The sequence below is a fragment of the Cariama cristata genome, unplaced genomic scaffold (assembly GCF_000690535.1).
Source record: "Cariama cristata isolate BGI_N322 unplaced genomic scaffold, ASM69053v1 scaffold134, whole genome shotgun sequence".
Taxonomy (NCBI): domain Eukaryota; kingdom Metazoa; phylum Chordata; class Aves; order Cariamiformes; family Cariamidae; genus Cariama; species Cariama cristata.
Window position 1 is genome coordinate 8561 of NW_009610984.1, and position 66287 is coordinate 74847.

The following is a 66287-nucleotide window of genomic DNA, read 5'->3' on the forward strand; positions in this document are numbered from 1 at the left end:
GGGGGGGGGGAATATATATATTACTTATTAAACTTTGTCATACATATGGCTACTTGATTAAAATCATTATACAGAAGTATATATTTTCATTTATGGCGTGAACACATAAATGAAAACTGTGAGCAGATCGGAGACCGTTAATAGTATAAAATATAAATAATCCTCCTTTGTTGGGGAAGGAAAATGGTCATTTTCATTGAACTGGCTAAAAGAATGGATTGTTTCTTTTGTGTTTGTATCATAGACAAATGGAAAAAATTACCTTCCTTAACTTTCCCAAATACCTGAGAGTTTAAAAAAAAAATAATCTCATATAAACTGGTAAATTGTGGTACAAGTCCAAGAGACACTTCAGGTGTTGTTTTACAAAATGACTACAAAGCTCTCATAACATTTGGAGAGGCGAAGGGCTTTTAGGAGGTGGCATATGACAACAAGGTAGCTTGGCTATTAAATTGTTGTTTGAAGTAGAAAGGATGTGTGTCTGGAAAGAGAGGACTACTTTCAAGAAGCAGCTTTCAAAGCTTACCATTTTGATGCAGTGTCTACCAAATCCAAAAAAGATGGGGGAAGATTTCCCGATGAAATCGTCTGTAAACAGAGAGATTTAATCTGTGTTACGACAGCATAGTAATGATCAACTTGTTACTTTCAGATTTTCTCTTCTTTCCACGGTGAACACAAAGGCAGCTGCTGAAAGACCAGCCATTTGAGTAGTATAAATGCTTCTAGTTTCCGTGGCACAGTGAAATCTGTTCGGTTTGTTGCAATCAACTGATAATATAATGTCAACAGGGCAAGTGGACCAGAGGAGTAGAACTGCTGTAAGCAAACACAGACTGACTAGACCTCCCTGGACCCAACTTCTGGTAGTTTTTCCATGGTAAAATACTGAGAGGTGAACAGGTTATCCTTCCAATGTAAGCCTCTTATTGCTTAGGATTTCTAACCCTTGTTCACTTGTCATGCTTCATAACACAACAAACCTCTTGGATAAACAGCTGCGTTTGAAAGCAAAAGGGAGAATCCTTTCTTGGCTATCCTGAAATATCTGATTCTACTTTGTGTATTCCTTAAGCAACTCTCCCTGCTTCTGAGGGTGGAACTACAATAATGAGAGGTTTTGCTGTATTTGAGCTGATAGTTTTTGTAAAAATAAAGTGCTCCTGTACAGTGAGGGACAGTCTAGAGCTGGGCAACTTTGGAGAAAACTTGATCAAGATCTACTGGAGTAACTGCATTCAATACCTTGCTTAATTAATAGCTCCCACCTAAAACCAGTGGCAACTCTTAATGGCATAAGGGGCTAATTACCATCAACAGGTGGAATGTGGTTTTTCTGCCCTACTTCACAGAGAGGTCGTCACATATTGCTGGAGATTTGTTTGCTGGTTAAAGAGCAATGTCGGACCCGAAGAGGGCCAATTCCTCTTCAGGGGCAGGGACCGCCGGATGGGGGTTCGGTGGGGCTGGTGTGCAGGAAAGGAAGGGTGGGGAAGGTGGAAGGAGGGGATGGATGACGCTGGAGGGATTTAGAAACACTGAGCGCATAGGTATGGGATTAAGAAAGGCAAATCTCAGGCAGAATGGAGGCCGGGGAGGTTATAGAGGCCGGTGGAAAGGGCTTGTAAAAGTACGGTGACAGCATTGGGGAGCGTGGTGATGCAAGGTATGGCTCGGAAATGTTTATGTACCAATTCAGACCCGATAAACTCAAGACATGCAAACTGATTTTGTTTCCTACCTAATAATTCTATGCTAAAATGTATTCATTTGAGCAATATGAAATGTGAAGTATAGTCCTCTGTGTAGGCATGGGGGGTTCAAGCCTGTTCTAGCAGTACTACGCTGAGCAGAAGGCTCATTTGCACTGGGCTGTTTGTCTGCTTTTACAGTGTGGCTGAAATAACCGGGAGGTGCAAACTCCAGCTTGTCACTGCACGGGAGATAAATGTTAACGTAGCATTCTTCTGGCTCACTTGGCTCTTTTGTTACAGAAAAGAGCATGCAGGAACATTTATCTTGCAAAAAAATGCATAATTTCAGCTAGGATTAGTTGCTTTTTCAAAAGGCCGACCAGCTGCTTCAAATAGAGTACCATAAAAATGTTTTGGAAAAAAAAATAATATATATTCCAGGAAGATTTGAGGCATGAAAAATTTAAAGAGTAAGGAAAAAGAAATAGCAAATGGAGTTTGTCAGTTTACTCTGTGCATGCAGCGGACGTGTATTTGTGTATACTACAGCGACAGCTAAAACTAGCACCTTTTCTTTTCTGCAGCAGGCAAGGGACTGTTTGAAGTCAGGATATTGAAGGAATTACATTGGTTCCAACAGAATTTCAAGGGGGTGAGGGCATTTCAGGAGGAGGAGGACACGGTACCGGTCCCAAATCAAGCTTAGTGAAAGTCCTCCAGATCCTGGCAACAAGAGTTTGCAGAGAGTACCCAGGAAAGATGTGTGACTGATGTCGTGTTCATCCACAAGGTTGGACAAGCACCTGAACATTTACAAAATAGTGGAAGTGATCGAAAATAAACCGAAAAGCACTTTCTCAGCACGTAGTGGAATGTCAGATGCTACCTCAGATTTTTAAAATCAAATTCAGATAGGAGAGCTGTGTGTGGTTACGCTCTTTTCCAAATAGCATTGACAGGGTCGTTTTAATTTTAGACCTTGCACTGTTTTGGCAGGGAATACATTAACACTTGATCATAATGGAAAGCAAAGCATGCTCAGATAAAAAGTCACGCCTGTCAACCTCGATAGGTTTTCATCAAAAAATGCAGCAACCTCTTCATTTGCAACTCTCTGTTCTCCCATTGCCCAATTTTTGGCAGCAAAGTATTTGACAGATTAAAGGAACATTTCTTCATGCTGATCTCACAAGAGTAATCTTACCAAGTCACTCCCTTGTTTCAGAGTCATTTGCTGGCTTTGCTCCTTCTGTATCGTGTCCAAACTCCTCACCTTCAAAGCACAGTAAGAGTTTGCTCTTGGCAATTTCATTTCTCATTTATTTCTTTCAATTTTTTTCAATCTGTCTTCTCACTTGGAATTCCCTCTCTCTTTCTTGGTGCAACAAGTAAACATATTCATTTTCACATCACAGCGAAGGAAGCTTGTTTACGTTCGCTTTCAAAGCGTAAAAACCTTTAGAACAATACAGAGCATTACTCTTAAATTTTTACATTGTTGATAAACCCTCTGGAGCTTTTGATACTTGTGTTACAATACCAGCTCCCTGAAGTGGGGACAGTGCCACCTGTGTTCTAGTGCTTTGTTGATAAACCAAATGTTCCAGTCTTCTGTACTAAGTAGATTAACTTTTTTTTTTTTAAAAGTGAGCGAACAGAATGTGTTTTGTGAAGTGGTTTGTGAAGTAGTGTTACAAAGTGCTGATTTGCAAGAGAATTTTAAGTGTCGTCAGTAAAATGGATCTACTTTTCCGATATTGATAGCTTATGTTTAATGCAAAAATGAAAGAGAAGATACGTATTCTGATTAGCCATGTTAAAACGGGTAGACAACATAGATACTTCAGTTTGTTTCTTACCACTGCTCCAGCATAGCAAATATTGATAGCTTAGGTTTAATGCAAAAATGAAAGAACCATGTTAAAACAGGTAGACAACATAGATACTTCAATTTTGTTTCTTACCACTGCTCCAGCATAGCATAACCTAGTGGTACCATGTTGATAATGGAATCTTTTCTAGGTGTTAGCAATATCCCGTGGGCTTACGTAGACTCCCTTTCATTTCTTTCTAATGCTGTGAGGTTTTGTGTTAATGTATTACAAAAAAAAAGAGAAACTATATTAAGCAAAAGGGAGATGTTTCTTAGCATTGCAGGATGGTTCCTTTCTCAGAGAGTGCTGTTGATTCTGTGTTGACTGTGTCCCTGTATCTTTAACTACTACATACGGTACAGAAATTCTCACCAGCTGCCACGTACAGTATGTCTGCCATACAGACTGTATAGATTACAGCATGATGTTGTTTTATGAAGATTTAGTTGAATTAATTTTTTGTTTCTGGTGACTGATAAAAGTTGTTATAAGGTTAGATGGAAGGGTATGCGAAGATCTGTGGCATCTCTAGCTGCCTCCCATTAAGCCACTGGAAAAGAAGAGTATTCTGAGTTTATGTGAAAATTTCTGTTTAATCTGGACTTGGAGAGCAGAATGGCACACGTCTTGCTTGGGAATTAATTATTTGGCTGTTTAAGCAATTGCATATATGGTTTTCAACAGGGAGAGTAAATTCTAGATAACAGTATTAGAAGGATGAGTATGAATTTAGGCAGCAGCAAAAGGATGCCAAAGACATGTAATTTCCAGTTTATGTGGAGACTAAAATGAAGAGTGAGGGGGGAAGGCTACATAGTAGCCAGGTAAGAATGAATTTAAGAATTTAACACTCAGGTGTGATCTGTATTTTGGTAGTTTTCAGGGTGAGGTTTTTTGCCTCTTCTGTAGTTACTGTCTTGTGATTTTATCTTCATATAACGAACAAGCAAAAAAAAAAAAGCAAGTGCTATTTAAGAAGCTGTACTGGCACAGGAAAGTTGTCACACTGCCCGTTACAGATTTTGGATGGGGAGCGAATAGTTATGAAAGGCGTTTACTGGGTGACTAGGCAAAATGAGGCTTCTTGCTAAACACAGAAGGGACTATCCAGCAATAAAGTATTTTGAACAGTCAAATAGTTCTGCGTTCTGAGCTTCAGTGATACGTATCTTAGAAAACTACTTGAGACATTTTATTTCTAAAGTCTTTTCCCAGGTCTTTGACAGGCTCTTGACCTTCTTATGCTTTATCCTATGTGATTTTCTTAAGCTGGCTAGAAAAATAAAAGTGCAGCTGTGGATCAGTAATGTACTGCATCTATTTTCCATTTTCCAAAGCGTTCTTTAAAACAATGAAGTTAATACCCCTGCGGTAAGTTTCTTGCACTTCATAGGGGTTTTAATGTTAACGAGTTGGATGTGATTGGGGAACGCTAGATGCATTTTAACATCCCACCCCATACTGAGACGACTTCAGGGGTATACAGTAGTTAGTGGCAGTTTGGTGTAGGACTAGTAAGTCCCACTACCCAGTCTTGCAATGGTTCTGCTCCTCTCGATGTATGCTTGCCAAGAAGGGTGGATGTCTTTCTTTTTCCTCCTTCTTGGAGTCTGCAGTATTCTGATCTTAGAAGCTATAGATGATATTACCTGAAAACAGGAGCGCATTGGAAAATACACTGGTAGAAGAGTTTTAAGTGGAATGGAATGAACTTATGCTGCCTATCAACTTAACGTGCTTGAAGAGATTACGAGATCCATGCTGCTGTACAATGGCACTGGGACAAGAAAAATTAACAGTTTGGTGGAGACATCAAAGGCCAGTGAGTCGTAGCATACCAAGAGAAAACCAGTGGGGATAGTACCAGTTTCAGACTGACCAGGGAGGTTGGTATAACAGCTTGTAAGAGCAAATCTTTAAAGCGAATCATTGCTTTTGGAAAGAACTATTTCGTATAAACACCTTAGCTCTGCATAGCGCACGCTTTAAAGTTTTGTTTAGATTCTTATAAGGATCTGTTTTTTGTCAAAGCAAGATGGTTTTGTAGTAAACAATTATTCAAAAGGTTTTTAAAGACTCGGAATGAGGTTGTTTGGTATGCATTGGCTTTCCTTTTCCAAATTAGTGAGAACACAGACCCAAATTCTCTTTTGAAAGTTACCTTCTCAGTTTTTCCTGTGCAGAAGAGTTTCCTCACACTTCCCCACCCCGCCCCGTGAAAAGAAGCAATCTTTAACCTGTCATGTGCATACAGTTAAAATATGGGGGGACATGCAGTGTGCAGGATATAATTATTTTCTCCTCTCCACTTTTTCCTATTTTTTACTTAACTTGTTTGGTTATTTTGAGAGGTTAGCTTAGTGGAAAGCGTTCAAAATTTTCTTTACTTAAACCTGAGAAAAGTAAGTAGCTGAGAACGTTGCGTTTTGGATAGGCAAAGGAAAGAAGGCAATATTCTGAAGACGCTCATTTTTTCATTTGACAAAAAATTTTCAAAAACACAGGTATTGCGCAGAAGGGGACTGGGCTAAGTGCCTTTGGAAAGCTTTGTAAGTGTCCCTTGCTAACCTTCCATATTATTAGTCTGATTGCTTAGGCCTTAAGGCAACATTTTTAAATTCCTTTCATTCTCCTCTATCCCAGCTTTTAATTTCAAAACAACTTTGTGGGAGAGAGTTGCTCATACTTACATTAAACAACCTTGTATATATTTCTTGACATCAGACAAGAAAAAATGCCAAAATGTTTTCTTCTAAAAGCTGTTAAGACAGAGGAAGCAGAAAGGACTTTCATAAACTGGCTACTTTAAGTAGGTCATTGATGGTTTACCTCAAAAGAATACATAAAAATTGTTTATATGAGGAGAAGAGCTACGCTTCTATTATAAAATACAAGGTTTCTCTGAGCCTGTGCCGCGAAGTTCTTCTGCAGGTTACCAAGAGCAAAGTTAACTGATAAAGTCCTCAAGAGTCGCGCGAAGGGCTCTAGGACTGCTTGGCATTTCAGCCTGCATTAGATGGCCGAATCCTGGAAATTAATAAAGAGTATTCTGATGTGTCACAAGCTATTACATCTAGGGCTGGTGCTGGTGTTAGTTATCATCCATAAGCATTAGAGAAAATTTACCATATTCTGTAATAGTTAGCTAGTAGCAGAGAAGCTTTGCAGGTCTACTAAATAAATTTTAATTTGCTGGTCAAATTAAATAATTGTAAAAATATCACCCTATTTCTTCATTTATCAAGAACCTAAAATTTTTGTTGATTGCAGTTGTACAGCTTTTCCAAAAGTATAACAAATATGTTGGCTTGACTGTAATTTTTATCCTGCATCCTATTTTTTCTTGAAGTAATCTTTCTTCAAAATGGTTATTGTTATGTAGGTCATGGTTAAGTTACACACAGTTGAGTTTCAAACCTGGTCTTTTTTAGCAGGGTAACCTGGCCAGCTAGTTTCCTCTCGATGCACAACTTCTGCTACATTTATTAAAATCAAAAACTGTACGAAGCTGCAACTAACCATATTTGAATAGGGCATTTCAAAACAACTACTATTTTCTTAGTCTTTAAAGTCAAATATTTGGGTTTTTGCTTTATGTGTGCTGAGAAAAACGAGATTTAGTACAACTGTATCGTTAGAAAATAGTAGAAATTAATATACCTACCAACATTAACGTTGCTCACTTCCTTAATCTAGTGAGCTGTCATATAAAAAATACTGTTTCACTATATTCAGTAGAGCAATAGTAATTCATATCAGATGATACCAAAGGTTTGGTTTTATGGTTATTACAGCATACTGGTAACTCGATGCAGCTTCCTGACATAAAAATATCTTACATTTTTATCATGCAGATAGCAGGACCCTCAGAGGTGCTTCAACTAGAAATAATTTCATTTGCACTGATGACCTCTGCAGTCTTCCAAGATAGTTCTGATGGCAGAAGTACGTAAAATTGATTCCACTAACATTTAGTGTCAGATACAGATTAATAACGCTTGAGTTAGCCTTTCTTTGAGCAAATCTGACCTCGTTTGTCTTGTTCCTTAGATGAGAAAAATAAATGCGGGGAGCCAGCTTTTAACATTCTTCTTGGATTACAGAGATACTTTGTGTTCTGGAACTCAAAAAGAAATCGGGAGACTTAGTTTCAAATGTTATCACCTCTAGGTTGGTGTGTTCTGCAAAACTGAGTAATTTTCTAGTATACCTGTAGCTTAACATGGGGAGCATGTTTCCTTCCTTTAGAAAGAAATCCTACTGAAGGAAACACATCTTTTAATATAATCACTTTAAGAAGGTCTTCAGTGAAATATTCTTACAAACTCTGTGTCTCACAATATGTGAGTATTTAGATGCAGGTATAGAAAGAACAAAAGAGGCTGAAACAAAGAAAATGGAACTAGAGAGATCGTATGGCTTTAAATTAAGACTTGAAAACAGGTACTGGAGCCAGCAAGGTAAGAGATGTGAAAGAGCTATAGGTGCAAAATGGGATGTTCTTGCACGTAGGGCTGGACAGCTTGGTAAAGAAAGCAAAAATACACATTAAAAAAAGTAATGAAATGGATACATTGGAAAGATTTTAGTCAAGAAGGCAACAGTATGAAAGAGCACGGACTAGATTAAAAGAAGCGATATAGTCATTCACAAGGTTGGAATGACTAGGAGTCTGGAGAGGAAATCTTGGTTATACCTGTACCTACTGGAGAACATACCTGTAAAGAACTCCCTCGACCCAAATCTGCCTTGCAAACAAATTGGCTGCAGCATTTTAAGAAGCTCCTTTCCTTATAGAAAGGCAACTTCTATTGGCAACCAAGTATGTCTTACAATACTGGTTCTTTGGGGGGAAAAAAGACTGATAAAAGCGCCTGTGTAGCACTAGACTTACTGTACTTAGGATTGCTGTGTATTTGGAGATTTTTCATAATAGTTTCTCATCTTGTCCTGGTTATTAATGTAATTGTTGTTTGATTTAGGAGCTGCATGGAAAGAAAATAAAAAGATAGATGAGGAAAAAACATTTTTCTGTCTTTACTTGTATGAAAATTGCAGATAACTGATATTTATTGAAGATCCTCTTATAACATCGATCAAAATGATAGTAACTTCCAGTTTATAGATTTTCTGTAAAGAAAGGCAGAAGTTATTTAGGAACACTAGGCATAAAAACTGCTGCTGAGGTGTCCGAGCAGACCAGTTTCTTTGGAGATTGATAGCACCTTGGTTGTGCACGTAGACAGTTTCAGAAATCTTTTTTGTCTGCCCTACTACTAACATCAACAGCAGTCCTGTAAAAAAGCCAAGACTTCCTGACCTCCGAAAGACACTCGGTATCCGAGAACCTCAAACAGGTGAAGCCGGCAGAGATGTTCTGGATAAATTCAGGTGGTTCACAGGGAAGCCCAGACCACCTCCCAGTCTCACAGCCAGAGAACGGGGAATGGGAGAAGTGACAACCAGCGGCACCGCAGCCAGGGAGGCCTGGAAGGACACAGAGATGCAGATGACCTGGTATCTGTGCCATTCATTTCCTTGGGAGGGGATTTACTATTTTTGCTACTTTAGCTTATGGTGTTTCTCCAAGTGCAGTAAGTTATACAACGAATGCTGTTGTATGCCAGTGTAAGCGTATTTCCATTTGGGCTTCTGTCACACAAACTCCTTCTTTTAAAAGGAAATCGGATCTCGTGTTTCTGTGCAGGCATAAGTTTATTTTGGCTTAAGCTTATGAAAAATACATACAGTTGCATATTGTCTATTAAAAAAATAAGAGTAAAGTTCGAAATAAGGTGACTGAAGACAAAGTGGAAATCCAAAGAGGAAAATTATAAGCGAATTCTGAAGGTTTCTAAGACAAAATATCTGGGCTAGAAGAAATCTGGGGGACCCGAAGCTCATATATATGAATGCATATTCATTTTTTTCATATTCTTGTTAAGCCGTTTGGTTTGATGTCATCATATATTACTAATTTTATTTTCTGTAAAGGAATCTGGCATGTGAAATGTATGTATATCCATGCCTTAACTAAAAATGAATTTAAACAGTTTATCAGAAGTGCCATTAGAAGTTAAGTATTTTTGCATAAGGATTTTGCATAAGGACTGAGGAAATAATTCTAAGAAACCTATTTTGTATGGAGTCTTTCTGGGTTTAATATTTTAATTTCCTAAAATGGTTTTTGTCTGGGTTTTTTTGTTGTTGTTGGGTGGGTTTTTTTTTTTTTTGTTTGGTTTGGTTGCTTTCTCAAAGAGCTGGCAGGGTAAACAGCAGCTGTAAACCTAAGGGTAGGCTGCAAAGTTTTTCTTCCAAAGCCTTCCTTTCATGTTTAGCCAAGTGAGAGACAGGGAGTGAAATGTAAACTCCAGCTCGGTGTATCCTCACGGCCTTCTCTCCTGGGGAACAGCCGGAGGGGCAGAAGGGGGGCCGAAGCTGCCGAAGGCTGGTAACCACACCGGCCCTGCTCCCAGGTTGCTCCAAGGAGGAGCAAAGTGAAGATGATGCTCGAGGGCCCTTGATACCCTACCGTTGAGAACCGCGCTCCCCGTTGCACCCGCTCCTTCGCACTTTGGCCTCCCCCTGGGACAGGAGGCAAAGGCATTTGCTTTACTTCTCCTCCCAGCCGTTTAACTGTTTCCCTTTAATTCTCTGACTGAGAATGAAGTGTGTGTTTTGTTGAACTTTGTTCTGTTTGAAATGACGGGCTGGAACCGTTTTTACTTAATGTGGGAAACGAACTTTGCAGAAACTCAACCTATGCACTGGGAAAGGAACTTCCTACAAAATACAAACAGATGTTTGTACGCTTGAGTGAAGGTTTGTTCGTGGGAGGCTTTGTGGTAAACTGCATAAACGCAATATCGAGTTCTAACAATTAAATGATGACTAATTGATGAGTTTGATCACTTTGACATGATCTGCTCCGCTTGCATTCCTGGTTTGTTTTGGTTAGTTTTAAGAAATATTATTTTTTTTTTCCCCAACTGTTTTTTACACACAGAACTAATCTCGAAGTTCTTAGTATGGAGACACAGAAAGCTTTCTCCTGGGACAACAGGGTGATTCCTGGGAGAACTCCAGCTATTCCCAACAGAGAGATGTACGTCTTGTAGTAGCCAAAACTGCTTAGGGCCCTTTTTCTACCAAGTAATTCTTTGGCTCGTAATCACTGAAGGGCTGTAATTTTTTGGTTGGTTTGTTACTGGGATGGAAACGGATAAGCAAGCTGTGTTGCCTGTCTTGTGTAGAGGTGTGTTTCTTTTTGCGTCCAACCTGCCCTTTCTCCCCAGTTCTCTCTCTCTGCACTTGTCCTTACTGCCTCTACACCGACTACTTCCTTCATTCCATCTGTTCACTCTGCAGAGGGCACATAGGACCAAAAAATACATACATACAATATTTTTTAATTTTTCTGCTGTGGCCATGCATTTCCCCCACCCGCAAATTCCCTAGATGTTGTCTTGGTCTTTTTCCCTGTCCAGGTTTACACAGAGTGTACCAGTGGTGTTTACATTCTGCACTGATGTGGTTAACTGTGATCATGAAGAAAAATACTGCTTGCTTCAGTCTGAAGATCACCAGTTTTTGTGAACAATTGCATGGATCCTGCTACTAGAATAGTTTTAGTACTCATCCCAGATGCAGTAGAATGAACTGTGATTTTCCTGTGTTCCCACGTAAATCATACTCATCTGTACCTATGTATATACGTATGGTTTTCCTTTGACTGGTATAGAAAGAAAATTATGAAATAAGCTAATTTTTAAGATATTATTGATCCATTCATGAAATTATTAATGTTTCTAAAATCATACACAGAAATTAAAGATGTCCAAACAAATTGGATTGTATTGAAAGGCAAAATTTGAAGTGTTAAATGTGAAATAAATTATCGAGTGCTATGTCTTCTGACCAATGAGAGAGCCTCGACGTGGTAATTCCTTCTGAGAATTTCCTTGCATTGTGCGTGTACCTCTTGAGATATTGCAAGTGCAACTCTAGTTTACAATCTGAGCTGGTACAAGATTTGAGAGGAGAGCTGTACCATGTTGTAGAGGTGGCCAATAATATCACCAATGTTGAATTTCATTGAAATGTACTTTTTCCATACAGGATAGCATTCAAGATGTGAACTGCTGTGCTCTAGTTGACTATAAATGCTGTCTTTGGTGTGGAAAGACTGTCTCAGTAATGCAGGTTACTGCTCTTTGCATCCGTAAGGGGGTGGGCTCCCCTCTAGGTGTTTAAATTTGGATAGAAAAGAGTTTTGAAGGCAGTAGCCCTAATACTCGGAGTTGTAGAGTTTTATGGCTCACTCGTGCAAAACGTGGAGGCAGAGACTGAGTAATTAAAAAAAGAATACCTGCAGTGTATATAAGGCAGGATGACGCGGTATTATATTGTAATCCTTCTGACGTGCATTCCAGAGCAACAGCAGTGACCTGTAGTTTTCAGATATTATAGAGGAATCAAGTTAAGAAAACCCAAAGATACACACCTTCAACAGATTTATTTTTTTTTTTCCACTAATTCTTCTTAGCGATGTTTTTAAACAAATAATTAAATTAAAAGGATTGTTCTAGGAGGAAATATTTGACCTTTAATAAAGTGAGATTTGGTTTTCAAGCTGGAAAACACCTCCCTTATGTCCTCATCCTTAGCATTCTGTGCCTGTGAATAAATAAGATGAGGAAAATAATGAGAAAGTCAGGCGGGAAAAGTGCCTTAAAGGTCTTTATAGCAAATTTGTTATTCTAGTCCTGTATTTTCTTGCAGCATTTTTCTGTCGGATCTCTCAAGTGCTCAGGATACTTTCCGGTTGGTTTGTTTGTTTTTTTGTTCTTTTCGTGTTTAAGCTTAGTGAATTAGTACATGAGAGTTAAAGTATTACTGGGTTTTGCCTCTCTTGTGTCTAGCAACGTTTGTAGCATTACTGAAAATCATCATGAAATTTAGGGGGATGTTAAGGCTGTATAGAACTGAAGCTCTTCCTACACACTTGGGTAAAATCAGTAGAATCATTGCAATAAAATACTTTTACTATGTATAATTTTACTTTGCAATTTTATACGGTTTCATTCATAGTCTCCCAAAGAATGTAATATAAATTCTATTTCGTAATACTCATCTAATTCTAGTAATTATTTTTTTCTTCTTCTTCTTTAGGGTGTACCTCAGTTACCATGTGCCAAAGCATTGTATAACTACGAGGGAAAAGAACCTGGAGATCTTAAATTCAGTAAAGGAGACATCATCATTTTGCGTCGACAGGTGGATGAAAATTGGTATCACGGAGAAGTCAATGGCATCCATGGCTTTTTTCCTACCAATTTTGTTCAGATTATTAAACCTTTACCTCAACCTCCGCCTCAGTGCAAAGCACTTTATGACTTTGAAGTAAAAGACAAGGAAGCAGATAAAGACTGTTTACCATTTGCAAAGGTAAAAACATAATAAAATTATTATTTTCCTGTAATAGTTTTATTCACTTGGACAATAAGACTGTTCTGTAGTCTGGTCTGCATTTTTTTCAGTGGAGCTGCACAAATATGAAAAGGGCAGGCAATTCTGCAGGTATTTCTCCTATGTTGATTAGTTTTGCCTTCATTCTCTTCCTAAATTACATATAATTCCTCTGAGGTTTTATTATTGGCAAAGCTGTTTTTCATAATTGCAGTAGTAATATTCTTAATTTATGAGAAATAACCTATGTTATGAATTAAGTGTTCCATCTTTTAAAGAAACACTCATTTTAAATTGAAGTTGATACTGTTTTCAGCTTTGCATTCAGTACGTGACTTTTTTAGGTTCTAGATACAGACACAAAGTACTACTAAGCTTTGTCATTCTATAATATTACTAATTGCCTTTTAGAGAATATGATGTTTCTTCTTAGATCGTTTCTATTACAATTGATTTTCTGTCTTGCAAGGCACATAACGATACAGAGTTTTTAGCAGGAATCAGAGCTGTTCCTTTTTTTAGTTTCTGATTCTTTAGTTTATTAAATTGCACAAAAATGTTGCAAGATCAAATGTGAGCTAATCGCTTTTCTACCCTTGCCTATTAAAAATGAAAAGGATGGCTAAAATTGTGAAAAGGAAAGATAACCATTATCTGTCCACATGTTGATATTACAACACAGAACAGCAATACTGTTGATGATTGGCGTTAGCTTGCATATTTTGATTAACTTGTTGGCAAACTGGTTTTTGTTTGGGTTTTTTGGGTGTTGTTTTTTTTTTTAAAAATCTACAGTCTCACTTGAGTAAGCATATATGTTTCTAAATACTTTAACTTCCATATGAAGCAAGTAGGTATCTCAGTGTAAGTGAGAGCAATGTTTAATGTCCACATAAATCCGACTGGTTTTTGTTTGGGTTTTTTGGGTGGTTTGTTTTTTTTTTAAATCTGCATTCTCACTTGAGTAAGCATATATGTTTCCAAATATTTTAACTTCCATGTGAAGCAAGTAGGTATCTCAGTGTAAGCGAGAGCAATGTTTAATGTCCACATAAATCCTTTTTCTATGTAACATTCTCAAAACTGTATCTAATCCAAATGCTTCATGTAGATGTGAAAGAAATCATATCACTTACCAGTGTTCTTAAGTATGTAAGTAGAAAAGCAGCATCTAGGGAAGATTAGGTAGTGAGTTGTCAGTTGAGAAGGAAAAAGATTACAGTTCTGTTGATTAATGCCAAGGATTTAAAGGAGGACTGATGAGTACCGTGGACTGAACATGGCAGGAAGTTTGGCACTAAGGATAAAGTCGCTGATGAATACCATGGACTGAACACGGCAGGAAGTTTGGCACTAAGGATAAAGTCGGATGGCTGAGATTAGCTGTGGACAGTTAGCTGAACTCTGACAAAATAGGAGAAAGAACGGCTGAGACTGACTTCAACCCCAAAAGCAGCATGTTACTGTTACGGGGTGCCCTCTCTGTGGTTCTTGTCCGTGTACTGCCTTCTCTGATTACCTGTGCGTTATGGAGGGATGTTAAATTGGAAGCTTAATTACAGCTGGGAGACATAATGGTTGCATGTTCACACAGGATGATGTTCTGACTGTAATTCGCCGCGTGGATGAAAACTGGGCAGAAGGAATGCTGGCTGACAAGATAGGAATATTTCCAATATCATATGTTGAGGTGAGTAGAGTTGGGCCCTCAGTAAGGTTGTGCACACCGTGTATTTCACTTTCTAAAAGGAAAAACAGTTAGTACTGGCGATGATTCTAGAATAGTCTGAGATATACATAGTCTTAGACCTAAAATAATCTAGAAGCTATGTGCTTAGTTTGGGAAAGTTAATGACCTGAGCAGTTCAACCAGTGATTTTTACTTAGCTATTTGATACCTATTTTTATTGAATGGAATTGGAATGAGAGTACTTGGAGGCAGTCACTGTGTTTTCTTGTTAATACTGCAGTCATGCGGTCGAGCACAAACCACACTTAATCGCAAAATGGAAGCAATCGGCAGGTCAGAGAAACAGTAAGCTTTGCACTAATACCTGCCTCTCAAAACCAAATTAGCACAACTAGAAAGTCAAAGAATATAGGCGGCTGTTAAGCAGGTAAAGCATTGACTTTTACATCCCACAGACCCTTATATAAAACCTTCTGTATCTTCCTGCATTTCTCCTATGGGATACGAGAATTTACAGTGAGAGGTAGCAGTTGAGAAAGTTTCCCCAGCCTTTTAAGGTTTAAGAGTTGGAAGCTGTATCTTCTGTTTAGAAAGATTAAGAACAGTGTGTACAGCTGCAGCGATTATTAAAATTTGTGTTACAGAAAAATACAGAGGCTTGGAATAGTGTTTGTCTTTGTCTGATAGGTATGCTATGGATACTTGGTAAGATACACTTCTTGCACTGACAAGATTTTATTTAAATAAATGAGGCAGAATGATGAAAGAAATAAGTATTTTCACATTACCTGTGGGATGAGAAATATGTACCTCAAATCACAGAAGAAATGTGTAACTGTACTAAGAATCAAGTTAGGTTTTATTCATCCGATTTCTGAATGCCCTGATGAGATGGGAACTTTTGAAAAATGACTGTGTTCAACCAACACAGAATTTATTCTTTTTAAAAGGGAAAATATGTGTATTCATTTTTATAGGTTGATGTAAGGATCTGTATATCTAGGGACAGAAGTTTCACATGACTGAAAAAACAACAACAAAACCCAAAGGGTTTCAACCCGCTTAGTGCAATTCTGACTTCAGTTTAAGAAGTTTTTAAAAGCCAATTAAAAAAGTTCTTGCCTCTGGCTATTCATTCCTAGTTCCTTGCAATTAACTGCCCCTTCAGTCCAGCCAGTAAAGCTTTTTGTGGCGCTTTTTAAAACTAAATCACTTAGCCAAGTTAGAAAAAGCCCTTTCCTAGGGCAGCCGCTTGGACTAACTGTTCAGCTAACAACTCCATTTCCATCTCGGCAAAAGTTTGCCAAATGGAGGTATACTCTTGAAAAAAATTAATGTAAAAACGGTACTCTGTCACACAAATGTATTTCACTATTGATGTTTTCAGACAAATTCCATCAACTAAGAAAATGTATCTTCAATTAACCCTTTTTGAACAGCACAAGCACTTATGTACACACTTGCAAATCCCCACTAAAATGATATGGGAAATCTAGAATGATAAGTGATACCCAAAGAGATACTTCAGATCGGATAGGAGGGTTTTTTCAGTGTATACTAAACTGAAACGCATACTGAGGTGAAGGGCAGTGAGGTGTGCAGAAAACTATCAATTTGAATTTTGAAATACCTGTTTTCTGAGTTTACGTAACTATTATTCTGGGAAATATACAGGCAGTTGATACAAACAGGTAGATCAAACCATTCTTACCTATGTTGTTATTAAAGACATCGAAGATGAGAAATAAGTCATATTTTTGAGGTATTTTAAATATGGTATTTTTAGTTATATTTCCCAGTCCCATGATCATTGCCTGTTTTTATCATAATGACAGACATGTCTTTGTCTTGTGTATGTTAGTCCACATGTCCACGTCCTTTTGTTACGATTCAATGTTTGCTAGTCTGCTCTATTCTTTTATATTACTTTCACTTATTAAATTTGTAGTAATAATAAAAGCTAAGATTGAAAACATTTTGTGAGAAATTTTAATCATGAATCTGTTCAAAATATAGTTTAACTGACTCACAAAGCATTACAGCTTTATCCGTAGACACATAGCGCTGTGAAATAATTACTTCTCTCTGCAAATGAAAAATAGATAATGCAAACATTGCAAAAAATGAAATTCTGTTTTCTAAGAAGTGCTAAAACCAAACAAGCCCTCTAGTTTTGCTAGAGTAAGACTTGATTAACGTATCTAAATTACTAGATTTTTGACTGATGGAATTTCAACATGCTTGCATTAAAAGCAGGTCAGCCAGATTCTTGCACTGTGACACAATAAAGTGCAGTGAGTCTAGAAACTGTGTGATTAAGTTTGTAACACTTATGTTTATCGCTGTTCCAAAAAGAACGATTAATCAGAACTAACCAGATATTGTTAGAGTTTTTCTACGTAGAGTACAGTTCTGGGTACAATATGCATTTCTTAGACCTCAAATATGACATTTTGATGTGGTTTAACACATAGTGAACACACTCCAAATCTAATAAGAATTTAAATTTTTACAAGTTATTCAGGACTCATACAGAACAACTAGAAAAATACAAATACCCAGAACAGGAAAAGAAAAATCAGGGAAAAGGAATCACTTTTCAGTCAAAATGTTAGTAGAAAATAATGACAGCTTTTGTTTTCCCAAGTTAAGATGAACAACTGGGAAACACTTTTGTATTAATCCAGCTCCTCTAACTTTATAAATAAACAATCATAGAAAAGTAGGGGAAAAAAAAACCCCAAGTGATCTAAAACGTTCATTGTAGTAGAATTTTAAGTTCATTGTCATTTTATACAATTGCATCCATCAGTTAACATGGCATTTTAATCAATGAGAACATAAAATTTTATGTACCTAGTGTGTCAGGTTGTTGGGTTTTTTATTAGCATCTCCTCCTGTACCAAACAGGAGTGTTTTGAATCATATTTATTTTTTATTGTGTATTTACATTTTAAATTGGATTTTAGGCTGGATTTCTAGCACGGTCTTTTTAACATTGTACTTACTAGGCGAAACTTTGTCTATCACTGTTAGATGCTGTGATCTGGTTTAATGCGCTTAGACTTTTGTAACAATGCTAACTCAGAAGAAAGGTAAAACCTCTCATGGAAACATTCCTCTGCTTTTTGACTGGTTTACCTGCCTGGAATTTGTAACAGAAAATTTATGCAAAAAACGAATGTTGTATATTATGCCACATTGAGCAGTATTGTTAGAATACTGTTAGCAGTTACTAACAGTTACTAACAGCAATTACTATTAGCAGCAGTATTTTGAGTAGAAATTTACAGTCTAATCCCTACTATATTTGCCTGTGATAATCTCAGTGTTATCATTCCAGTGACAACTTATGAGCATCATAGTTTTGATTAATTTCCCCAATGAAAACTGCAGTACAGAACTCTTTTATTTGTTTCAAAAATTAATATAAATGCAACTTTGCTTATGGCTGTGATCTGTTCAAGATTTGCAAGACGATTCTTCTGCTGGTTTGGATAAAATATATCTGTTCCAAAGCTTGAATTGCAAAGCTGAATTTCTAAGCTATTCCTTATCCTCCAGGATGATGCCTAGCAAAAATAATAGCGTTAGATAAGGACAACGTTTGCCTTAGTTCCACTTACACTTCACTCCTTTGTTTCCAAATATATGTGAAAACGGAATGTCTAGAAAATGGAATTTGACTAATAATAGTGTTGGTAAGGTGGAAAAATAACTCCTTGACCTATGGTGATGTAGAAAAATTGCATAAATACAAACTTTGGATGAACACGAATAGAAAGATCATTTGAGGGAGAAGATGGTGTTTTCACTTAACTTCAGAAAGTGATGATATTTGAATTCTCACTATCTACGTGTGAGCGAAGAACACCTGAATTCGTTTGCAAACGAAGTACAGTAAAGCACAACTGTAAGAGACGTTGAAACAGGTTTTGCGTGGTAGTCTAGTTGATAATTTCTCCGGATGGCTGCAGGCGGGCGGAGGCCTATCTGTTAGCCTCAACCCTGCCGCAGCACTGAGCCGCGGCTCAGCCGGCCGCCTCTGCCGTACCCCCCTTTGGAAAGTTGTTCTGGTTCCTGGGTCTGGGCGGGAAGGGGAACTGGATTTCAGGCTGCTTGTTCCAGCAAAGGTTTTGTTGAATGGAAAAAACCAAATAAACGTGAATGTAAAAGTTAAAGAAACTTTGCTTCAAATATGTCTGTTCAGGAAAACAACTGATGTAGAAGATGTGGGAATAGATACAGGGGTGTTTGTTGCAGAAAGGAATACTGGATTGAAACACTTCATAGCATGAGTGGGATGCATTCCCATGGAGACCTTGAATGGTTGCTAGCCATTTTGTTGGAGAATGTGTGCGAGTTCTTCATTTTTCAAGGAAGAAATAAACTGCAAAATATTCTGCAACTATTGCTGTCCTCAGGTTACTTCTAAGAAAAGGCCAGTAATCAGTTCACTTCCATGTTTAGGTTTATGCTACTGTCCTGTGCTTGCTTCCCTACGTAAGAAAGCTCAGTATGTCGCTTTACTTGAATCAGCCTTGAATCAATGTGATTTCATCTGACTTCTAGAGGTAGCAGGCAGCGGATATTGCAGAGTTAAGGACTAGAGCATAATGTCCTTTCTTGATTGCAATTTTGCCTCTGAGTAGTCCACGCTAGCCCAACAGTAAGTGTGTCGAGTTTATAGTAAAAGACTTGTCCCTCTGTAATGACTAATTTGTGGAGTAGGTCACTATGTCACAGTTTTAAGTTGCATGGTTTAAATTCTGTTACAGTATGAATAAAAGGAAAATAGATATTTTTCTTAGTTATATTCAGGTGATTTTTATAAATAAAAAATACTAATGTATGACTTGTCTTTTGTAGTTTAACACAGCAGCCAAACAGCTGATAGAATTGGATAAGCCTTCAGGTTCTGCTGTTGACTCTGGAGAAGGTACCTCTGGGGCAGCGCACAACAATTCAACCCAAAAGCACACCGATACTAAGAAAAACACCAAAAAACGGCACTCTTTTACCTCCCTCACTATGTCCAACAAGTCTTCACAGTCTTCTCAGAATCGCCACTCAATGGAGATTAGTCCTCCTGTCCTCATCAGCTCCAGCAACCCAACCGCAGCAGCCCGCATAAGCGAGCTGACTGGACTTTCCTGTAGTGCCCCTTCTCAGGTAATTTACGTGAAATCAAATACAGATCTTGCATGTATCTTTTTTTTTAATTACTGTAAAGGCTTCTGATCTTGTCAGATTACTTCAAATTATTAATTACATGTAATGAGTATTAATGTACACTTTCACGAAGTTTATCTTCCAACATGAGAGCCTTTAAGGAAAACGTTTTGTCACGCTGCTTAGACAATGATAGCAAATGGTTTTGGTCTCGTACACTAATTTTTTTCACAGTTGTTAATTTCTTAAGTGCCACAAAGATTTTCATTAAACTGTGGAAACTAGAAACTGGAGAGATTTAATTTCTTGGTTTTCTTTCCTAAATTGAATATAATGCTGGATATTAATAAAGTGCATGCAAGTAAAAGGTAAATTCAACTTGAAAATTACATGAATTCCAGAAATATACCATATTAATCTGACTGTGATAAGTAGAAATATTTATCTGGCTTTATTTATTTGTTAATCTCCTGTTTCTTGAAAGCTTTTAGGTACAAGCTACAGTAATTTGTGAACAATTGTCTGTTTCACATAAAGATTACATTTTAGGAGAAGAGATGGTAATAGAGACTAAGAAGTTTTGGTGGCATTTTACAGGAGCTAGTAAATATGTTTTATTTGCATGTCTTTGGGAACTGACAGCCTTTTATGGGAAAAAAGAAAACTGTCATTGGTAAAAGTGGCACTGTGATCCAATACTGTTTGAGTATCTAACAAAAAATTAGTTCTAGTCTAAAGTTACGGATAGTGGAGTACTGGTGATTTTGACCATGAAGCTTACAGATGTGTCAAAACCGGCTCTTATTAAACTACTCAGAACTGACCGTGCTGGGTTTTGGTTTTTTGTGTTTTTTTCCCTTTGCCAGGTTCATATCGGTACTACAGGGCTAATTGTGACTCCACCCCCTAGCAGCCCAGTCACAACAGGGCCTTCATTTACCTTCCCATCAGAAGTTACCTACCAAGCTGCTCTTGGTGTAAGTATGGTTTAAGAAAACTCAGCCTTCCCATTTGTCTTTGGTTGGTACAGTCTGGTTTTGTTTCTTTTTTTTTCTCAAGTTCAGATACACTGATTTGAAATGATGATTTTATGATGATTGTCTATGTGACAGACAGGGGTATAAATTGAACTATAGCAAAAGCATTATTGATAGAATAATGTTTGTGTCTTGTCATGCATGTCCATTTCTCCAGCTTTCTTCTGTCATTTCTCTATACTAAACACAAGAAACACAGTTCCTTCAGAACAGTGTTGCTTTTCAGCATGAGTAGGAAGCAGATTATGCTGGGGGGAAGGTTAAGGGCAACAAGCAGGATCTTACAAAAACAAGTCAACTTGAGACCACAGCTGCCAGATATTTCTGTCTTACTTAACTCAATATTATCAAGATTCTCTGAAATAAGATTCAAAACTCTGCTTTCTCCTAATTAAATAAGATTATTTTAGTTGTGGCTATGCCTGTGGCAGATGAAGAACTAATCTAGCATGTCTGAGTTAGGTTCTTGGAGATCAGTATGAAAGACTTGCAAATGGCCATCTTTTAAATGAAGGAATACATTGCAATGCTGTTTCCTTTGGACAAAGAAAATCACATTGTCTTCAAAAAGTGCAGGATTTCTTTCCAAAACCAGCTGAAATTCTTTATTTTGCTATATTTGTGCTAGAGAAGCTCTGGAATGTCCTATATCATACCACACTTATCAGAGCCTGACCTTAACTGCAATAAAGATAGCGCATACCGGTTTTCGGAGATCTTCAAGGGAGCTTAATGAGCCTTTATTTTGATCATAGGAATTCTTGAAATTGAATTCTTGTTTTGAGTCCAAAAATTGCACCCCTAACCTTAGGGGGGGAGGGGGGCACAGTTGAATAATAAATCTCCACTTAGTTTTTAAAAAAAAAAAAAAAACAAAAAACAAAACTAAACCAAACAAAAAAAACCAACAACCTGAACAAAAAACCCCAAGGCTTGATCTTGTTTAGGTGTCTAATTATCCTTGCAGTCTTTAAAGCAAGTAAAACATGATGAACAACCTTGCTGCTAAATGTGTCTGGTTTTGTTTTCAACTTTTGGCACTTGGGTCATTTTACACATTTGTCTGCAAAATTGAAGGCAGACTTGTCTGTCTTCTGTTACCAACTTTTTGTTGTTTAAGCAAATGCTTAGGTGTGGCTTGGTTACAGCTGAGAGGTTGCATTTTGACAGCTTGCTTTGAGACTCTAAGTTTTGGTTTTCAGTTCTTAAAATTATGATGCTGTTGTTTTATGAATTATCTCCAGTACTTCCTTCTAGCATGGTGAGCACATGGTGAGCGCATTCCAGAACTGGGTACAGCACTGCATAGTCTCTTTCAGTGATGGAAATATCGATAGTAGGACTCTTTTACTTTTATCCTGGTAGTCTGATGTTTATATCTTGAGAATTTGCATCCGTTCATTTGGCTTGAGTGTAGCACAAAGTTTATGTTCAGCTAAATATCCACCGTGATCCCACAAATTGTCATCATCCTTAGTGATGTAGTAATTGCTCTCATCCAATTAAGTGTATTTTACGTTCTTTGTTCTTCAGACAGGTGACCTTATTATTGACAATTATACAGACAGTGTACTTTTGCCCTGCCTTACTGAGTAATGAAAGTTGTGCTGCGTAGCAATGCTGTGTCCTTTCATTGTGAACGACTCCTTCAATCAGTGGATCGTCTGTGCAATCCTACTGTTAAATGTATGCTAATCTGGAACCAATTAATAATATTTTTAGATTTAGGTTCGTATTTTAATGTCACAGAGCGGGTGAGGTTGGAAGGGACCTCTGGAGGCCATCTAGTCTAACCTCCCTGCTCAAGTAGGGGCCACCTAGAGCCGGTTGCCCAGGAGAGCGTCCAGATAGCTTTTGAGATCCCCTGAGCTTTCTCCAGACTGAGCAGTCCCAGCTCTCTCAACCTTTCCTCATAGGAGAGATGCTCCAGCCCTTTAATTATCTTGGTGGCCCTTCGCTGGGCTCTCCAGTATGTCCGTGTCTCTCTTGTACTGGGGAGCTCAGAACTGGTCACAGTACTCCAGGTTTAGCCTCATCGGTGCTGAGGAGAGGGGAAGAAGGATCACCTCCCTTGACCTGCTGGCAAGATTCCTCCTGATGAAGCCCAGGATACCATTAGCCTTCTTTGCCACAAGGACACATGGGTGGCTCATGTTCAGCTTGGTGTCTACCAGGAAGGATCCCCAGATCCTTTTTTTGCATGTGAGGCATACATCTAATGCTAGAAACAATTAGCTGCTTATATACTAATCCATGTAATCTTTTATACTTCTTTCATCCTGTCCTTCAGAAAATAACTGCGAGAACTGAGCAAATGAAATCAGTTTTGGTGTCATTTGTGCTGTTAGGCAGAATACAAGTCTAGCTACCATATATGCCGCAGACACTGAAGGATTGATTTGATTTGTGGCTGAGATACGTTTTGGAGAGGATGGGGTAGGCAGGATTCAAAGCATTATTTCAAAAGTTCTGTCAGAATTTGCCTCCCCCCCCCGCCCCCATCTCAGTAACAAACACTTTTGTTTGTTATTAAGAATCAGTAGTTCGTTCTTTGCCAACATGGAAGAATATTTTGGTGCTCAGGCAAAGTCATTAAACCACCTTGGGTGCTTTAGTTGCATAAGCTTGTTCAAAAGCCGTCTCACCATTGGTACCCACAGGAGTTAAATTACAGTGCTGAATGCCGCATGGAGTGAAACTCCTGCCATGTGATCTTCCTGTATCCTGGCATGCTACTTTGATAACCATGTTCCTAGTTATGTTTCCAATTAGGCATATAATTCCCATTGAGAATGAATTATTCTCTGCCATCCTCTTTAAAAGTCAATAACCTTCTGTACATAATGTTCTGTTTCTTCTTGACTTGTTTTCAGCATGACTAAAATACAAGCTGGCAGCTCAGGCTGGAGTCAGGTCGTTTCTGTGTTCTTTTACTATAGATGATATTAGATGATGATGCAGTTTATAGTCACAGACTGTGAAGTGTGTCTTTTACATCCACTTTTCCTCTTGCTTCATAAACTCTTGTTTTAATTTTAGAAATGTGCAAAACAGTTCTGACAGGTCAAGAGGGAAAGCGATGTTCTAGTCTCTCTAGATGTTTCCCTTCTGGAAATACTCTCCCTGACATTCTGAGCATTAATTTTAAGCTACAGAACAATTGTGATCGTATGACTTATTACATCAGAAGTGGTTGGCTTGAGTCCTTTTGCTTTTGTGTTTTTTTTGCCTTTGTAAGTATAATCTCCTGCATTTCTCTAAGCTTCTCCCCTTAGCTTTTTCTTCATTTCTGAATACTAAGCAAATTGACAAGGAAGTTGGATTGGAAGAGGGAGAGTTTCTCTTTAGCATGAAGACGGTTTAATTGGATCTTCTTCCTGTCGATCATTTTGGTGTTTATAACACTATTTAAAGTAATTGGTTGGTCTTTGAGAGCAAGCCGTTTATACAACTTCTTTTACTTCTTGCCAAACTCAGATGAAGGGAGAAAGAAGAAATCGGAAAGGATGAGCATGATTCCCCATCAGTGAAGAAGAGATGATATATTCCTTTACAGTAATCTTGAATTTATGCGTCGTTGCCACATTTATTTGTCCTGAATCTAGAAGCAAAGAAAAGCCAGTGTCTTCTCTTATCTTCTGTAAGAAAGATGGCTTTTTTATTGTTAAGAGGAGATAGTTTGAGCTGTCTTGTTGGGTAGCAAGTTTCTCTAAGACAGTTGGGATTAATTCCTAGCCCAAAGGAGCCTGTGAGTCTTTTACCTGTCTGCTCATAGAGGATCACATTTTAGTTTGTTATGTTGTTATTTTGGGAAATATTATAGTGGTTCAAAAAACGCCAATTGTATTAATTTTATTTTGTCCATAATAATCTTTTGTAGATGCTCTTTGGTACCAAACGTTGTATGAAGTAAGTAATTTACAAATTTGCAGCCAAAATTGACACAAATACGACTTAGGAATGAGAGTGCTTTTGTCGAGTGATCATATATGCTATCTGCTGCTTGTATCACTTAAGCAAATTTTAATTTGCATTCAGAAAACCTGTGGTAATTGTTTTAAAGCTTTATTTTACAGCAGCAGTTCTTTAGCCTAGTTCTTTAGACGGCAGTGTTACTTCTTGTTTTGTGTTTTGAGGTTTGATTCTTTGAAATTGAAGAAGCTATGAACTGAGACAAACTTCTCACAGCTGAGGCTTTTGACTGTGATATCACTTGCACTGTTCTCTGGGGCTTCAAACCACAACTTTGCCCTTAATGGGGGCATTAATTGGTCTGCTCTTCTTGGCCCGTGGCATTTTTGAACCTTGTAGGTGCTTAGTGTATTTGAAGTTCTTTATAAAATATAAATAGCAGATGTCAAGTTCAATAGTTGTTCGGTGAAAATATGCACGTACAATTATGTAAGGCTCATTTACTTGGGAGGAAATTCTTGGAGGTAATTTATAAGGTAGTTATCTAATCTAGTTGCCATAGATTTTGCTGAAAAAACTCTTAAAGGAAGTATGTGATTTGAACCATGATAAGGGAGAAACAGAGACAAAATATACCACAGCAAAGTTAGAGTTACATTCAAAAGCAGCAGAAGAAAAACAGAATGTGGCAACAACAGGTAACGTACCTTCCTTTCATTCTGCCTTTACAGTCTCTGGAGAAGTTAAAAGTATTTTGGACTGCAATCGACCTAGATATCCATATTGTTACTTCTGCAGATTGAATATGTTGACTTTGAAATGGTGTCTTGGTACTGCACCTAACTAGCAGAAATAGATGGTCTATATTTGGATGGTTTACATTCACTTACGTGCTGAAGGTTTCAAAAATTTTAAAAAATCCCCATTTTTTTTCTGGTCCTGTTCTCTTGCCCACACACACAAAAAAATTGCCCCTCTATGTTAAAAGTATATAAGGTAGTCTGAATTACTATTAATGAGGCACAAGCTGTGAGGGTTATGGTATACTGATGACATTTAGCTCTCTTTCATGTAGTTCCAGCTGATTCAATAGTGTAAGTCAGTCAGGAGGAGGTTTAAATGAGAACTGTCTGAGTTTTAACCAACAAAAATTCAAATCAACTTTTATTGGGAAGAGGAAGCAGCTGAAAGAAAGTAGGAGGTTTTGTATGAGAGGCCTGTTCTTGATAACATATATTCATAATTTAGGAATTTTGTTAAACATGAGCCTTAATTTGTTAGCCCTCAGGGGATTTTGCAAGTCATTTTTTTTCCTAGACCTTGTGGGAGCAAAGGCAGTTAATGAATGTGTTTTGTTTTGTTTTTTTCCACTGCTGTGCCTTTTGTTATTCTTTGGGTGAGCTGATTATTGATCTTCGGTTGACTGATACGGGAATGCAGCCTAATTATATTTAAATTTAGTAATATGTATGTGTTTCTGGAGCATGAGTATAGGTACTATTTGAAGTTTTTACATAAATTAAATATCAAAATATGCAATGTTTCATCTTCCAAGAAAAAAAAAAAAATTTATTTGCTGGCTTATATGTTTGAAAGTACCCTTGGTGCCTAAAAACTAGTTGCAGAAACTTTCAGTTTTTCCCCCTCAACTACCGAAAATAAAAATACTGTTAGTTATTTTGATAAGCATATTTTATTAAATCACGTGGGGTTTGCATATATTCTTTCACAGAATGTTGAATATGGGGACCATCAAAACTAGCTTGTGTTCTAGAGGTAGGTGTGTTTCTCAGTAGCTAGAAAAATGGTTGCATGCTAGAAAACTTGCTGAAATCTTGGCTAGAGCATTTGGATCTATTTTATCAAGTTGTAGCAGTGCAAGTTGAGGAACCTTAGTTCTCCAAAGCCTATCAGGTAGTTTATTTCGATTTCTTAAGTACTCACCAAGTCTTTGGGAGTTTAATTGGGCTGTGGCTCACTGCAGGTTTCATTACCATAGTAATACACACGGGGAGGGGAGCAGAACCTGAATAAAGCAGAATAAAACAGAGCTGGGAAGGTGCCTTTATTGCAGCTGCAAATTCAATTTATACTGTGTGTTCAAATGAATAAAATACAACGCCCAGCGTTTATAACTTTGGAGATGCAGGAAGTGTGGAATCGTGACAACCTTGATATTGTGCATGAAGAGGTTTAATTTTAAAGATTTCCAGCTAATCATCTCTTAATGTAGATTTACAGGTTCTACCGTGTATAAAGGAATCTAGATGACAAAAAAAAAGATTTGAATTTATAGTCCATAGACAGGTTGCCTAAAAGATGCTCACATTAGCTTGGATTCAGCTAAGACATCCGTTGAAGCTGACTGGGAGGGGGCAATAACTTCTGCTGTAAAGCAACTGCAAGAGAAATGTTGGTATGTCAGTAAGAATTGTCAAGATATTTTTAAACGATTGTTGGATGGATGGGGATCTAGAATGTGTAATAAATGCAACTGCCGTTCTTGTAAGTAACGCAACTATTAGTATCAAAGCTCACAGTGATGTTTCTCCAGGGGTTCACGTCTGCGTTGTGTTGGATACAGGAAACCTATTCGGTCTTAAGAAATTGTTAGTGTACGGTCAGGAAAAAAGCTTTAAGTAAAATAGGACTATTTCACAATATACTATGCAATTTATATCATAACTAAGTATAAGAATTTTGACTGAAAAACTGTAAGAGTTAATCAGTTTTGTCTAGATTTGAAAGTTTTTAATCATGCAGTTCTTTACTGTGTCTTGACAGCGCAGGACTAGTTCACAGAGCTGTCTTTTTATTAATAATTTCACCAAATGCAGTAAGGTAATAATCACACAGTGTAGAGCTAAAACTTATTTTCCTTATAGGGTTTTTGTTTAGAAAAGCAAAAAAAAACCCTGTCAAAGTAAGCTATTTGAGGGGAATTAAATGACTTCCAATTATTTATTTTCCAAACTAATAATGTAATGCTGTGCATTTATATTCTGATGGACTGGAAGAGCCAGGCAGTACTTCAGGACATTTTCAGGGTTTTATTACCCTTTTTATGTGCGTTATAACACAAATAATTCATTTGGAAGGGGGGGGGGGGGGGGGTCTCCTTTTGTAAGAGACTTTTCCCAGGAGTGTCAGTACACAAGGTCCTAAAGAATTGTCCGAGGCTTTACAGAGCAGAAGGTAACAATTGCTCCATTGATTCTCAAAAAGGCATAGAAGCCTGTAGGCAGGACCCCCATTACGATCTGCCTGTGAAGGAACTGTGCCTCTTTACTGGGGTGTTTGTTAAAGATTACCAATCTTGATAATACTGAATTTCAAAAGCTAACTCTTTAAACTAGAAGAATAGGAGAAAGTGGTAACAATAGCTCAGTGACTGTGGTCTCATATTGTGCTCGCTTTTGTAACCCATACATCAAAAGAAAATTTCCCCCAGAAGGGGTGGGTTTGGGTGCAGTGTTGCTGAATTGTATGTTATGTTTCAGCTTCAGGTTACAAAAACAATCAGGTTTTGAAGTACAGGCAGCAGTAGGGTGCAAAATCTACCTCCTGGAAGGCTTCTGAATTTTGTTGAGTCCTATCCTAAAGATGTTATAATTAGAAATAATGCTTTCCGTTTTTCCTGTGCTGAGAAATTGCTTGTCATTTGGTTAATTAGCTGCCAAGACTTCAAGGTTTTAAACTGGAAAAAGAGAAATACAGACAAACGTAACTCTCCAGTTATATTGTACCAGTAGATAAAGGAATACTGAACTCTGCTGTTTTTTTGGTCCCCATTTCCTTAGAATATCATACTTTTTTTTTTTTGCAGCTGATTCAACTCGTCAAACAGTATTGACCATTTGTTGCCTTTTTTTTTGTTCTCATAAAATCAGAATATGAATCCCCCGCTTCCGCCACCACCTCTCTTGTCTCCTGCAATCATTGCATCGGCCTCTTCTGGACCTCAGTCTGCAGGTGTAATACAAAGGCCTACGTCAGGATCAACCGACCAAGTGGCCCATTTACGACCACAAACTCGTCCAAGTGTGTAAGTAAAATTGAAACTTTTCGCCAGTCAGAAAAATGGAACAAGATCAATAACTTCACCTGTACTTATATCACACCAGCTAGCTATGTTCTGCTAGAATTCCCAGAAAGCCAAGCATACAACTCGGAACAAAAGCAGCAAAACATACCTAAAGGTGATACCCCCAAACAGCCTTCGTACTGACGGTTATTTATGTCTTAGGTAAATATAATAAGCTGTTGCTGCCTATAGAAAGAACTCGCTTCAAAAATATGAAGTATTTATCATGCAGAAGATGAATGAATTCTTGAGTTAGCAATGAAGACTGTGTAACTTGCAAGTGGCAAATACTGGAGTGAATTTATTCAACATTTTCTGTTATGTATGGTATGAAAAGGCTATTCTCGTATGGAGTAACTTATGCCAAAACACAGAAAGCGCTGTATTTAATTTAGACTGTTACATTAGCATGTCATTGTCAGGCAGCTTGTGTAAGCTGCAGTTGAAATTTGACTGAAGATTCTACAGTTCACTTAATTAGTGGGTGGCAATTGGAATGAAGGCAGAAAGCTACTAGTTAGCATGATGTCTTCACACTTGTATTACAAGCAAATCTGCGTCATCCTTCTGGGTGAAAATATTTTGTATATTAACATGTGTTGCTTTCAGCATCTTTCTTCTTGGAAACTTCTTTGTGTGCAGCTTGGAGAATAAGAACGATAAAAGAAAAAATAAAATTCAGGAGCCATCTAATAGGACACGTTTGAATAATGCAAGGACCGCTTTTGTTCTGTGTCCTTGTTTTTATCTTCCCACCAGGTTTCCTCCCACTCCAAAAGAGCACCCTTCTTGTATAGCAGGTGCATCTGGATTTGGGCTGTTTCTTTGGTGTCGAGAATTTTAACGCTGCTTGTTATGGATTATTGTGCTTAGTGGATTTAATCAAGTTCCCATCTCATTTATTCCTATCCTCTATCTTCAAAGGGTTGCTATGTATGAAGATGCTAATGAAACTTGGACTGGTTTAACTAAAAGGGAAGTTAATGAACACCAATTAAAGCACATCAGTTGCTTTCCCATAGAGCTTCAGTATGTGGCTTTGTAGATCACCCCTAAATCATGTACCAGTGAAGTTTTTTGTTGCCGGTGTATCATACGTTGCCTATAAAGCGTATTTTGGACTTGCTTTACCAGGTACCTATATTGCCTTTAAAGCATTTTTGCAGATAATGCAACGTTTCCTGGGTGGACAGCAAGGAACAAAAATACAGCGCAAAAAGGAGAAGCGTACAGTTAATGCTATCGTTACTGTGCCCAAGAGACAATTTTGACAAAAGAATGTTTCATAAAGCCACTTTGTAACCCCAAGGGTAAAAAGGGGAGTGGGAAAGACTAACATTGCAAGTAACTGTGGATTCTTTTTCAAAAAAGGGGATAGTCTACCCGCCTACCCTAATTGGCTGCCTCTTGTGAAAAGTGTATTCTTTTTTTGAGAAAATGTGATTTATTGGAATGCTATTTCCCATATTATCCATGATTATATAAACATTTTTATATAAACGGTTTAAGTAGTTTTCTTATATTCAAACTGTGGCAGAAAATACAACACTGTGGTGGTTAAAACAGTATCGCTTTTCAATGTGATAATAGGAAACTGTGCAATCTTATTTGAAAGCTTCCTTAGGAATATTCCAGAATGCAACTACAGGACCTTCAGTTTTAATTTTACTTTTTTTTTTTCCTGCTAAGAATGTCTTTTTAAAAATAAAAAATACAAAATGTTTTTGAACTCTCAGTGTGATTTCAGATGCACTGTGTCATACATTAATGTTGCTTAGAAGGAAGAAAAGGAGATAAACTTCAGAAGTGAATAACTGCTAGCTACCTTACCTATAGACTTCAAGTTCTAGTAACATATCTTTTTTCTGGCACTGCAGTTGTACAGAGAGATTCCAATTTTGCAATATGAAAAGTTGCTCTGATACTGATCTTTCGCTCCCAGCTGACAGAACTTCTCTGTGCTCCCCACCCCTCCGCCCAAAAAAAAAGTTGGCATGCCACAAAGTGTAGGAGATACTAGAAGCAGGTGTAGGGAGAGAGAAGTGGGATATGCTGGGCTCTGTAGTTGATAAACAACTATTTAATTAAGTTTGCTAACTTAATTAAGAAAATGGACAGTCTTATTAGAACTATTGTACATTACATTAAAGTGCAGTTAGAAGGATATTCTTAATGGTCATTGTTTCCCTTAATATTGCCATAACTTCTGTTTTAATATTGTAATAGTATGATGGATCAACATAACCTGATCAACATCACCCTTTCTGCGATGCCTTCTCGTCTCTGACTGAACTCTGCTAGAGAACATAAGTGATGTTTTCAATTGCTTTAGGTTTATCAGTTGCATCTACTTTCCTGTCTTTTAGGTATATTGCTATATACCCTTACACTCCTCGAAAAGAAGATGAACTGGAACTGCGGAAGGGAGAAATGTTCTTAGTGTTTGAGCGCTGTCAAGATGGCTGGTTCAAGGGAACTTCCATGCATACAAGCAAGATTGGTGTTTTTCCTGGAAATTATGTGGCTCCAGTTACAAGGTATACTTTTGTACAAATGTCTAAATAGTTTCGCAGGTCCAAAATTACTCTCTTCTTGTATTTAATGCTAAAATTGGGTAATAGAAGAGCTGCGAGTTTTAGTAAGTAGCTCATTTTTCAGTTGTGTTTTAGTGTTTTGCTTTTAATTTTGGCAGGACAGTGACAAGCGCATCACAAACAAAAGTTCCCATGTCTACCGCTGGCCAAACAGGGCGAGTGGTAACTATGGTCAGCCCTTCCACTGCTAGCGGAACATCTCAGAAGCTCCAGGGGAACGGTGTGGCAGTGAACTCCAGCACAGTACCCACAGCTGTGGTCTCTGCAGCGCATATCCAAACTAGTCCGCAAACCAAGGTCCTTATGCACGTGACAGGACAAATGACAGTCAACCAGGCTCGCAATGCAGTTAGAACAGGTAAAAAATAAAAAATATTTTTAAAAAATAAAGCTTTTTATGTGTGGTAGACAAACTGTAGGGTCTGTTTGGGCTAGTGGCTGGAGTCAAGGTATGTGTAAATATGTGCTGGGTATTTTTTCAAGGCATTTTTTTAGGTCGTTTTTTAGAGTTGAATGCTTTCTGAAATTACAATATATCTCTCTGAATTGTTGAATCTTTTATTCTTCTCTAAGCAACTTTGTGTACGTACACACTCCTACTGTTGAGAATTTATATGCAAGTACTTTAGGTGGAATTTTTTTTTTATTCCAGCAGTGTCTGGGTTGGGGACATTCTTTGAGCTTCTCCACTCATAAGCAATTCATATAGTAAGAAAACTGATAAGAACATGTAAGTCATAGCTTATTGTTTTGTGTTAACTGTGTAACAGCTACAGACTGCTCCACTTTAGCATTCACTTTTAAATTATCTCCTAAGATCTTTGAAGACCTTTAGTATTCATTCCTTCTTTTTCAGGTCTCTGGCTCAGGGTTGGTCCTTAGGCATTCCAGTTTGTTCTCTAACCTTGACAGCAACTTCTTTCAGCTTTGACACTAAAACATTGAGGCTATACTGGCTTTTAGATCCATACGATCTATGTCATAAAATTCTGTATTTCTGACAGGTATAACTCTGCTTTTGCGATCTGGGGCAGGCCACATCATAGTGAAACATGCCTTCTTGTTATTTAAACCCAGATCCAAAAAGATTGATAGTGGTGTTTTCAAGAGTTTTTTGTTTACCAAATCCATGCACTCCTCTGTGGATTTGCCAGGCTAGGAAAATACCACACAACTGGAGCCTAATCTGTTCCAGTTGCTCCTAGGGCCTCAAAAGAAAAGGAAAAAAAAAAACCAAAACCAAACCAAAACCCAACAAACCCTCCGTTTCAGACTATCCCAGCGCTCCCTCTTTCAGTCCTCAGTTTGAGGCCTAAGATCTCTTGGCTGAGAGAGTCATGACAAAGGGGTTTTTTTATCACGAGATTCTTATTGGCAGAGCAGAAGATAAAGCAAAAGATTGGAATGGTATTGTGTGTTATCCTCTTAAGGATGATTGTTTTGTTATGGACTCAAGATCCATGAATTAGCCAAGTCCCTCTTTAGAGTCATGCATCTCCTAAACACCCTGTGCGTGTTCAGATGTCAGCACCAGATTTGCTTTTGGAGGTAGGATATGTACGTATATGTCTTCAGATATTTTATTGCCTTAATTGACCCCATCTTCCTCCAGTCTCATCTTAGGCTGGTATAGATGTGATAGTCCTCTGTAACAACTTTAATTTTTACCTTTAAATAAAAGTAACCAGGTGCTATTGGCAGCTGGTAAGAGAAACTAAGCAAAGCATCTGTACTTTCCTGCCTCTCAGGCATAGGTGGTTTCCACTCTAAATCCTTCTTTTGAACTACCTAGAAGCTTGCACGTGACAGCTCAAAGGAGAAGGCTCCTGTGGGCTCCAGAGGCCTTTCTGTCCCTGCATTTCTGCACCGCTGTGAAGATGAATAAGCTCTTACAGTTCCATTCAGCTGGAAAACATGACAATGCATTTTCCACCAACTTTTCAGATCCAAAATGGAAAAATCAGAGCGGCTGAACTCTCTTCACAGAGAACTGAACATTGGATTGTGGTGTAAAGGTGTACCGTTCAGTCACAATTACGGATCCATCCCTTAGAAGAGCCTGAGAACGGAAGCAATAATGTCTGCTTTATGTTCAGATGTTACAGTGAACTTTGTAGTCAGCATCTGAAACGTGATCATCTTGAGCTTTCTCTAGCGCCTTTGCTGAGTGTTACTGTCTTGACAAGGCTTCGCAGACCAATGCTGCATTTTGCAGGGCTGTTCTTCAGTTTCAGTTTAGCTCAGGACTTCGAGGACCCTTCTTCAAACAATCTTAGTGAGACATTGATTAACAGCACCCTCGCTGAGGGAGTATGCGTTCTTTGATTGAAAGGAACTGGGAAGAAATTGTATATTCTGCCTATCTCACTAAAGACTGAACTGTATGAAAATAGGGTGACTTGAAGCATTTTTCCTATGGATTCCATCAGGGATAAGAAAACAAAACCAGAAAGCTGTTCCATGCTTGTACTCCATTGAGTGCATGTAAGTGTAGACATATCTGGAAGAATAGCAGCTACTTGTAAGAAAACTGACTTAGTCTCACAAACAAAAGGCAGCGTTAACAATTGGTTTTTTACAAAAAAATCTTGCTGCGCTCTCCTTATGTTCCTTTTTGAAACGTTCATGGTACTCGGAGTTAGGAAGAGTCTGCTACAGGGGAAGACGTTGTGTATCAAAAAATAGAAAGAATTTGTGTTGCTTATTGTAAAGATTGTAATTGGGTACAATGCTGTAGGATTGTTACATCGAATTTGTGAACTTTGTCAGTCTTCTTTAATATGCTGTTGATGCAGTCTGACCAAACTACCAGGGGAACGTGTAGAGAGCAGACTAAAGACAGCAGGTGCTGGAGGCTTGATTCCAGGATATCGTTTATAACACGCCCAAAACTTTAATTAGTATCTGAAAAATCAGAGTGAATTGATAACATCCGAGATGTACGTGCACCAAGCTAGAGGGATGACCCCTCCTTAGAAATTAAGTTTCAGGGTATTTGAAGGAAAGACTGTGAGCACCTCTGCTGCATTTTGCCTCATTATTCAGTTAAGATGTCTGCACTTCGTCCCACCCAGTGGTGCAGAGATGCCCAAGCTGTTCAAATCATCCAAAGGCGTGTATGGTTGACCGTATAACTAGAATAGCAATGTTGCTTCTTGGAAATGATGAATGAGTTCATGCAGAGCTCGGTGCTTTGCAGCTAGGCTGCAGCTTAGGTTAGTATATTCAGCCCTGTGCTATTCTCCAACTTCCAGTGTAGATGTTCCTTTTATTTCACAGGGGTATGAGTAAATCCACTTCTATATTTAAACATCCCACGAGACAATAGCTTACCTTTTTCAGAGAAACCACTCATAGCAGTAATTGCCACCGTACTTATTGTTTGAAAGACCCACTAAATCTGTTGTGGATTTTGTGAATCGTTTAGGGAAAACAATCCAATTATATTTTTAGCAGCTTCAATGAGGAGTGTTTCTTCCTACTTTGTTTTATGTGCCCAGACAACTGCACAGCATATTGAAAGGCGCAAACAAGTTCCACGCAGTATATAGCTAGCTCTTACAGACTAAAATGTAGTCTTCGCTTTGCATCTCTGTATGTGAAGCATTTTAGTTAGCAGCTTGGATTTCTCCACCGTAGTTGTAGTGCTGTTATTCTTCTGTTGCATACTGGTGCAAGTAGGGTATGCTGTTTCTTTATTCTGGTGAGATAAATTTGATGCTGTGTAAGATGTCATTATAATAATATAAACAGAAGTTATGAAGGTAAGGAGGAAGCTTCTTATGACTGATCAGCTATAACACAGTGATTGTACCTCAATTTGTGCATCTTGTGAAAAGACCAAGTCTCTCACGTTTTGTTCTTTTGTTCTAGTTGCTGCACACAGTCAAGAAAGACCTACGGCAGCAGTAACGCCCATACAAGCACAGAGTCCAACATGCCTTATTCCTGCAGCTGTGATCATTCCCCACCACTCTGTTGCTTCCCAGCAGCTCCAGCCCCAGCTTCCAAATACTGCTGCTTACGTCACGGCTGTGAATGTGAACCGTTCAACCATCCCGCTGGCATGTGCAGCAGCTTCTTTGAATTCTCCCAACGTTGCTGCTTCATCTTTGGAGGGAGATGTTAGCGGAAGAACTGTAAACACTCACCCTGGAGCTCCTGCATCTCTGGAGAGTGCTTTAGCAGCTGGTGGAAATGCTGCTGCCACTAAAGCAGACAAGGACAGCAAGGTGGGTAGAGAATAAAGTCATTCCCTTGAATTCTCCCATTTTTGTTATGCAAACTTTTAAGAGACACCTATTTTTTTTTTTTTTGTTACGTTTGCTGAACGGCAGCATTGTAAGGCGTTTAGGACTGAGCCTGAAACTCAGGCAGCCACTTTGTGACTACAGCTGTGGGCAAATTTATTCTTGGCCATACAAGAATAATTTAGGACGGACAAAATACAGAGCAGACCTTGGAGAAGGGTTAAAATAGGGTAGCAGGTTCATGCCTTAAGCAAGAAAAACAAAAGATGAATGGATAAAGTTCAGAACTATTACATTGACTGTTGGAATTTAAAATATTTTGTTTTTCTTTACCTGCATTCAGTTTCCTGAATACTTTCGAAAGTTGTATGGTTAGCAAATGTTATCAGTAAGTATGTGTAAACCAATAAGCCTGCAATGCAAAAAAAACACCAACCAAAAAAAAAACCACCCAAGGGGGAAAAAAAAGGCAAAAACAAAACCCATGAACTTTCAGGAACATAAACAGTTCAGACTAATAAAATAAACCTAATGTTTAGTGAAAATCAGTATTCTTTTAGGTTGCCTGCCTTATTAAGCAGACACACTGAGAGATTATGAAAAACAAGTTACTAGCAATGTTGATTGGAGAAAGAAAAAAAACCCACGCCATAACTGTCTTTTCTAAATGTAGATCAGTAGAGTCTGCAGTGATTCTGCTTTCCTTCCTTCTATTTGAAGTATTTTCTTCTGTGTCTAAACTCATTCTCACTGTCCAACAAACCATGTGATTATGCTGCATTGTAGGCAGAAACATTCCTCCAACTTTCTAACTGGTTTTGTTTTACGATTGTGGTGTAGTTAGAAATTTTTTTTTTCTCCTTTTGACAACTTTCTTTACATCTGAGATGTTTTAGTCTTTAACTTACTACTCTTCAGCCACATGCACTCCTTCATGAAGTTTATGAAGGTTTTAATCATAGGCTGTACACTAATCTCGCTCACTTTTTAATTACTTCTGTTGATTATTGTTGAATGGAGGTACCTAGAAGTTTGTTTTAAAATTACTTTAGCCATAACCACTGAAATCAGACTGAGGTGCCCTTTGGCAGGGCTTTTAGAAAACGTATTTATAGTTTAAAGTTAAAGATGCTAATGTATTTGGACTATGTTAGTTTCTCTGAGTTTGTCTTTTTCTTTCCCGTTTGCTAGACAGCAGTTCTGTTCTGAAACAGCTTTAAGTCATTGGAGACTTCGAAGAAGGACCAAAGATTTTTTCATTCACAGTTCACCAATTGCACTGCATCCCAAGCTATAATAAAAATCTCACATTGCTCATGCTTTTCTCTTTCTGTGGTTAAATAGCTTATTTCTGTCTCCAGGGCTTAGAATCTGGCACTTCTCATAAGCACTAAATTCACTCAGTCAAAGGGTTGGTAAGAGGATCAGTGCCACACCCCTTAAAAAAAAGACAAGAAACACAAAAGCTACTTAAATAATCCTCTTCAGGGTAAGTAATAGTCTTCAGGGATTCCTGTCTGGACAAGCAGAAAGAATGTTTACAATTCTCCCCTCTAGCAGAGCAGCAAAACACAATACATTCCCCTTGTGGCAAATTTCTGTTAAATCATGAAGGTCTTCCCTCACTGAGGGAGGATAAATAAAAGACACTTATCTAAACAGCAGCCTCCAGGGCAGACTTTTCTCCCTGCTTGGTTTGAAATGACTCTTTATGCCTTCCTGGAAACTTCCATGTTAATGAAACGGTTTACTTCTTAGATTCCCATTGTGGGAATCTAACTCCTCGCTCCTTTTTCTAGACAGCCTTTTGGGCCAGTGCCATTGGCTTTTAAGGTAAGCCTTAACTAAGCAAAAGGACTTAGCTGGTTTATGGTCTAAATGACTTAATGTTTTTCTCTTCAGAATTGTAATAACTATCTTTCTCTCTTACAATTTGCATAATTATCTTTTGTAATATGTACAGTCTCAAATATCTCCTCATAATTTACTGAGTCCTCTCTGATCACAATGTCATCTGTCAGAAGGAGGTGTTCAACTCCGCGGGAGACTTTTGTTCTAAACTGAGGCACTGCTTTTGGTTTACAGAAAGAAAAAAAAGGTTTGCTGAAACTGCTTTCTGGAGCATCCACTAAACGCAAGCCCCGATTGTCACCTCCAGCATCACCAACACTGGAGGCTGAGCAAGCAGCCGCAGAGTTAGCCCTGCAAGGTGCAGTCGGGCCAGAGCTTCCGTCAGCAGGCGGTCACAGCAAAGCTGGGTCCTGTCCCACCGACAGTGAAGTCTCTGGGCTGGCACAGGAGACGATGCATCGGAAAACAAGTTCCCTGGATTCCTCTATTCCAATAGCACCGCCACCTCGGCAGCCTTGCTCATCCCTGGGTCCGGTCCTGAATGAGTCCAGGCCTCTTGTCTGTGAAAGGTAAATTATCTGACACAGCTAGGCTCAGGCAAACCGAGAAAAAAAAAATTCAGTCTCTGACACTTGCAGTGTATGTTAGAGCTGCTTCAAAATGCTGAGATTTTTATAGCAAGATGAAACTTAGCTTTTAACGCTGCTTTAGATGCTTATCAACCAACACTCATGCTTATGTTTGTTTACTTTTTGTGTTACTTTGAGGTTTTGCAGTGAATAGACTCTCAAATACGGTGATCGCAGGTTTGGTACGAGAATCGAGGTAGATGAAATAGGCCTCCTATTTTGCAAAACATGAACACATCGTATTCTTGCATTTATGCATATCTGGTTAGTCCTTTAAGATTATTAGCAGTGCGTAACTGCCAACCTAAATATATGATGAATGAGATCCTTATCTATGAGTAGGCTTAATATGTGATTTCTTGAGCTGTTGCAAAGATACTTTTGCTACCCAAATGCCTCGTCACTGTGCACTCCGCATAGCAAGCTCTAGGGCAGCCTCTGTGCCCTGGCAAGTGAGCCTGAAAAACGCATAGTTGTCTGGACTCTGAAACTGCCAGGCAGTTGCCTTAAAGTTCTGTCACTTTTCTTTTGTTTCCACCTATTATTTTTAAATTTGCAAGTCCTTAGTAGATTGCACGGACCATGAAGGAAGTGGCAGTTTCCTAACTACTGTCTCTTTTTATTATTCCTAGTAGTAGACAAGCAATAAAAATAGGATTTCTTTTGCAGTAGCTACAGGATTGTGCGGCCTACAGGAAAAAAAATAGTTGAGTTGCAGTATTAACAGCTCTCGAACTGAGCTGATTCGTGCTAACTGTTGTAGACTTTGTTCTGATACTATTAACTCAGGTTGTATTTCCACAGGCCCATTGATCTTAAGCTATATCCATGTATTAAGAGCCAGACAGTATATACGTTTCTACTTTGTCTTTTATTTTATTTCTGTCATACCTTATAATATTTTTTAAAAGGTTATTACTGTTTCTATGCAATTTCCTTGCAGGAAATTTCTATTTCATACTGAATTTCTGAAGTAGATTTACACTTACAGATGGAAAATAAAACCTGAAAGACTTTCCTTTAAGAATAGCATAATTTATTTATTGTAAGTCTGTTTGGCACAGTAATATGTTTTTATGCTTTGAATGTGAAAAGAATATCAAATTCATTCTGGCATGACCAGTGGGTATTTGTGTAAAGCTATTTGCATCCTCACAAAAAGTAGTTTTTTCACTTCCATGATGGAGATTTTTTTTTCTGAGAACTACTTACAGAAAATGATGCTGTATATTTTTATTGATCTAGTGATAACATGCAGAAACATTCTTTTTAATGTATCTCTGTATCCTTACTATTCTTTAAGTGATAATTGCTACCGGAGAAATGCTACCACAGGATCATTCTCCCTGATAGTCATGCACAATTGTTACATTTTGGTCAGTGCGTTTAAACAGAATTTCATCTGGGTTCCTTCTGTCCTTTTCAGGGCAGGGTTAATGTTTTTAGATGTGCTCTTGTCACCTTTCTGTTTCCTCAGGCTGAATTGCCTAAAATGTGTTGCTTAATAATATTTACTACTTAAATTGTGCTCCATATCTTCAAAGTAATTTATAAGCATTGATTAATCTTCATTAGCCTGGAAGAAGGGGTGGGTAAGAAACATACTGATGATGCAGTAGTATCTTCAGGGAAAATTTGGGGTTGAGGAGGAAAATACTGATGAGGATAAGCCTAACAAAAAGTTGAAGAAGAGAGAGATCTCCTGCTAAGATTATTCTGCTGTTAGATATCACAATTCCAATCACAGGCTACAATCCGCTTGGAAAAAGAAACAGTAGTCTCTCTGTTCTGACTCTAGCTTTGCAGTGTGGTTGTTAGTGTTCAAGTGTTATTTTCAAAGGTGACTAGAGGATTCAGGAGTCAGGTTCTGCTAATTATTCTACAGGAGTCAGGGGCAAAAGTAGCTGGCTCAACTCTGGAAAGCACTTGAAAATGTTCCTGTTTTGGATACGGAGTTTTCCTGGAACTCCTTACTTTCTTTAAGATGCAATAGCAAATTTTTACTCTAATCCCACTGTTTCTCCATTCACTAGAATTGCAAGTTGTCCTAGAGTATGTCTTTCCTGTACGTTCTGCAGAAAATTGGAAGTAGAAATTGTGAACTTGTTTCCAGTCATCCGGAATAAATGGATGGGCATTTGATTTGTTTGATAGCAAACAAGCTCTTTGTGAAGGGAATTTGCAGATGGTACTTAATACCAGTGGTCATTTCACTGAAAAAAAGGAAGATGATGACATTCCCTTCCATCTTACTATTGCAGGTCTTCTCTGTAGTTCCCATTCCCGTATTCACTCTTCTCCTGTGAACTAGGTTGGTTGCTCTCTGTGGTCCACGGTCATTCCTATGTTCCTTGCACAGAAGGAGCAGAGAAGTTAAATAGAAGTTTCAGCCAAGCCTCGAATCTGGTTTGGAAAACTCCTGTCATCCGAGATTGTGATGCTGTTTGGTCATTTCTTCTGATTCTGCAGCCAAGACCCAAGTTCTTTTGGGGTGTTGTGATTTCTTGTATTGATGCAGCACTGTCAAGGCCAAGGATTGCTGTCTTTTCACTAAAAAGATAGACCCAACACCCTGCAATTTGCAGAGGAAGCCGTGTTATGCTATTGAATGCACAGTAATTTGGTTATCTGAGGGATTTAGGTTTTTTCTATGACAAGAGCTAAAAGATTATGTCAAGCTCTTTTCGTGAGCTTTCTCTTTTGGAGGGAAGCATTGGTTAAACAGACGTAAGTTTTACAGTAAGTATACAGCACTGTAATGACAAACTTCCCAGCACCCCACTGATATCACCAGAACAACAAGCTATTTGTGTAAGACGACTAGTAGCATTGTCAAAATGATACAATGCATTTAATGTCTTAGTACTGGAATGGTAGTTAATAATTACAAGGTTTTGATTATGCCTTGCTTTGAATCTTGATCAAAATGACTTTGATTGACAATAAGGGATTCATGAAGGGAGGAAGGGTATGTAAAGTCCTGGAAATTGATGAGAACACCTGGAACTGATTGTGGTAAGCTACTGAGCATGGATGAGTTATATGACAACCTGGCAAAGTGGTCATTTGATTAATTAACTTGGCACTGAAATCAGTGGTTTTAGGTGTCCTGTAGTAACTGGCCTTCATTATAATACTAAAAATCACACTCACAGGTCTAAAAGACCCCAGAAGACCCTTCCCATAATTAACTGTGCATGCCCGAAGGGGAGGCACCGTATGTAAATGATTTCAGGGGAAAGTAATGAATATACATCCGAATTCCAGGAATTACAATGAATATGTAATCAATTGTATTTAGATAACCTGTTCACAGTAACAGTTGGGTATGCACGTTAGCTGGAGCGATCCCCCATGCATTCGGCGCCGCAATAAACAATGCCTTCTTTCTAATTGAGTCTTAGAGAGTTTCCTTACCGATGTTTACGGTGACACTACAATGGTGTTAAAGACCTGAAGTTGAACCTAAATACACATCACTGCATATACTAAACTATAACATGAATCCTTCATCCAGTTACAACGAAGGAGAGCAGTAATTATGTTCTGTGATTAAAGTGACCCTAAGTCATTTCATCCACCACAAAATGTCTGGTGTAACATCTGCTTCCAGTGAGCAGGCCAGTGGCTTTAGAGAGCAGCAGGTTTTATCACATCTGGCAGCATTTAATGCCGTTAATTAAATGCTGCGAATCAGTCTGCCCTAGCTGGGCGCTGATTGTCGGTAGGAGTCAAGGCACCTACGCAGCAGGCGGGAGAGCTGCTCAACAGCCGGGCGTAGGTGAGCGGGAAAGTAAAAATTCAAAATGCGAGAAAAAGAAACTAAAGCAGGAAGTTGAATAATAAGTATGAATTTAACTTGTGTAATAATAGTCATTCCAACTTTCTGTGTTTTCCTCAGCTCAAATTTTCTGCGTGTGAGAAAATATTTTTATCCACTTGGTGATCAGGAAAACCACAGATAACTGTCCAAACATCAACTACAAATAGCTGGGAAGAAAAGCAGGATTTTGTGTCTAGTGAAACAGAAGCAATGAAGAAAGGGAGAAACACATGAAAGATACAGTCTTTTTCATGTTACTGAAAAGTGCGAGAAATGCCAATATTAAGAATGAAAAGTATAACGGAGCAATGTGAAGACAGACCACCACCAACCACTCCCCTTCTCTAAAAAAAAAAAAATAAATCACAAAGTGCAAAAGCACTGTGGGATACAGCCAGACACATTAGGAGTATCAGGAAAGAACTGATGGCAAATATAGTGGCTGCTTCTGGGAAATGAAAGTATTTTTATTTTAATAATATTAATATTTTATCACCAGCTGATTAAAATAATTAAGAAAATATTTTGAAAATTAATGAAAAACACAGTAAGATAGTCAAAGAAAATAAAAGAAAACGCACACTGTACTGTAAAATATTATAGATTAGGTGACCACAAAAGATCTGCAAATTTGAGCTTCATATGTTGAAATCATTTGCAAATAAACAAGGAAGAGTCAAACGTGTGGGAATGAACATGTTTTTCCAAAACATAGGTCACGCTTAGTAAATGTGATTATTTTTCTCCAGGGAGACCTGGCAATGAACTTTTGAGCTGAAGCGTAAGCTTTTTACTCTGCATGAAATTGTTAGTTTTGGCAGTATGTTGTAGATGATGAAACAGGTAATGGAAAACCAGGTTTTGTTGTGTAGCTGATCGAAGGTGACCTGAATAGATGGCTGTGTGAGTCTGTGATGACTCTGGATCTGGTCGCCTCTGTTTGGGCGACTAGGATTTGTAAAATGTGGCATAAAACTTGATGGTTTGTCATAACAAGAGAAGAAGGAGATGTCATTTAAAGGTGCACAGCCTGATGGGTTTCTTCTCATTAAACGTCGAAAAATACAGTAAAATAGCATTTTAACACCAGGAGTGTTGTACTTTTGTTTTAGACATTAGATTGCAAGAGGAGTATCAAAGTAGTGGGGAAGGTAGAAGTTAATGAGAAGTACTGAATCTCTGCAGGGTTGAGGGAGTTCAAAACTGTATGGAAGGCTCAGGAGAACAGTATCTCTGCGGAAGACGATCCTCTAAGGAGGGCAAAGAGAAGATGGGTTTTTGCGAAGTGGTTGGTTTTAAGACTCGGGAGGCAGCAGCAGAGGCTAGGGAAAAACGAGTCTACCCGGTCGGGAGAGCCCAGAGGTTACTGACGGACAGTGTTAGAAACCGAAACCAAGCGTAGTTCAAGTCAAATGTTTACAGGGCAGCATTGGACAGAATGTAAGGTAAGGCAGCTGTTCTTTCTCAAAACCTATTTTTTAACAGTCTTTCTTTTGGATAAAACCAGTGCTATGTGTGTGTTATGTAGCGTGCTGGTTACTTTTCAGCCTGAAAGCAACCTGTTTATTACAATAGTAGAAGTTCTTCAGAGTTTCATTGCAGTTCTTTATCCTTTACTATCTTGTCCTGCCTGAGTAGGGGATATTGTTTTACCTCTAGTAATTTACAGTCTTGACTAAACTTACAGTCTATTAAAAATGTTTGCTTCTTATGTCCTAAGTCAGCATTAAAAGCCAAGTTGCCCACAGCAGAAGTTAGTACAGGCGTCTGCCGTGTTGCCTAGGTTGGAGGAGGAGCATTCTGAAGCTGTGCACTAATAAATCGTGTAATTGGCTTGGTAACTTCTATGAAGCATGAATCTAATAAGTCCAGTGCTCTGAAATCTGGAGATTATCGTAACTGAAACAAAGTCATAGTTTATAAGTCACTAATAAATAACATTTGACAACTGATTAAGTCTTAATAAGATTTGCTATACATAGATTTCCCAAGAGACTTTTTTTACACAGTGCTGCTACTCTTTTCCAAATACTTTTAACTATACGGGCACACTTCATTTTTGTTCTATATCTTCTTAAGCAAAATGTACTACTATAATATAGTATCCTTCTCCATTGCAGTCTTAGAAACTTGTTTTATTATGTGTGTATTGGAGCTATAGTTGGTATTCCATCCTTTTCTAGAAGTATCCTGTTGTTTTGTCTTTTCATCAGATTGTTAATTTATCGTAATCTGTTCAGATAATAAAGTATTTTAAGATTATGAAGATAATAATTATCTTGATCTATTAAGTAATATGTAATCTTCATAAGGGCAAAGTGTTCTGATTTGAAGTGGAAATTAGATTTTGTCCAACAGATCTCATAGCACTGCATTTAAGGCTCTTAACCTTAGAAGCTTTTGAATTCTACAATCAGCCATGGTTTCTACTTGATTTCAACATGCAGACGTTATTGGTTGTGTAACTTCAGATATAATATCTATCAGAAAACTTGATCAAGAAGTTGACACAATTGTCTATAGGGCTGTCACACTTAAATTTTAGGTTGATGTGAACTCCAACCATGGTAGAAGAGACTGAGTGGTGTTATGCACGTTTAAAAACAGAGAGAAAAGAGTGTAGCCTCTTTTTAATGTACTTATATTTGAAAAGTGATTTTACTGTAAAAAAGTAAAAAAATATACTTTTCTTTTTGTATCAGGTGCTTAAGAAAATAACTGAGTTGAACACTTCTTAAAATGTTTATTTTTAATACAGTAGTACACAAATCGTGCAACTGTGTCCAGATAAGATGGCATGAGGTCTATCCTGAAAAGTTTCTAAGATAAAAAAAAATAATTTAAAACAACAATGCAAATGAATAGGTTTTGTTAGTTGCTGCTTTTTGTTCTGTGCCTTTCTTTAAGAGCCTTCCCTGGGATAATATCATATGAAACATACAGTTGTAAAGTTATGTCCAGCTACTGCTGTGAATGCTTTGATTATTGATGAGTCACGCTGACTGGAAAAGTCTGCCAATTTATATCCAAAAATATCTTTACAATTTTATCCTGTTACTTAACCATTGTATGTATTTTTACAGGAATCTTGGTGAAAAAATCTTGATAGGAGGTACATACGTTTGACTTAAATCCATTACCTTGCTATTGTTATTTTCTGTTCAAGATGTACTTAACTTTTAAGTTGTTACATACTCGGCAAACAGTCCTAGGCAATTTCCTGTTTTCCTAAGTTTTAACACGCATAGGAATATTTTTAAGAGCATTGGTTTAAAAAACAAACAAACAAAAAACAACAGAAAAAACCCAACTAAACGAAGGTGTGTTTTTCTAATTACACAGGTACAGAGTTGTGGTATCATATCCTCCTCAGAGTGAAGCAGAACTTGAACTCAAGGAAGGTGACATTGTTTTTGTACACAAAAAACGTGAGGATGGCTGGTTCAAAGGCACTCTGCAACGAAACGGAAAAACTGGCCTTTTCCCCGGCAGCTTTGTAGAGAGCATTTGAGAAGATTCTTTCCAAGAGCTTCAAATCATACTGTACTGTCAAATAGCACAAATATTTTACCAGAAAAAGCACAGTCATGAAATATTTTCAAATGACTGTAATGTAAACAAAAAATCTACATATTTTTACAGTGTCTATAGCACAATTACACCAGCGAACAAAGAAGATGAAGGCATCTGCTGGTTTTATCACTTTGGATTCTTAAGTGTGATGTGTGCCTTGTACTGTCTTGATTTGTTATATAGAGGAACTTTTTTCCCCCAAGTATGTTACATAAATGAGCAATTGTTTACAAGGCTGTAACTAATTTATTCTTGTTTTTTTAAACTTGAATTTTGTGTAATAGCTAAAATTCTTGTGACTATGATTTTAACAAATTATTAATTTATGAAAGAATAACTAAGGGGAAGCTGGATTCTCTCCTTATGAGCAAGCAATTATATCTGATAAAGAGCCTCCCGTTTATCCTCTGGACATTTTTCCCCTGCTGTGTCTGACAGTGGAGTAAGTCTCTGTTTTATGAGTAAATGTTGAGTGGTGGTGATGTGGTGTCAAATAGAATTTGCCAAGTGGGGAAAAAAAATATGTATTTTGTTCTTTGGACAGAGAAAAAAAAAAAAAAGTCAGTGCTGTTCTTGAGTCTAGTTCTACTTCTTCATAAATCACCCAAGTAGAGTAATGTTTCCAGGAGGCAAAGATGTATGTGAACAACTGAATAATATTCAACCATCTCAAGGTTAGGATCATCTCGAGGTTAGGAAGGAAGAAATTTAGGAGTGCCAATAAGAAATTCCCTAGACCTTCTGTTTATGTAATAACTTGGCTCTTTGAACAAAGCTTAGCTTTGTGTATTTGGCCAGTTCTTTGGGCATTTAGCGCTCAAGATCCAATAAAATTGGAAAGAATGTTAAAGCCCAACACTTAGAATGATTATATCTTGAAAACATCTGTTTGTAAGACTGAGTATAAAATAAAATTATAAGTTGTACTTAATGTCTAAAAATGCCTAAGAAGTGTAATTTGCTGTTTTCTTCTCAAACTGATCTGCATGGCCAAGAGATGTTTTAAAATGTCTGAGCAATAGTGGTGGTAAGTGATGCACTTGTGTTAAAGTAAAAGGCTGTATGAAACACTGTGAAAACTTTACTAACTTCTTAACCATTGCTACTTTGGTATGTTCTGACCTTTTCTTTGTCTTGCATGTGTTACTCAGTTCCCGCAGTAATAGAACTGTGCATGGTTGGCATTTTCCATTCCAATTTCCTGTTGCTGGGTTATTTTGCTCTGAAAGTTTCCCAAAAGTCACTTGACCAAAACTAGTGAGCAACTCACCTTCAACCAGAGAAGGTGTCCAGTGTTTGGATCATTAATAAGATATTTTAATGTCCTTGCGGCTGATGGATATAAAGAATGCAGCCTGCAAGAAAAGTGTTGTTAGTATTTCAGGGTTTTTTTTAGAGATTTGACACTGGTGAACAAGCATGCTACTCAGCTGAACCTGCTTTTTTTTTTAAAAAAAATTTTGCTGTTTGATTATAGCAGTTAAATGGTGATGATTTTTTTTTGCAAGACACTGAGAACCGTCATCTCCAGTTAAATCTGATGTAATTTGGCTGTTACTCAGCACTTTACAAAGGGAAGCCAGTAGTGTGATTCAGTGTCGCACAGGACACAGAAACAGTGATGGAAAAAGTACACAGCAATGTGTTAAATCCTTACAATTTTTTTTCTTTGAAGTTATACATTGAAAAATATCAAATGTTAATGACAAGGATTTCTTGCAATATCGGGTAGTATCTTGATGGTCTTAAAAATAAGAAAAAAATGTATCTATAAATATATATAGTTGGACATGACAGCATTCCCAGATTAACCATCTCTCTGAAACACTGTATAATTCAGTTTTTGCGTTTTAAAATATTTTTAAATAGTTTACTTGAATATTCATGTAATATATAAAGGTTTTGTGAGATGAATTTTAGTTAGAAAGAAGCTGATATCGGCTTTTGTCAGCATAAATTGGCACTAGTGTGTCATAATCTTATTTTGAAAAATTTAGTGCATTTTATATTAAAGACTACTAAAGGTTAATTTTTTTCTATCTCTACTCTCTGTATTTTAAACTAAGTGACTAAGGTACCTCTATTAATAGAATTTCATGGTGTAAAGTCAGATAAAAATCAGCTGTTAATCCAATAGTTCTGTTAGATGGAATACATTTTTAATTGATTTTTTTTTTAACATTAAGTAAATGTTTGTAAAAAGGGCTTATTACATAGCAGTGCAACAATGACAAAAATGCAGTTTATCATGCCTTTTTTGTGATCTTTATGGGGTTATTTTTTGGTTTTGGCTTGGGATTAATTCAGTGTGGAAACAGACAAACCCTGTGCATTTGCTTTGTGTAATTCCATAAAAAATTTTGTAAGGTATTTTATATCTATGTCTGAAGTCCAGTGAATGTTAAGTGTTTGATTTACTATGTTAAACTTCCAATCCTAATAAATATTTTCTTAGCAAATGGCTAAATCAAAATGTATATGCAAACGTTAAACATAAATTACTTGTAAAGAATTTGACAATAAAATTACCAGAACTTAATTTCAGAATTCGTAGGAGGATATTTCTGCTCATAGAGAAAAGCTCTTCAGGTCCCATACTGTTAGAAGTTTGGAGTGATGAATATAATGCAAAAATTGCGGAGAGAACTGAGGATCTGGCTGATCTTTTCCATCTCCTTGTTTCTGCAAGGAACCACAGAAGAGGTAGGTAACTTCCATCTCACTCTAATCATCACCGACTCGTTTGGTCTTGTCAAGGGCAGACATAGTGCATAATAGTTATAAAGTGCTTTCCCTCGAGGAAGAAGAGTCTAGCGTAGCGGGTCTGCTGTGTGTACGTTGAGAGAGAGTCCCCAGCCCTGAGGGTGAAGCATCTACCCCAGTTTTCACTGAGGGCAAAAGTGTTTGGTGGGGGGAGACCCGTTTGCCCTGAAGAAGTTGGCTGTGCGCGGCAGTCTGACAGTAACTGCCTAACTAGGAGATCTTCTTGATTTAAATGGAGTTACGTGTCTGCTATATACATGGGGCTGCTGGGAGAATGGTGAAAAGTTAATCCTAAAAGCGTTTGCAAAAATGTTTAGACTCTCTAAATGTTTTAGACTCTTTGTTAGTTAAGACTGACCGGGACCCAGATTCTGCTAGCAGTGACACGGCATGAAGCCCTCTCTGTAAAGAATGAGCATCCAGTCTAACTTTCCTTAATTAAGGGGTGGGAGGCAACATGATCTCTAGAAATGCAGAATAGAGAATACAGAAAAGCAGCTTTATTTGTTTTTCAGAATTGTGATCTGACATCGGTGCGTTCCATAGGAGAAAAGTACACACAAACATCATGGCTGTGCACTAGAAGTAAGACTATTTCTTTGGGTTGGGGTTTTTTTGGTATTGTAATTATTGAGTAATTCTAATACGTATTTAACATTTGGCTTGCCAAAGGTGCCCGAAATCCAGTTCACCCTCACTTCATTACCTCTGCCTTAGAGCAGTAATGACAATTACGATAGTTTTGGTTGGATAGGCTTAAAAACGTGGCTTCTGAGCGTTCTGGCTTTTTTCACAGGGCTGGCAAAATGTTTTAACTGGCTTGTTCTTTACAGTAGCTTTAAGCAAATGTTTAAAGGTGCATATTGACTTTAATGAAACACAAGAATCCACTTGTCTAGTTAAAAAGATTTGTGTCTGGCATTACTAAAACTCCTACCGTATAGCCTTTCATGTATGTGCACAATAAATCGCAATGCCACTGGTTTCTGTAGGACATGCCAACGCACACATCTTCTTTGGATTCTTATCAGGAATCTGCAGTATGTATGCTTCTCAAATCACTCCCAGGTGCTTTTTCCCTGCACTTTGATAAATGGTTAATGGTAAATCTTAAGCACATTTGAAGTTTGACTTGAGCAAAACCAGTGTCGTAATTCTTTTGAACGACTTAATCATTCATAAGCTGGCATACTTGAAATATTTGTGTTTAGAAGCAAAAGAGCGGAGATTGGTGATGGTAGATGGTGAGGACATGGACATTCAATGTGGGGAAAAAATGGGAAAGAGAAAAGGATTTGGAAGGCCTGTATATGGGACCTGAATCTTAGCTAACTTATTTGTGATCTTACCTCAGTTACCAGAGTCCAGCTCTGTGAAAGGACCTAAGAGGAACTCGGATATCTCAGGCTGAAAATGCAGCCCTCAGTCTTTACCTAGTCTCTTGAGCTTGTATTTGTTTGCTGCTTGTGTCTACAACAAGTGCTGTTGCGGTAGTCCTGAGCTGCATTGCTGTTCTCACGTCAAAACACATCTGAACTCCAAAACTTAGGCATCTGTATTCCTGAATTACCCAAAAGGCCTGATATGAGGGATATGCTTTGAGAATATATATATCACACTGAGTACTGAGTTAAATAAAAAACACAACAGGAGTTGCGGGTTTACATTAATAAGCAGGGGCAGTGTCCGCTTTCCGTGTAGTCGGTGCAGTAACATTAACATTAGAGGGCTCTCGTGGGAAATGGTACGGATGCAATGCATTCTCCTTCCCCAGTGTCATCCAAATTGCTCTTACTTTCTAGGAGACAAACTTGAGAGCCTTGAAGTTAGCAGCTGCTCTTGAAAACCTGAGGTGTCACCTTTTTGAGCCTCAGTTTCCTTATTGGCCAAACTGACGATGCCTGTTCTTGCGAGGTATGTGATATAAAACTTGTTTTGAAAGTAAAGGCTGACTGGTTTTCATGAATTTGCAAATAGATTCTGATGGATTAGACCTGCCTTCAAATACAATCAACAGCTGGAACATCTAAACCCTTCCCCTAGAGAAGTCCCCCTGAGACTGATCTCTGTGGGTGAGAGACTGAGCTGATCCACTTTAACAGCTGAAGAGCACTTTGATCAGAGTCAGCCTGATACAAGGAACAGAACAAAAGTGAATTCGCTATATCCAGTCTGCAATGTGCGAAAGCCATTCAAAATGTAATGTAATGAGCATTTCATGCATGCCCATCAAATCATAGCGGTTACACTGAATAGAATATTAGTAGATGTCAGAAAGTACTATTTATCCGTTCCTTCTGCTGTACTCTTTCCTGTCAGCTGTATTGTCTTGCCAAAAAGAGAAGTGGCAAAATCACTTCTTTTCTGCTATTCCCACTTAGTGGAGTAAAGACAATTTAAACACGGTAACGTTAGCCCCAGATTTCAATTATTCACAGTTACAACTAGCTTGTAAAAATTCCTCTTAGCACATGTAAATGAATAGCACTTGGCTGCACTCTGCAGCCAACTCTAGTGCCCATACTATGGTTCAGTTTACGTGGCATGGAGAATCCAAAGGCCTTTTGATGTTTGCGTCTAGTAGTCATTTAGATCAAAACCAATTCAGGAGATGTGTCCAAAGACTAGCTACATTCTCATTTCAGAGTGGTGGGAACAGCATGTACAGGACTGTAGAGAGTAGAAATTGAGCTAGCATAGCGAGAAAAGATACACTTTAATTACAAAGGCAAAAGGAGAATGTCAGGATTTTTAAATATCTGTACAGTTGGGTTTTTATCCCTGCTATCTTAGATGGAACCCCATTCCACAAAGCAAATGGTCTTTGATTCCCCCCAACACTCCCTTTCCCAGAAAGGAAAGCAATATAAGCCCTTAAAATATCCAGATTCTTTGGTATTAGAACACATGGTTGGACTCTCAATTACTGCAAATCAGTGCTACTTCATTGATTTCATTAAACTTTGCTGGCATACACTGAATATGCCCCCTACTGTTAAATAGTGAAGGAAAATATCTCATTTGCTCTAGAGGGATGAATATGTCTGAAAGAAACCGAGCTGGATGATTTTCATACTTGGAAAATACAGAGTTATTTGGGCTGTGTTATCCTTTTCTCAAAAAACGTTTGTCCCACTGCTACAGCTAAGGCACTAGATCAAAGATGATGCTGTTTAGCAGCGCTGTAAAGCATGGAAGACTTGTTCGCTTTCCAGTCAAACCTATAAATTTTCAGATCCACAATTACAGAATAGACTTTGGTTTGTGAACAGCTGCTAGCCCCAGAATCTTTTGTGGTTAGTTGCTGCCGTACTTTCTCATGGTATATCTGTGGATGCTTGGGAGAGAAGATGAGTCAGCAGCAGAATGACTTTAAAGTGGTCATTGACTTTGTTCTCAACAACAAGGGCCATGCCCTAGGTCAAATTTCTTATTTCAGCTGGTTGAACTTCCCAATAAGCTGAAGAATGCTAGCTCTAGAAAGTTTACAGTTCAAAGAATTTTTTTCTACACTCCTCTGGTAGGCAATCCCGGTGTGTCTTTTGAATACATGCAGATCAGGAGAATCTCCTTATTTTTTGCTCCTTATTAAAGATTTACTGTATGCCTCTGTCCAACTTCTAACTTTATCGTACACAAGTTAACTATTTTCCTCTGCATATCACTGAAATTCTTTGCATTCAGTGATGTAAGATCTCTGAGACACAATATAGCTTTTTTTTACAAGGATGAAATTTAATAGCTTTTTAAAACAATACTGGTCTGTGTAAAGATCAACCTTTTCGTGGAGTATAAGAACACGTGCAAAGACATAAATGTTTTAAAACTCTTTAACAAAATGGGTACCTATCCTGCCTAGGCATTCGGTATTCTTGATCCCTTGCACCTAATGCATATTCCTCAACACTGAATTGGTGCCACAGACTGCTAGACGTAATTCTCAGATGTATTCCTCAATACTGAATTGGTGATTTCTGCCACAGACTGCTAGACGTAATTCTCAGAAAGCTGGAGTGTTTCTCTTGAGAATGTCTGCAGTAAATAGGAGAAAGAGAGCAAGAACGAGATGCCCTTTGAATCCTGTCTGAAGAACCAGAGAGTGGTTCAGGACCAACTTTTAGTGGTCCAGTTGTGCATGCCACAACCACATTGCTATTTAGAGGTCTGCTACGGTTGCGCTCAAGAAAATGGCAGACAATATTTCTCATTTGTTCTTTTTCTTGCCTAGAGTACTTCTTGATAAGGAAATCCACGTTAACCTGGTGCCAAATGCAGATGAAATTTGGCCATAACTGCAAAACACAACAGTGCTCTGGTAATTTGGGTTCTCTGGTTTGGCAGTGTTAGTGAACACTTAGATGATCCAAGACAAATTAAATACTAAAATATAAAATTCTGTGGGTAACATTTCTCAGCTGTTCTCCACAGCACAGGATCAGCCGGGCTTGAACATCAGTTTCTGAGTCTGGGAAAGTCACTGGAATTCTCTTAGTAAAGACAGACATGTCAGCAAGGAATGTGCCAGTGGGGAATGGGTGGGAGAAGAAACAGCCCTGTAATTAAAGAGATCAGTGAAACATTGTCTGGTCCAACTACAGCTCTTTCTTTTTCTGACACTAAGCTATTTAGTACATGATGCTGATGCTCCTCTCCCACAGTAGGTCAGTGAGGTTTGTTACTGGATGTGACCAAGCGTTTGGATGTCTGGGAGATGAGGACCAGCACAGAACTTGGCTAGTTCCCTGTCTCTGGGGCCTCTGCGGCGTTGCCTGAGCCCTGAAGCGTAGGCTGGTGGCAGGAACTGCTTTCGGAGCTGCACAACAGCCTCAGACAGCTAAACCGAGCTGTGAAAGCTGTCCGCAGCGGTTGCATCTCTTCAGAGGTCACGCTAGCGGAAAGCAATCAATCAGTAGGATGCGTCTGCCTTTGCACTGTAATATATTTATGTTGGCAAACCTTTGTTGTGTGGACTCTGCGTAAGCGTGTTGCTGATGAACGAGACGATGTGGGAATTTTTCCATCTGCTCTCTCAGTACTTTTGCCAATCTGTGTAACAGGTTTGGTTTTGACTGGGAAGTATCGCGCGCTCGTAGCTGACAGTAATAGAGCGTGCTCGCGCAGCTGTCACTTAATTAGCCTACGGCCCTGTCTTTATTAAGTAATAGCTAAATCCAGCAGTACAAGAAGTATCTTCTGTCAAGTACAGGAGCTAGTTTGGAGAAAAATTGGCAAACCTGTACTTTTGAGCTTTTTGGACTTTATCATCAGATAATGCTAGCAGAGGCTGGAACTCTTTCTAGTTGTTTTTGTGTGTCTGAAGATCTGTCTGAACGTACCTGTGTGACTTCTCTATGACAATCCTATCAAAAGCAACATTTTTAAGGAAATAGTGTTTTTTTCAAGGGCAAATACTAGATTCCGGTCAACTTCTGGTTAATGTTTTTTATTAAAAGCTTATTTGTATCTGGCATTGAAAAAGACACAGATAGAAAGCCCATGTTCTTATAACTAAAAGCACTATTGACACGTCTACAATAGCTTGTAGCTGGCTTATGTTATCTTCCTGCTATATTTAGTAACACAACAGAATGCTTTTGGAAGAGATATTAGATGCTGAAATAGTGATTCCAAATATAAGAGGTCCCTAAGGCATGAATGTAATGTCTTGCTTATAACTTTAAATTACTTTTTTAATCGCTAGAACTAGCATGTCTAGTGGCTAAATATAACGTAGCCCGATGTTCTGCCCAGCCACCTCCTCCTCTGTCTTTCTCACGTGCACCACTTAACCTCCTAGGCCTTCATTTCATAAAGGATGAAGTGCATTGGACTCTTACTAAACAAAAAAAGTGAACAAAAAAATGGTGTCAAGCATTTTACAGAACAGGAACGGATTTAAACGTGATCTTAAATGTGTGATGAGGTGTTTTGCTGACTCATAGGTTGGTTCCCCCCCCTCCCCGGACCATCCTGGAAACAAAGTGGTGTGGTTCTAAGGGGAAAAAAAAAAAAAAAAAGCCATGTTCCTTACAAATAGAAGTTACTTATACTTTTCTAATCCAGCAAAAATAAATTAAATTGACATTTCAAACCTGAAATTGATTTCTTGGGTGCTGTAACACTTAGCTACGAGGGGAAAGTACAGCACTTTGGAGAGCTCAGGTAACATTTTCTATTTTCTAGTTGGAGATTTAATGGTCATGGCTCACTGAATTGGCCTAGAATACTCTCTCCCTTCCTCCGGCGTTGTGCATTAGTCACCGTGGCTGTGATTTGATCCAGCCCTTTGGTGTGTATGGCACTACAGCTATACAGACCTCAGGGGGAGTTTCAGGTGCTTGTGAGTTTTGCTGAATCAGGGACTTAAATTATGCCTTGGCCCATGCCTAAGCAAATAATCCCAGCGACTTCACCAACTGGGTATTTTAAATGAGTCTGCAGACACAGACACTCAGAGCAACGCATGTCTCCGCTGAAAGCAAGGAAGGAGCAAAGGCTTTCAGTTCCTGTAATCGGGCAGCTCACTACATGGATCGAGACTTGTTCCAAGAAATCCTGACAATGCTGGCAAAAAATTTGATCTGCTTATGCAAGTCCAACGTTGAGTTGTGTGGAGTCTCCTCTCGCTACTGCTGGAAAACTGCTGAAGTCTAGGGTGAGAAACTTACAGATGCAGAGTTAGAAGTTAAGAGAGCAAATGCTTTCTCTTTGAGGAACGGAGACAAATTGTAGGTGTAAGCTAGAGGTTGGATCAGATGGCAGTAGTATAGGCGCAAAGGTTTGGGTTTGGTGGCAGGAAGGCAGCAAGTGGTACCTGGGAGAACTGAAGGGAAAGGCAGTCGAATGTTTGTGCTGACAATTTGAACAGTGGATGTTCAAAAGTGGGAGATGGGCGAGGGAGGTCTTTCTCTAAAACAGATATGGGAAGCTCTTTACTTCAGGGTAATACGTGCAGAGGGTTGGAGGGTGTGACACCAGTGCATATGCTTTTCTTTCTTCTTTTCTTTGCTTTTTGTAAAAAGGAAAGTACTTGCTTTGGGGAAAGCAAAGAGTGAGAACACTTTGATTCCTCACCTTACAGGCAGAGCAGGAGTGGAAATGTGTCAGCGAGGGGGAGCACTAATTCTGGGACTGGGACTGATGCTAGCTATCAGCTGCAGGAAAGACTACAATAATCTTGAGAAAATCACTGTGCCTAGGAATTGAATGGCTGCAGGCTATTAACTAAAATATTTATGGTGACAGGATGCAGTAAAGGTGTGAAAATTAAGGTAAACGTGTAACCCGTGTTTGTTAATGTCTGCAAAAAAGATGTGCTTTTCAAATGATGCTGTAACAAGAAATGAGGACCTGTAAGCACTACAACGCTTTGTCCTCCAAAGGAAGATACGTGGGTGAATACTACGCCATTAGTATTTGTATGGCTGTAGTTGCCGTTTAGGTGTTAACGTGGATGTTCCTCTGAAAGAACTGAAACGTGCTGTACCAGAATAAATGGGTTTTATTATAGAAAAGAGAGCTGATTTTATTATGGAAAGCAGAGCTATCGATGGAGCCGTGATCCGGGCTGATGATATCTTTGTTTTACCTAGAAATTCTTCTATCGACTTGGGTCTGCTTTGCATAATGCATATATGTGTTACCAATAAACCCAGAAAATTCTTAGGAAACAATCTGATCTAGAGGCATGAGAGCTGCGAACAGCAGTGTTACTGTGAGAGGTTTAGTCAGATGCTACAGCTGGGCTTTGCATTTCTCATTTACACACAAGTGTAACTCTCCCAAGTTTGGAAATACTCGGAATGCTGATACCATTAGGTAGCACACTGTCCTGTATGGTTTTTACTTTTGACAGAAGAAATGAACTACTAATTTACTTGTGAGGCTGATAAAATACACAGAAATGGTTAGTATTAGTGACAGCTGTGATTTCTCAGCTGGTATAAAGATCTTCAAAGGTCTGCTGCTTTTTGGGTTGCCATGAGTGGAATACCTCCTGCATCCTGCCCTTAATAGCGTATCCGTTTTTTCATCAAACGAATCTCTGCCTGGCTGCCCTGCACACGCCGAGGGAGGCTCGTTAGGAACTGCTACCCAGCGATGGCTCGTCTTGCGCTCACAGAAATTTGCCGGCGCAGAGGGTACACGGTAATCCCACATACATGGGTTTGCTCATCCCTCGGGGAGCAGTCTGTCTTATCAAAACCAGAGTGACCCTCTTGTCAGCGTAACGAGTTTCTTAACTCACAAGAATCCTGTTTTGAAACCTCCTGCTGTGTTGTAAAGTTCCAGATGGCAGAACACGAGAGCGTGGCAGCAAGGGTATTTGTTTACAGCCTTCCCCCTCCACCCTTCATTGACGGACTTGTCTTTGCCATCATCATTTCTGAGTGTGGCAGGTACAGAAGTCTTACAGCAGAAGGCTTCCGTTTACAGCCAAGTGGTGGAGTTCAGTGCCTCATTTCCCAGTGTATTTTTTTTTTTTCATCAAATGCTTAACAAAATAGCAAGCCTAGATTAGTTAAAGCTACGAAGGATGTTGCAACTGGATGCAGCCTTACAACCAAAATGGGTTATAAAACATTCTGCAGAGTTCTGCTGCTAAAAATAGCTACGCATTGAGTTGAGAAAATGCAGAGAGGCTGGATAAGGTCAGTTGGCACAACGTGACTGGTTCTTACAATGGAGAAAATGGACCCACCGTTAGTCCACACGTTATTTGGGGATGGTGTCCTGCTATCTACTGGATGAGGCCTTACTGTCTTTTTTCCTTCTTACCCCATGTGGTTATCTGTGGTTCTCCTTCCGTTTACTCCCTGGGTTATTTTCTGCAGGATCGCAGCTTGTTGTTTTCTCTTGCATCATTGCCATCAGGCAATGGACCAATGTGTCATAAGTAGAATTGCTTAACATGCTTAACATGTATTTATCAGATTGTTTATTCACATATATTTAACAGCTTTTGAATCTAAATGTGCATTACCACAAAAAACCGCTGGTTTTGTAAAGCACTTGCTTATTCCAGCAAATGAAAGTTTAGTATTTTTTAGTAAGTAGGATAAATCTTATTTGAAAAATTACAAGAAATACAGAGTTAACATCAAACCTGGGGTTTTTTTTTAATTAAACACTCGGGGGTTTTCTCGGAAACTCCCCCAACCTCCCCTAATCTGTTTATTTTTAAGTTTCCCATGACAAATGAATTGAGCAGCTCCCCTAATAAAAGACGATGCCTTTCCAAATGGGGGTTTAAGGCCTGTATCTGGTAATTCAGTTTTTGCAGGTGCAGTCCTCGTTCTACATTAAGGCCTAGAATTGCTTCCACAATAAAAGACAGTAACTCTGGAGTAGGAGACCTTGCCCTAGGGCTGTGTCAGTATGCGAGGCTGACAGCCATTAGCCTCAATTAAAGATGGGAGAACTGACATTCAGAGGGGAAAAACTAAGTGGCTTGGCAAGTCTTAAAAGAAACTTGGAGCGTGCCCTCTGAATCTCAGTTCATAGGGCATCCTTCCCCTGAGAAACCTAAATAGGCTATGGCTTCAGCATCCCAGTCCCCTGCTAGATTTTTTTTTTTTCTTTTCCTCATGTCACTCAGAAAATAAACTTGGACTATAAACTCTGGGAACTGGAACTGTCATCTGGCTTTATTCTCTGAAATGGCTGGCATGTTCTTAGTTGCAGGAAATTAAATTATAAACAAAATTTAACCACTTCCTTTTTTTCTTGTTTGTATCATCTATAAATACATTCTTTCTTTCTTTTTTTTTTTTTTCAAGTGGTGGGCATCATGTGATGTTAGCTTCCTTAAACACTCATATTCCAATGGATTTAATGAGTGAGTGGGAGCCAGATGGCATGCCATATTTTTTTCAAAACGTTTTAAAGCACATGACAGACAATTCATGTTGACAGGAGTGCTTCTCTGAGGTGTCTGTAAAGCAAATGTGTTACTTGTTACTATTAGAGCAGAATAATTGTTTATGAAAGGCATCCTCAAATTCAACAATGATTCGATGAAGTAAACAGAAATGAATTTTGCTACGTAAACACTGCAGACTGTGCAGGAATGTTACCCACTTGTAGGGGTTGCCTAAAATAATTATGATCTGAGTGGAAATGCATGATGCAGTGTGGGTATTAAACAGCAACAGTCACTGAAGTCCAGACTCAGGCAATTTTGCTTGCAAATCTTCAGTCTGTGGGCAATGTTACGGAAAAGGCTATGGCTGGAGACAATAAAGATGATTCTCTTTCCTCTAAGATGGAAAGAGAGAAGCGTTCTTTCTCCTTTTGTCTACTAGGAAGAGAGAAAAACAGGAAGGGAATAACTATGTCGGAGTGGAGGAGGAGGACGATATAAAAGCAGTGGACTCTACTATTCTAGTTAAGATTGGTTGGAGCTGCAGGTACAGCTTAAAAAGTCATGCCTAAGGAACCTCTTGCTGCAGAGACTCACCTGGGAGAAGTCAGCTATCTGGTTTGGGGAAAATAGCAGGGTCTTCGATAAATGCTTGGTCTGCACTTGAGCATCTTCTCCGATTTAGTAGCTAAACTGTGAAAATCAGGAGGGAAATACTCGCTTGAATCTTCTCAGAACATTCAGTGTTTCAGTGAAATAATGCTCTGAAAAGTTAACCTCTAGCTTGTCTTTAAAAAAAAATTTCAAACGTGGACAAATAATGTACTTAATTCCTAATTTTTTTTGTTTCTGTGTAATTTTCAGTGCTCTTCAGAACTGACATTTTTGGCAAATGCATACTTCCCTAAAAAAAGAAAAGGACCCTGCTCAAGCAATGATATACAAGTTTTGCGTCTGATGGGGAGAGGGAGTGTTTCTTTTGTCAGGAAAAAAAAGAACATGATGTGTAGAAACTGGATGAAGAGAGGGTGAACTCTGGTGGAAAGGGGAGCTTGTCTACAGCAGGCTGGGGATAATCAACCACTGCAATGTGCAGAATACAGTATATTCTGTACGTTCAGTATAGAAATGATCCATAACCTTATAGAGAAGATTTAGGCAAGTGAGGATAAAACCAAAAAAGTGTACTTAAAATATATATGTGAATTTTTCCTGTTCTGGAAAAAAGAAATTCAAAACAGGCTCCTGTAGCACCCTACAGCTATATCAACCTGCATCACATAGCTTTGAATCGAGAGTTGTTCGTCACTTTTGCATTTTCATAGCCAACATAGTCATAGTGCGGTAAACTGATCTCCTAAGTTGCTCTTTTTTTTCTCCCTTTGCGGTAAATATTTAATTGTCTTTTCTATAAAGTAAATATATGGGATTCATAACAAAATTCCCTTCTGGAGTTTAGAGACAGTAGCTTGTGCCATCCTGGGTTTCCGTAAGCCACGCTATTAACTGTGTGTGGTTGGGCAGGAGTGGTTACCAGACCTCTTACGGGGAGCTCGAAATATGTTTGTCTTCTAGTAGAATCTCATCAGAAACTGTGCTCTTGAAAATCAAAACCTATGAGGAATGGCTAAAAAATAAAGCTGGTGAAATAAGGTATTCATTTTATGTAATCAAACATTACTTGATCTGACATGGTCTGGTGCGAGCAATAGTTAATTCTTCCCAAGGATGTTAATGGCTTCTGATAATTTTTGAAGGAAGTTATTCACTGAGATAGATAAATTTGAAAAATGGTGTAAGCAATCATCTAAAAATACCTCTTCTCATCTTTAATAACCTAATTCCTACCCCATTAAGCCAGCTGATTGGGTATTATTATGATTTACTACTTTATTGGAAGGACATAAACCAGTAAGGGCTTCTGTATGTTACAAGGAGATGACGTCTTCACCTGCTCAGTTAAGTACGTGAGCAGGATGAAATGACAGCAAAGTATTTTTGCGAGGAGATGCGATAAGAAACTAGATTTGTTTAGGACAATCTGATAGAGAAAATTGAACGTTGGGAATTGGGTTCCTTGAAAGCTCTCTGAGTATTACTGTACGTGTTTCAGGCTGCAAAATGGGTAACAGCTGTAAAGAATATTGGTTTTGACATTTCCTGTAATAGTGGTGAAGATAAAGGAGGTGAGCAGTCTGAGATATGAGTGATTGTCACTATCTCTATCACAGTTGCCATTTATTATGGACTGTTCAACACTCACTGCTGGCAAATCATCAGCTGAACTTTTGCCAGTGTAAGTCCTTATGTTTAGCGATTTGTAGCTGGGGGGGGATGACTACACGGTCCCGTGACTCGCTGCTTTTGGTCAGTAAGTAGATGGACTACATTAAGTTGGTATTCCTGTGCTCGGTAGATTTGTGCCTCTTTAGGGCTAACCATGAAAATATATTCGTGGTCACATAATGAACATATGCTAAAATAGGTGAGGCTGTAAAAACGGTTTAATGCTTGCGGATATGCCTTCGGTACCCTGCTTCAAACAGCTTTGGGTCTCTTCCTCTTCATAAATGTTACGAATTTCAAAGTAGATATTAGGAGGAATCATGGAAGTCATTCACTTGCATGCGTCTCAGGCCTGCTGTTTCCTGGGGGGTAATTACTGTCTTTATAACACGAAGACTTTGCTGGTATAAGTTCTTGGAGCTTCTCGTAAGGGGGGTGAAGGACCAACTCCTGTTGCTTATTAACTGTGTTTTACTATTCCTGAAGTATAGGCCTTTAGCTGAATTTTCTTACCCTAAGGAGTTCAGTCCAAATCATTAGGTACAACCTTTCCATGTTTATTCCCCGCTCCCTTCTTTCTGACTTTGCCCCCTTCTCCTTATCATCTTCTCCCAACATCCTGCTTTCTTCCCTTTTCCCCCACAAAGCAAACCTTAAGGCACAGTACATACAGTGTACTGAACGTAAATATGAGTAAATGCAGTAAATTTTTGGAAGACTGCATCACAGGACCAAAGTGGGCAACAATTCAGACTTGTCCATACCATCTGCGGAGACTCAACACCTGAGACTCTGATTTGTGATGTATTAGGGCAGGAAAACCTCGACACTTGCTCCGTCATAATGTGAAGGAAATTTTGGCTGTTTAGAAATTTTTTCTGTTAGTCTCAATGCTGAGAGCAGTTTTCTGTGTGTTTAGGAGCTAAAACTCGGTTACCTTTGCTGATGAATACTTCTCAAAATACTTCTCTTTTCACCAGCAATGGCAGTAATAGCTAAACAGATTTTTACAGGATAAATTAATTCTTTAAATGATTGGCCATGGATCTTACTTTGCAGCTTGTATAAATATATCGTGAGTGGGAGTAGGGATGAGACTATGAAAGGCAGAACGGGCAAGTTAAGGCTGCATTGATACAAGAAATAAAAACAAATTATGCAAGGTCTTGAGTGGACTTTTTATAAATGGCATTTAGCTGTTTTTAAGTGCTGTTCCTGAGACTACTTATTTTCTCTATTGAGTATATTTGATACAATTAAAAATGAACTGCCTCTAAGAGAACAGGAGAAGAGTTATCCAGTCATGAGTATTCAAACCCTTCTGCAAAACTCCTGGATATTATTGTACCAGACTTCCAGTGGATATTCTTAGCGCTTACAAAATATGCAATACACAAAAAAAATGACCCTTTCTTTACAAAATGGTCAGCGCAGACTGCTGGGAGTGAGATGTGGCCTTCAGTGGTGGTGTCAGCTTTGCTTGTTTTCCAGATTACCTTGCTGGGAGTTGCTGACTGCTCCGTGTGACGCTCTTTGCAGTTTTGAAAAGCTGTTTTTGAAAAGCTAAGAGGTGCTGTACAGAAAGCACTGAATTTACTCCCTGGATGGCTGAGCTGTCTCTTTCCTCCTTGTTCCCAGTCCTTGCTGGCGTGGGACTTAGGAGCTAAACACTGATACACTCCATGGCAGTGCAGTCCTTAAACGAGGAGTCGGAGGTATGGAGGGGAGAGACTTCGAGAGATGCTGAGATCCTAATTTCCATCTTTTTGGTCTAAAGTCTGTTGATAACACGGTAGGAGCGGCCAGTGCCTGTGATCAGACCGGAGTTGTGGACAGAGGCTGAATGTGCGACAAATGTTTCTTGAAGATACTTTTACAGGGGTGGGTGATGGTGGGGTGGTTTTCTTTTAAGGTGTAAGGTGCTGCATGGCAGCCCTGGAAGCGAAGTGTTCCATTTTAGCAATGGATTAAGCAGCTTTAATACAGGCTTCTCGCTGTTGCCTCCGTGGTGCGCCTGACTTCTCTCTAGAAGCAGCAGCAGTTCAGCCACTCTGCTAGCTTAAACGTGGGCCTCACACTGAAGTGTGAAATAATACTAGGCGTAGTGGGGAAACCTGTTTAGCCAGGAGGACATGAAAACATTAGGTAATTTGCCAAAGCCTCTGATGGCTTTGTTTTGTTCCGGTATTTTTTCAGGGGAAAAACTTTTCACAGGGGTACTGGGAATAAGTTTCTTAAGAAGGAAAATTTTGCCCGCATATGTGTTGAAAAAGTACATCTAAATTGTACAAAACCACTTTATGTTGGCATGATAAAAGTTCACTCGAACAAATGCTGCAGAGATTTTTGATAGTCTCAAAAAACAAAACAGACTGCAGCGTCATTAAAAAAAAAAAATCACTTAAGAGCAAAAGTATGGTGATTTGGCCACTTAAATATCTGAACTGGTGTGTTTGGGAAAAGTTTGCCAGGTTGCAAAATACTGGGAGGAAAGGGGAGTGTTTTTCCCCTGTACAACTCGGTGGTTGGGTTTTTTTCCTCAGCAGTTCACCTCAGGCTTTGTATCACTTGCCTAGAAGGCTGAGGCCGTATCAAAGAGATTTGGGAATTGCAATGTAGAAGTTGTTAGTTATGTAACTTATATATATGATGTGTGGGGGTATATATCGTATGTGTGGGTGTATATATCGAATTAGTAACTAGACCTGATTTTCCCCAATGTAAGTCACGAGCGCACATCTGAAGAAAGGGGTGATCTAAGCTTGACAGGGACAGAAGGAGTCAGCAACCTCAGTGCTGAGCTGACCCGGCAAAGTAGAAAATGAGGAGGAGCCCTGACGATGGTGTTCCTCTACAGTCTAGAGGAGAGCTCGCCTAGAACAAGGCACCTAGTCCTGTTATGCCCTTTTTTTGTAGGGAGAAATGCATAGCGATGTACTGACTGTATGACCTGCCACCCAGTTATCATTTGGCCTGGAAAGAAGAAAACCTCTTAAACTCTTCACTCGCTAAATTCTGTTCTAAGTCCATGGCTCCTGTATCCCAGATGCATGCCCTCGTCATCAGACTTGCGTAACCTAGAGATGTCATTTTTAATATGCCAGTTGAAAAGCAAAATAGTTTCTTGAATGAACTGTTGATTTCAATAGATGCGTAATCCCCAACCTCTTACATCTCCGGACAGCGGTCATCTGGCTGTAGTGTCAAATCTCCGTGGCTCACTTCAATTTTTTTGTTGTTGTTTTTCCTCTAAACTGAAACTGCATCAGATTGATGGTTATGACAGTCTTGTTTGGTTGCGAGAAACTGTAGTTGGTGACCACGTTTTCAGTAAGGCAGAAGATTTGAAAACAGGTTGTCTTTTAGCAGAGTGCTCCAACCGGCAGGCTTTTGTTTAAAGTGGGTGTGACCTGTACGTGCAGCCAGTTCTCCAGGTGCTTTGTCTCGGGCCTTACACAAAACCCATGCAAGGTGGGTAGGTATGCTTTCACAAGCAGTATAGGGAACAGTATGAAAGTGCTTTGAGCAGCGTGACTCTTTCATGTGTGACTCTTGGCAGAAATTTAAGAGCCCACAGATTTGGGCACCGGTGTGGTTAATGATTAGCACTCAAGATCCTTCGTAAATCTAGCCAAAACCAAGAGGAATTTAAAATAGCTGATACAGGGGATGTCAGTTACAGAAACGTGGCCCCTGTTTCGTGACATTATGCTTTGATTTGCATTTTATGCTTCTAGATACATTAAATATCCTTTCCTCTTTGAGGATATTGTGGTTTCCCCCTGTTAACAGAGAAATGCTTAATTGAAAGCAGTATCTCAGTTGTGTGGAAGAATGATTGAAACATTTTAAGAATAAAAAACTCTTCGGAAGAGAGTTTTTAATGCCTGAACGCATTAGGCTTCAGGAAAGGCAGCTGCATCGTTTTCTATGGTGTGAACAGGTTCCAAATATGTGTATACGTGGTCACATAGAGCGCCGTACAAGAACTCTTAGCTTATAACTCCACATTAATAGTAAGCCAGGCATAATAATGGCCAGTATTGAACTAGCTGTTACCAGATCTGGGCATGACGGATGGAGCAGGTCTATCGGATCAAGTTCATGTATCAGCTACTGTCCCCCAGAAAGGGGAGGTATTCAGTATGACACTGCCTTCCCTCTTGGACTCCACTAGCTCATCTTGCTTTCATGGGAAACCAGTGTGAATAAACTGGCACAGATGAACTCTGCTGAGACTATTTGGTCTCATGATTTAACCAGGTATCTGGAGGAAAAAGGCTAAGGTCAATTTGGCCAATGAATGAATACACATCTTGTTTTAAATACTCAGTTAATGAACAAGAATTGAAGAGAATCTTGTCTGAACTTTTGAAAAGGGTAGTTTACTTTGTGAACTATAACACAGTTTTTTTTAAAAAAAAAGACAGCGAAACTCATGCTTACTCTGTGTCAGCAAAGTCCCAACAGTAGGGCAAAGATCAGCTTCTCTTTAACTTTCTTACAAGGGTGGGTCAGCTCTCTGGATGAGGACACAGGTCACATATATGTTAAAGTCATAATTACTAATACAATTTTCACATAAAACCTGCCTGCTGCTGTCCTTGTATGATACGGCGCTCGTAGTTAACTCTCTCTGTAGTATACACATCTTCAGAAAACATGCCGTATCATTAAGGACAATTTTTTCCCCCTCTCTGTTACTTTGCTTTTATGTATCACCTGAAGAAAAAGACGTAATTTTCCTCTGTGCATCCTGATCCTTAGTTATGTTAGAGACCAAAAGTCTTGGTCAGAGACTGTTCTGAGTCACAGTTTCTGCTCTCTATGCCTTCTCTTATTCACCGCTGGGACTCCTGGCTTTCCAGAATATGGCATATTCTAAAATGTCGTTGGATCACAAAACCACATTTACTCTCTTGAAAACAGGACCAGCTTGCAATACAAATGTACTTGCTAAAAGAAACCAATTTTGCGTAACAGCTTTTCTTAAAGATCTTTTTTCTTACAGATGTTCATCTGTTTAGAATGCCTAAATCTGCTTCTCCTTCTATATGTAAAGAATGATCTATGGAAAAAGAATCCTGCGTGAATACAGGTAATGTTATTAAACTCTCTGCAGCTCCCCTGGAAACATTTATAATCTGAAATCCTGAATAATAGCCTTCAAGTCAAAAGCAAAAACTGCACAAAGTTGCACTCCCACTGAGCTCATAGAAACTCTGGTGTAATTTTGACACTTGTTAATTTGTGGAATGTTTTAATAGTAACTTTTCTCAAAAAAAATATTTCAAAAGTGTACTCTTGTACACAGTTGTGACCAGTTTTTTTATTATTTCCCAGATGAAAAAATATACTCCGTATGTGTGACTCAAGAGTCCACAGAAACGCCTCCAGCATATCATCAGACGTAAATGTTAACAGCATTACTGTTAAAACATAGCAGGTTTTTATATTTATTTGCATATCGTGAAGCTTATTTTGGTTACTGAACAGGAACTCTCACAGGTGTTTCTGTATTTTGGGTTTATCTACCTTTCAGTGCTTCCGATTTAACTCTTCTGGTGTGGTGATACCTCACATAAGATCCTAGGGGGTTTTGGGGCAAGGAAATGTGAAAGAGAGAGCAAATCCTTATTCATCTGCTTGTACATGTCTACGCATAAAACACATTTTTGCACAGGCAGGGAGGAAAAGGAACAGGACAGAGAGCTGCGGTTCA

General features: G+C 38.6%; 1 protein-coding gene across 1 annotated transcript; it reads left to right on the forward strand.

Moving 5' to 3' along the window:
- Positions 1 to 12742: 12742 nt before the first annotated feature.
- On the forward strand, positions 12743 to 45846 carry SH3RF1 (SH3 domain containing ring finger 1; the record flags this gene model as incomplete). Its single annotated transcript, XM_009698056.1, has 10 exons — positions 12743 to 13018; positions 14634 to 14729; positions 19599 to 19901; positions 20768 to 20878; positions 28741 to 28895; positions 31301 to 31471; positions 31627 to 31886; positions 35402 to 35760; positions 37864 to 38198; positions 45424 to 45846. Coding segments are annotated over 10 exons (2235 nt in total), but the record flags the coding sequence as incomplete, so codon positions are not given.
- Between the last annotated feature and the right edge of the window lie 20441 nt (positions 45847 to 66287).